At 40.4% G+C, this 72,089-nt stretch overlaps 1 protein-coding gene across 1 annotated transcript; it reads left to right on the top strand.

The window, feature by feature from the left end:
• The first annotated feature begins 14,199 nt into the window (after positions 1–14,199).
• hectd2 (HECT domain containing 2) lies at positions 14,200–62,463 on the top strand. The gene is made up of 22 exons (XM_071479931.1): positions 14,200–14,742; positions 21,206–21,347; positions 26,649–26,787; positions 26,938–27,040; positions 27,249–27,338; positions 27,885–27,949; positions 28,316–28,361; positions 30,270–30,379; positions 32,164–32,312; positions 32,443–32,566; positions 33,642–33,738; positions 33,995–34,102; positions 35,262–35,394; positions 38,922–39,010; positions 46,034–46,098; positions 46,385–46,478; positions 49,148–49,222; positions 52,580–52,667; positions 53,227–53,333; positions 57,680–57,795; positions 58,615–58,758; positions 59,255–62,463. Exons 1-22 carry the CDS (start codon positions 14,659–14,661, stop codon positions 59,373–59,375), a joined length of 2,289 nt encoding a protein of 762 aa, XP_071336032.1. The 5' UTR covers positions 14,200–14,658; the 3' UTR covers positions 59,376–62,463.
• Positions 62,464–72,089: the final 9,626 nt, after the last annotated feature.

Here is a 72,089-nt window from a genome sequence, read left to right as displayed (position 1 = left end):
GTTATTATTGTAACCATGACAACAAATGTCGTCTAATGTAGAGAAAGTACTTACTTTAACCCAAATCACCATCTTTTTCTAAACCTAACTAAGTCATGACTGTTGTTTTAGTAACCATGTAGATGAAGGAAGGTATGCCGCTTTCGGTTCAGTCTGCACGTTTATTATTGTAACTATGACAACCAAGGTCCGGTAAGACTGCGGCTGTAAGGGCGCTATGGGTTGTATCACAGGTTCGAAAAAATGTGGTTGTTCAGGTTGGAGTCCATCTAAGACCTGGTACCAGAGCAAGACATTAAATTACTGCTACTGGCCAGATTGCCATGAAAAACACTGTGGACATTCATGGTCCCCAGAGAAGGAATCCCAACCCTCCAGACCCCGTTTCATATCCAGAAAATTCATCTCCATCCAAAAAATAATAATTTCCTCAGATGTCACTGAACAAATCCATGCTAACCAACTGATCTGCACTTTTTTTTCATATCATAAGCTTCACCCTTGGAACAATCCAGCTTGTAAAGGGATCTAGGACTTTAGACTTGTCTGAGTAATTATAGCAACCATTAGTGGGGTTTGGATCACTGACTGCCTGTACAAACATGTAATATATGTCATATATTTCATGTTGCTATATGTCAACTAAGGGGATATATTATTATCATGTATATACATCCCCTGCATATATGTAAGTTTATCATATATATTTATGTGTGATGATATATGATGAACTTTTATAATATCATGTGTCGCAACCATATTTGTTAACGATATATATTTAATTTATATATCCATGTTTTTATCTAATAAGTACACATATTACATTTACAGATCGGTGGTTTAATACAGTGATATAAAGCACATCATTTTGCTGCTGTCTGACCTAACTGGCTCTAATAAGTGCACAAAACTTTCAAACCAAGGCAGGATAACAGAAAATATTGATCAACCAGTTGCCCTTTGAGCTTTTAACAGAAGGCAGGAGTCCTGCCAAATCAGCCAACACTGGGAGCAGAGCCTCTGTTGAGGAAGGCTTTATTGTACTGTAGTATGTGCTGCACTCACTGGGAAAACATGGATTCAGCAACTATGGTTCTTTTGGCTGTTATCAGTATATTTGCCTGCATCAGGACAGTTTAGTCACATCTTGGTTACAATTTGCCTCTCAAAGCTCCTGTATTAAAAAAAAAAAAGTTATTGGTGTTTACTGTCCCCAAGGAGCTGCTATCAGTCTTAAAAGTCCAGAAATGAATTATGCAAAATATATTCAGCTTCAACTTAATGTGAGCGGCTGCAGGGTGATTTAGAGTTGACAGAGCTGCTCTATCTTGGCGAGTTTAAACGGTGAATGAAGGACCTTGTGGCAGATTCAATAAGGAGCTGTCCTTGCAAAATGTAAATGAGTCTGGCCTGTGAACATGCTGATTTGATACTGGACCGCTGCCTTCTCCAGGACCCCTGTGGAAAAACGGACTTTGTTAACTCTTTAACCAGCGCAGCATTTGCAGCATTTGTTACTCTGCATGGTCACACTTTTGTTTTATTTCATGTGACTCACAGCTGGCTTTTCACGGTTCGCTTTTCTCTAATTACGATTAATGTCACCATTTGTCTGGTTTATCTGATGTGACGCCAAGGAAAGAAGATGAGGATAAGAGCAGGTGTCAAAGATAGAAAACCGCACTGTGCCTCACCACTTTAACACACACACACACACACACACACACACATATATACATATATATATGTTTATTTAGAAATAAAACTCTATAAGAGGTTGCAAACTGAAACATTCACTGGTATGTGGAGGAACGTGTGTGTGTGTGTGTGTGTGTGTGTGTGTTTGTCACTGAGCCACAGGTGTTTTTCTGGAATAGAAAGATGACATAATGCTCTGACAGGCAGCCTGATGACAGAGAAGCGTGTGTGCATGTGTGTTTTAGTGTGTGTGTGTGTGTTTGTGTGAAAATAACAGATATTGAAAGTGTGAGAAGAGGGTGGGTAATGAAGCGTGTGTGTCTCAGTGTTTGTCAGTGTGTGTGTGTGTGTGTGTTTGTGTGTGTGTGTATGTGTGGGTGTGGGTGTGACTGTGTTTTATGGCAGCAGGTGTGTGACTGCATATACTACATATGTGAAATATGCTGTTACTTCAACGCCCATGTAACTTTGTATGAGTGGGCCATTGTATGTGTGTGTGTGTGTGTGTGTGTGTGTGTGTGTGGTCACTATATTACCAAGTTTGAGGGTTAACTCATTAGACTTCAAATAAAGAATGGCCATGTAATACTAATACTGTCAGGATTTCTAATGTGCTTGAGGAAGTCAGTGGTTTCTACGGTTGATATTCAGTACAGTGACCCAAAATAAAACATGAAATAAATAAAGCCCTTATGGGCCTTTAAAGCTCGTGCAACACATATCAACACATATGTGTTGATATGTGTTGATATGCACTAACCTGTATGAAAAGTGCTATACAGATAAAGATTTACTGATTGATTGATTGATCCATAAGAAGATATAATTGTGGTTTCAAGAACCAAAAAACAGCTCAGTGTAGTTTTACATCTCCTCTCTCAGGCTTCTCTCTGGTGGGCGGGGCTTAGGGCATGACTGAGGGTGGTGACTGATCTGCTGTGACATCACAAAGTTCCAGAAGTCCTGACGGCTCATTTTAAGGCTCAGTTTCTGAATACAGGCTGTGCTCATTTCTCTGTGGACTGAGGCTTTGATACTTTCACAGTATTAATATAGAACCTAGACCTGCTTTATAATCACAGACAGAATCAGAAATCTCAGTTTATACAATACTGGAGCTTTAATAAGATTTTCCAGATGTCAAAAGTAGAATCCAAGAGATGTGTTTGTTGCAGGTCGTATGGACAGAGACTAAATGTAAAGCTCAGTGTAGGTAGAGATACTTGGATGTGCATGTTTTCTGTAGAGTCAGTTGGTGAATGTGTGTGGGAGTGTGGGTTATGTTTTTGGTCTCATATGAACAGGAAAGTGAACCTTAACCAAAATACTTAAACCTAAACTTAATGCAAAGATTAATACAAGTTCCTGATGGTGGTTGAAAATGGTTTGTCACTTTTAGCAGTGTATGATACAACAGTTTGTTTTTGTGGCCCGTGAGGACGAGTTGACTGTGTTGAATTTTTAGTTTCAAGAGGAAATATCATCCTACGCCCCAAGAATTTGTGAAAAACACCAATTTCATGGATTTAAATTATGCTTGGTGCCAAATAGATCTGCAGGCTGACTGGTGAGTGTCTAGTGTGTGAGTAAAGCACTGAATGAATTTGCTCACATACTTTAAGTGTATATAAGGTGTGCTGTATCTCTTACAGGCCTCTTCACACTTCCAGCTGTTTGCGTTGATGTATGGCTGCGGTGTTATCATGTTTCAGTTGCACAGATCTATCTTCAACGTTATCGACCGTTGCTGGATCATTTTTCCAGATCTTAACCTCTCAGCTGAACGTACCTGCAGGTTGTAGCTGTGAATCATCGGCGTTGTCACATTCGCAGCTAAACAAACCTGTGACATCAGCACTCATGAGCAGAGCGCAGCTGCTTTCTACCCTCAGACTGAATGGAAAAATACAGGTTGACGGGTGAAAGATTTGTGGTATTTTCCACTGAAGAGAAGCAACAAGTGGGTCTGTTTATCCAAATTAACTATCACTTGAATTATATGTATGTAGATGGTTTTGGTTTTACTTGCTCAGGCTTTGAAATATTTGAAGGTGTTTTCTTGAAAAACAGCAACAAAGAAACAATGTCCTGGTTCAGAATGAAAATACTGTCTACAGAGAAACAGTACCCATGAAAAAAATTCATTCATTCATTTCATTATTATTATAATTTTTTTCTTTACACATAATGATTTTATCGTGTGAACACTGTAATTAAAATTTTATTCATCTGCATTGTGGGCAGAGGCATAAGTTCCACAGACAAATATAAACCATCTGCACATAAAGCTAAAACACCCTGTGTCCCTGGATGTTACTGGACAAAGCCATAATTTATCATTCATATAAAATGACAAAATTCACTGGCAGTGCAGAAAACACTTTGTCCCACATGTGTCAGTGTAATAAAGTAGAGATGGAGGTTGGAGTGATGGATGGACAGGTTTGAATAGTTTTCTTTTAGTTGTGGTAAAAGTTAAAACCATCTAGATATTTTCTTTTCATATCAGTACAGCATGACAACATATTTGTATGACAGACAAATATTTTTGGTATTAAGAAATATCTCAGTTAATCCAAAACCTCACATAGATATTCTCCACATGGGGAAACGTCGTCAGACCAGGTTTTCACCTGCAAACCAAGCCCCAAGGACCAGAGCTGGGCATTGAGACAGTCTGGGTGCAGTGGCCACACTCGGTACTGCAACTTGTGTCAGATTGTATTTTACCCATATATGATCAAAGTAAGTGATTGTGAAAGCATTTTTCTGGGACTCACAGACAGAGAAATAATGATCCATTAACTTTGGAAAGTTTGGAAAAGCCACATGATTGAATTATTTTATCCCATCTATGTGTGTGAGGAGCTTTTTTTCTTTTTTTGGAGCATTGTGTCATTGCATCTCATTTATTGCTTTGTTATTGTTGATAACTCTATTGGTTTTCCAATTAGATTTTTATTGATTTACAAGAACAATAAAAATATATTTGAAAAACATCCTCTTGTTAAGTATTTTATAGAAATATTTCTAATCAAAAACCTTTTATACAAAACACAGAGGAATTGACTTACATTTGGGTCGTAACAGGAATAAAAGTAAAAAGTTACTAAAAGACTAAAAGAAAACTTTATTTCCACCTCATAGAAGTTTTTTTTTGTTGGGTTACAGCAACATGTGAATTTTGAGCCATTAACACTCAAATGTCTCAGAATGTGAAACGTGGTGCAGAGACATGTGGATGACAAACAGTCTGTCAGTGCGTTCTGACAGGGTACAGGTTCCCCTAAAGTGCAGGGCAGGACGTCTATAAACACTTTATATATCACACTATAAATAACCTTCAGACATACAGGGAAATGTCATGTAGCATCATGGTCACCAGCATGTGCTTTGTTCATGTGAGTAACTTTAGACGTCCACGATGATGACATCTTCATTTACAGCAGTGAAAGGTCAAGTCAGGGCAAAAAAAAAAAAGATATACCTTTTTTAGATACAAGAAAAATGCTTTAGAGAACAGAGGGACAAAAGCAATTCAGCAGCATTTTTTGCAGCTTTATGAAATGTGTCCAGTTCTCTTGAGGTTCTGGTCGAATTTTGTCTTTTCCTGTTTCTAAGCTTCAGTATTTAAATGTCTTTCTTTCTTAGAGAACTCTCAGTCCTGAACCTCTGTTCTTTGCCTCTGCTGTATTTCGGATGATGCAGTGAAATGAGTCACCTCGGTCACTAGTTTGCATGAATTCTGACTTTAGTTTCAAATTTTATCAAAATTTATTCCAGAGTTTTGAGTTTATTTTTTATTACTTTGGAACAACTTAAGTTACAATGATGATGGAGAGAAGCAGACTAGTGTTTAAAGCCCTAGTGACTTCACTGTTTTTGAGTTTACACCTGCAACACCTAAACAGACTTATGAGGACATAAGCACAGGTCATTTATTAGAATTAACCATTTATTGTACTAATAATTACAAATCACACCTAACGTTAGTCTGAATCCAACATGGGTCAGTGTTTAAAGCACTGTCTGACAGATGGCCAAGCAGGTGCATGGCACACACACACACACACACACACACACACACACACACACACACAGACTGGACACCAACATTAGCGCAGTTTGATGTGTGTAATTAATTAGATCATATTTCTCCAGAAGCAGGAGCAGGAGGCTGTAAATAGGTGGTAATGTGAGGCAGTAAATGTCTCAGGGACAGACAGAGACACTGACAAGAATACACACAAATACACACACAGGCACTTTCATCTTTCTATAGTTGTGAAGACACTGGTTGACATGCAACAATCCCTAAACTCTTATCCTAACCTTAACCATCATGAATAAATGCCTCGCCCCAACTTCGACACTAATTCAAACCTCAACCCTAAACCCAGGTCTTGTGAGGACCAGCTACAGTAATGGTTCAGAACTTAAATTTGCCCACACAACCGTAGAAAGACGTGCACAAACACACATATTCTTATCAGCAATGTTCTTATCACCAAAAATGGACGACTATTTCTAGTCATTCTGAAAGAAAGAAGATCCCGCACACTGCTCTTGCTCACCATCACAATTTTTTAGTCATCACAATGTTTCAGTTCCTCTAGACCTTCATCAGAAGGAATTCAAACAGTTCTTACAGCCATGATCTTTAATAACGCCTCCTCTTTGTGCCCAGGTGTGTGACAGTTAATCTCCCGTGGGAGTCACCGACAGTGATTTCTGTTTACTCTGTCATCTTACATTTTGTTCCACACTCTACATGTGTATTAAAAAAAATACCAAAAACAAGTGAAACATCCCAAAATACAGAAACATCTATTCCCGGGACTACGACAACACAAGACTGAGAAAGAGAACAGCTGTCAAGAAAAGCCATTAAAGTATGTAATTGATAACTATATATAGTGTATGCAGTGTATATTAGAAGTTATTCATGTAGTAGGCTAATATAGCAGTGAAGCCTCAGCCCCTCGTGGTTTTCTTTCCCATAATCCACTGCTTCTTTCTCTCTGTGGACACTTTGAGTTTTCACTTTGGGTTTTGGATTTCAAAATTCACTGATCCTCATGAAAATTAAACCTCCTTACCTCCAAGCAGTCCTCTAACACACACATACACATACACACACACACACACACACACACACACACATATACTTGTACTTCTATCTTTGTGAGGACACTCTTTGACATGATGCATTCCCTAGCCCCTTACCCTAACCTTAACCATCACAACTGAGTGCCTAACCCTGACCCTGACCCTAACCTTAACCTAAACTTAATTCTAACCATAACTCTAAAACCAAGTCTTAACCCTCAACATGTGATTTGAAGGTGTCTCAAAAAGTGAGGACCGGCCAAAATGTCCTCACTTTCCCAAAATGTCCTCACTCTGTTAGTAAAATACTTTTTTTGGTCCTTACTATGTAACAAGTACAAGTACACACACACACACACACACACACTCGCACGCATGTGAATGTTTTGAAAACTTTACAATAAAACAAAACTGAAATTATCTTGTAACATCCCTGATATTATCTTGCAGTCTCTTGAGTGATCACATGCAGTTAACTGATAATGGTCTCATGGACACACACACACACTCACACACACAGGCACACACACACACAGGCACACAAATGAAATGAATGCAGACTTTGTGTATCATGGGTGAACATCGCCCTCTTGTGTTGTGATAAGTCATGACAGGTGCTTCACATTAAAGGTTTTTTTAGACACATTCAGCTGTGAAGACAAGTCGTCCTCAGGCAGAGATTTTGTGGCACATTCACAAAAACCTGTTCATTTATTCTTTTCACTTGTTCCCTGTCGAAGTCTCCAGAAACCTTTCTCTCAGCTTCTGTAGGTGTTTTGTGTTTTTCCCGCTTTCTTTTCTTTTCTCCTTTCATTGTACCTGTCGATATACAATTCTCTTTCTTCTTCTTCCTCCCTTTTTTATAGCTATAATAATGTTTTCGTGTCCATCTTTTCAGTTACTATTCCCTTTTTTACTTCCCTGTCTTCCGTCTTTTCTTTCTTTCATCTTCCCATTCTTCCAGTGCTGCTAAGAGACACTCTTGTGTACCGAAATATTCAAGACCGGATACAGAAACACACCCTCATGTGCAGGAAATGTGTGCTCCATTCACCCTCCTCCTCATCCTCCTCTCTCTCTCTCTCTCCCTCTCTTTCACACACACACACACTGTTTCTCTCTCACTCTCTGACTCTGATTTGAACTAGAGTAACCTCTCTCTCCCTCTTCTCTCTGGTTTTTGAGGAAAGGCGTGTGTGTGTGTGTGTGTGTGTGTGTGTGTGTGTGTGTGTGTGTTGCTGCCAAAAGGTCTTAAAAAGAGGACTCTGCTACTCTCTTTCTCCCACAGTTTGAGGCGTTGCTATGATTCAAACCAATAATTCCTCCTGACAACAGATGCCTCTCCTCCCTCTCAGCTCCTCTGTGTTCTCACATCAGTACAAACTGACAGGGATCGCACTGGATAAACAGATCAGCCTGTCATCCTTTCACACGTGTACACGCACACACACACACACACACTGAGAAAGTGAGTGTGTTACTCGGTTTGCTTGTGTTTAATTCACTTGCAGCTTTTTATTCTCTGAATATGACAGATATGTTGTCATAGATGCTTTGTTTAAACCCTGTAATTCCAGGGTGGGGGGACACAGCGAGTTCACGCTGTCAATGAGATTCCTCAACAACAATATAAAGAACAAGTACAACAAGAATTTTTTTTATATCTATAAAGCTGTGTCATTTGGTAAATTGTTATCATGCTTTCCAGTAGTAAAAGAGCGACTTCAATTGTTGCGTTATTATGAACTATGACTATGTTTGACATCTACATTTTTTAAATCTGTGTATTTTTCTCTAAACTGAGATATAAGACGACAGTTTTATATTATTTTGTCAATGATGCACAATTCCATTATTCCCAACTAGTCTGCTAGACAATCTTCATCTTCCTGTGTAAAAAAAGTTTTCTATTAAATATCAGATGAGTTACGAAGATGCATGTATGATGGATTCCTCGGAGCCATTGTCTAGGTACAAAAGGTATTGGTGATGCTTGTATTTTACCTTCTGTATGTCTCTGGAGTTTGCTTTTCAAATAAGCCATTACGGGTTTCTACCACATCCTCACACAGACTTTTTTCTTTCATGTTTTTTGTGTTCAATTTGTGTGAAATAAAAACCAAACAAGATAAAATTAATAAAATAAAGAAACTAATCCAATAGTAACCTATAATTTCCTTGACCCCCTGACAGAGACCTTTTCATTAATATTGGTATGTTAAATAAAACATGTTTGAGAAAAAATGTCTAACTACCATTTCCAATGTCAACAATTACCTTTTTAACTTCAATACAAAGGGCTTGGTTGTTTATTAGATTATCTTTGATTGATCACTTCTAGCATCTTGTTAGAAGTATTATGTGATAATAAAAACACCTAAATTCTTTTTTACTCAAAAACCCTGGGGTTGTGGACTTTTTAATCAACCTTCTGTAGTCTTCCTCACAAGCTGCGTACAGTCCCAAAAAACTCATGACTGTATTTTTTAAATGAATTATAGTCAGTGTTGTTCACACGACAGCTACATGAATCCCAGATGACTACAACATTTTTTAAACCAGAGTTAGCTCAGTTTTGAGATGGATTTATCCTTTTCTTTATCATTAGCTGGTTATTTATCATGTTCCATGTCACTTTCATTACAGAAAAAAATATTTTTTCCTACTGTGATTGAACAGCTCAGCTTTAATGAGGACTTTCTTCAGGGTGGAATACCAGGAGGCAGGGTTCTGTTGTTTTTTTTTCTTTTTTTTTTTGGTAATTTTCTCCGGGAGTGCCCAGACTTTAAAAAGTTGTGTGGGTCAGCAGCTTTGATGCTTATGTGGGTTAAAAATACTACAGAGTTTCCTCTCTGCCAACCAGCCCAAGTGCTCGACTCATGTTCAGTTCAAGAGGTCTCATTGTTAGAGTCACAGTCACAGACACATCCAGAGTCAGTTAACAAACAGAAGACGGTGTCAAATTAATCTGTCAGTCAGCGAATGTTCTCTCCCTCATTCTCCAGTTGGTATCCCAGATTTTTATTAATGACCACCCTTTTTTTCCATCTCATCTTCTTTTATTCAGATTTCAAAGACCACAACTATTTCACTCACGTAACCAAATTACTTTCAGCTGATCCAAACTGACAGCGCTTGACTCAACCACATCTGAGCCAGAATGGAGCAAAAGTGAGACAAATGATTGCACTTCATTTATTTATTTGCCAACAATCCATCATGTTGTAAGTGAATTTGGGTGTTGCCACTGGTACTAACCACTTTGACAGGCATTTGAGTCTACTTTTTTAATATGATGAATATTTTTTTGATGACAGTTAAAGTACCGAACCACCTTTTTTATAGCATTTTGATATCTTATAGGCAGAATAATGAATTAAATCAGTAATTACGTGATCAAAGAATATATGAGCAATACACATTCAAAGCCAGCTGTTGGTTTTCAGTTCTTAGCCCTAATTATGAATTAATGAGGAACATCTGGATGCACCACTATAATGAAAAAAGTGCTGGATTGTTTCTTTAAACACATTGTGGGGTCGATTGTGCTGATCGATAATATTGGGCACTATGAACACACTTGTGGTTGCTCATGAAGGGTCAAAGGGGTTGCAGTGGGCTTCAATTGCACCGGACGAGCTGGTTGGTTTACTTTGACCCAGCTGATCGCTCATTTTCCAGCCATCGTCAAACGGTCTGAACAAGGGTTCACAAAACACACAGAGGGATGGATTTAACAGTAGGCCAATAAAAAGTAACATCAGCTGTTGATTCTAGGCATTGCAAATTTATTATTGATGTGAAATGAAATAAATTGTCTACAAAGAAATTAGGAGTGAAGAACAAATAACAACATTATTCTAAAATGAATGAAGGAAGGAAGGTGATCAGTAAGGTAAATAGGCAGAAAAAAAATATATACTGTAATGATTATAAAGTGAATACCAGTTCATAAAATGTCTGTGACCTCAGCTGTAACTGATAATCAGGTTAGTTATAAGTTGCTGTTTGGAAGGTAATAAGTTAAATCTGGCCACTAAACAGCAGAGAGGTCAATAACTTTAGCTGTTTGGCCATCACAAATTCAATGTTTATGTAAGATTAAGCAGTGGTAGTTTCATTTATTATGCAAAAAGGTTAGAAGTGAGGTAAAAAGAAAAAATAAATCCATTACAATTACAAACTGACTGCCTTATGATAACATGCCAGTAAACGTAGAGGAAAAATTGGCCATTGAATATAGTAACTAGTGAAAATATGATATTTTCAATAACAAAAACTGCTAAATTTTGTTTTCAAACAATGTAATATGACAATGAAATTATGAAAAAGTCAGTTACATTAGCTACTCATTTTGGCCATTTAACAAATTTTAAACAATTTAGCTGCTGAATTTGAATAAAATGAAAAGAATTCAATAACCTTAGCAGCTAAATTTGACCTAATCAAATATCATGTGAAAGGAAATCAAAGTAGCTAAGTAACCTTAGCTGCTAATTCTGGCCATCTAATATCATCTATCATCTAATATATATACAACATTGTAATTAAAATTAGCTGCTAAATTACATTTTCAACAATGTAGTATTATTGTAGTAATGTAGTTTTCCTTTCTCTGGCTTTAAGTTTATCCATGATGTAGATTAAAATGAGAAAATGACCAAAAATGAAATGAAAAATCTTTCTGATGAATGATGAAGGTTGCTTTGTGATTCTTTTATTATCAGACCTACAGTTACATGGATCCATTCATATGAACTAAATGGTGAATCAGGATAGTGAGATTACGGATGAGTCATCCGTAATCTCACTATCACATTTTACTGGCATTTCATTTTTGCATTTCATATTTACTGAAAAAAAAAATGTCTGGGGAATATGATTTAGAAGCCAAGGCATCACTGTAGCTCCACAATACTTCAATTACACATTTTACCTGTATTAAAAAATATAAAAATGTGATTTGGAAATTACAATTGGCCATTTTTTATGAACTGAGATTAAAAATACTTTATTGTGATGCCAGGCAGAATGGTGAAAAAAAAAAAACAAGTGTCAAAAGGCTGAGCATTCAAAAGTGTGTTTGACTCAGTGTAAAATCCCTGAACTCATGGGGTTTGGGAACTAAAGTAAATATTTTGTAGATGGTTTTATTTGGGGAGAAGTTCCTTCATCTTCGGAAGGCGTCAGTTGTAGGTTGATAACAGAAGCCTTCCGCTCTCTCAACGGCTGCTGGGATGTTTTCAGATGGTTTACACCTACGCATCGGTGCCAGAAATCAAATAAACAATCCTTCGGTTGGCCTCTCGGTCACTCGTTCATTGATTCATTCAGCCCTTTATTTATTCACCTCCTGGCTCATGCGTTCGCTCCTCAGCTCTTGTGCCGTGTCCTGGATGTGTTTGTAAAAGAAGCCCACAGCCCATAAATCCATGAGTCACCCACAGCCCATCTGCTCTTACGTAACACTCCCATAATGCAATAGTGCCTGGTGCCTCAGTCTGCTGCCTTGATCGTCCAGACGTAAACGATGAACAGCCAGTTTGAATCCCGGCTCTTGTCACAGCCTGACAGGAGGACTTGGACTGAGGCAAACTCATGGGTGCACTAAACAATACAATCAACACAACACAACCAAAATCTGACCTGATTCTCAGAGTTCAGAGCTCTGCTGTGAAGGATCCCTCCAGGGTGGTGCTGTTCACTAACTCATGTGTCAAAACTCCCAGCAGGTTTTCACGTTTCCATATCAGGTGCACACTATGGCAGAGAGGCTGGGGCGAGCGAGCGAGCGAGGGAGGCTCAGGAGCCATAAAAGTTCAGGACAGAGTCCACGCAGAGGCTGAGCTCCTGACACACACACAACCCGACGGCAGGACTGAACCACTTTTAGAAAAGTGGATGATCAAAAAAAATCTAATTAGAATAAATGAAAGTTTTTGCTCTTTGCAGCAGCAATTGTTTTGTCAGAAAATGTAAAGGTCCCACGTTGTATGAAGTGAGATTTCCATGACTTCTTTGATTTTAAAGCAGCTCTAGAGAGAGACTCAGATCCTCCAGAGGAGCCTGAGAGAGGAGATGTAAAACTACACTGAGATGGTTTTTGGTTCTTAAACCCACAAATATATCTTCTGATGGAGATCAACAAGAAAAATGTAAAGTGTTTTATTTGTATTATTTTATTTCTAAGGCCTGCTGTGACAAAGTCAACTAATAGTCATTCTTATTAATTCTGCTGAGGTTTTTCTCCTCGTCTCCAACCAGGCAGAGCAGAACTCTGCACTGGTCTCAAAATGAATCGGGGCTGAGTTGTCATTACAAGAATATAAGATCTAAAACTGTCTTCAAGGCTTTTCCAGGACCTGCAGAAACACTGAGGCTGTTTTTAGGCAACCAAAGGGAGAGTGCAGATGATCTCAGCCTTACCGAGAAACCACACACACACACACACACACACACTGAGAGAGAGGGAGATCTGCGCCCTCAGCAGCCCTTCTCTTCTTCTTCTTCTTTATGTTCTTTATGTTCAGTGAGAGTTGGCCTCCAGCCCGGATCCTGTTTCTCACTAATTATGGACAGAAGTTAAATTGTAGCGGTGACGCAGAGTCTGCAGGAGCACGGTCAAGACAGAGGCAGCCATAGCACATCACTTCCTGTTAGAACTGTCAAAACAAAAGCACATACACAGTAAAAAGTTTAAATTCATACAATCACAAATGAATTCACCAAAATTATTATCAGAGACTAAAAGGGGATGAGTAACAGAAGTTTAAGTTTTAATGTTCCTTAAAGATTTTTTTTACATTTGCAAAGAAAACTGAACTTCAGCAGTTTAGACAGCTGCTCTGTCATTGCTGCCTCTTGTCCTGAAAGTCTCTTTTCAAGAGATCTTAAATCTCTTTATCAGGTCAGAACTCTGACACGTTTTTACTCTTACATCAGTAACAAGTAAATTTAAATTTCTCTAATTCTGACACAGTCAAAAATATGATAAATAAAACTCTTGCTTATCTACTGTCTCATACATTTAAGTAAATCAGATTTTTTCTATTAATTACAGCATAATTTTGTATTTCATTAATTTTTTGTTACTGCATCATTTAACTTCTTTTCTCGGTGGAAATGTTCTTCCTTTTATTTAATAAGTGTTAATCTTACACTTATTTTAATGGGACTCCTCATTTTTGTTTGTTTCTGTGCAGTTGCGTTTTAATATTTTTCTTGCTTGCTTGCTTTCTTCGCCCTTTTATTATGAATCCAAAACTCCCGTTTGTCGGTATTCTCTCTCTCTCAGTGTGTGTGTTAGTGTGTGTTTTGTGTGTGTGTGTGTGTGTGTGTGACGCTGCCGTACCCCGCCTCTGCTCTCCAGGCTGCGCCTCCTCCTCCTCCTCCAAACATGGCGCCGGCCCGCAGCTGTGCTGCCTCCCCGACAGACGACGCAGAGAGGGACGGAGAGAGGAGAAGAAGAAGCGGGTAGAAACTTCCCCTCAACGTGTTTTAAAAACTCTTTAAAACGAACACATCTCGACTTGCTCTTTGCGGTGTCCGCCGGAGACTTTACGCGCAGCTTTTGGAGACGTTGACGCGTCAGGCTGTGCGCGTAACGGAGAACCCACCTGTCCGACGAAGGTAGATTTCGCTCCGTTACTTCTAGGATGTGAATCTCCCTGATTTATGAGAAATATCGGAGCAGACTGAGCTGAGACAGACGGGCAACTCGGGGTCAGAGCTGGCTGTGGTGAAAAAACATGTGCAGCCCTGTGAGGAGCAGAAACACAGCGGCTGTACAGGACTGAGTCTTTCCAGGGGGAAAAAAACAACTTTTTCCACACTCTCTTCCACGCCGAGAGGATGGATGGAGAACATTCTGCGCTGTCAGGAGTTGAGAGGGAAAGAGAGAAGCTTCCACCAATTTACAACAGCTCCCCTCCAGCTGTAAGAAAACTGTCCTTTCTCTTTATTTACCCTCCAACAGTTTCTCTCTCTGTTGTGCAGAAATATTTTGTGTGTGTGTGTGTGTGTGTTTATAAAGCATCATTCAATAAGCAAGTTATTTTTTTTTCTTTTTCAAAATGATTAAACTGCACCATTTCCTACTTTAAATCATACAACAGCAATTTCAGTCTAGATACTGGGAAATAAAACGATATAGTGACTTGACTTAATAAATGGTAACAATATTCATGCAAAGGAAAACAAACAAGCAAAATAAATTTGATAAACTGCAGAAATGACGTGTGAAGCTACAGGCAACATTATATAGACCCTTTTTAAAAAATAGAAAATTTTTTTTTATTAACCACATATAATTTTTTAAATATTGATTTTAGAAAACATGAATAGCTTTTTAAGAACAAAAGCAATATAGTCATTATTTAATATTGATTAACATTATGTGACACCAGTGGGCATAATGTTAGAGTCCGTGTTTTACTACTGCATCGAAACTCTTCATTTTATTTGACTGAATTTATTTTAAAAATTCACACTCATACGTAATTTAAACATAAAGTATAGAAAACATGATATAATGCAACACTGCACATACACAGTGCAGGACCACATGACCAGCTGCATGTGCATCTCATCTTAATGCAAAGTCTGATGTCAAAATGCCTCTTGATCCCACATCACTGCACAATAACAGATTCAACAGATTCTGCAGATTATCTTTTAACTTTCAGTTTGAACTTCGTCCTGCAGTCAGGTGAACACACACAGACTTTAACAACAGTTTAAAATATGAAATACAACTGGAAAACATATGATCAAACCTATCACGTAAGCTAACAGCAAACAAAAAAAGTGTTGTTTTCTTGTTGTTTGGAAAAAGTGATGCCCCTGGATTATTACATAAAGACTCCTGACATCAGCTCTCCAGCAGTGTCCGATGATGTAATCGTCGTGTAGTTAAATGCAGAGCAGGGAGCTGAGTGTTGGGCTGTCGGAGTCTCTGTTGGTATGTTTTTGTTTGGTTTTATCGGTGTCACTTCACAGCAGACTTTCTCGGGTTGTAGGCTGGTTGGTTGATGTCATCTCCATTGTGTCAGGGAGCAGGAATGTGCGGATCAGATGGTTTTAACCAATAAACAGTCTGTCATTGCTCAGGCCGACTCTGGATGTGTCTGGAAATGCCATAAAGTGGCTGCATGCGTTCTCTCCCTGCAGCTGGTTTCTCTGGGACCTCGGATTCTCTGAGTCCTCCTCAGAAGTCTCCGAACCCCTCGAGCTCAGGGAGATCTGAGGAAATTCAGGCTCAACGGTTGGATAGAAAAGGTTTCAGAGTCCGCGGGCTGTCACTGTACTGAAGAACAAAAGAAAAAAGTAGAGGAATTGAAGACAGCTGGTGCGCACTGAAGAAGGATGTTTGTTTTCTATACCTGGACAGAAATTTAACCAGAGCTGCTGACTCAGGATTTCAAAAAAATCTCATGAAAGCAATTATCTTGACAAAATTTTCTCAAGAGATTATAGGATTAGATACAAAATTTATTAGCTCAACAGAAAATAATTTATGAAATCAAGTTAATTATGAAGCAAAAATGCAAACGTGTCCAGATTTGCTTGTTTCTGCTTTATGTCACTGTGAATTCAACATCTTTGAGTTTTCATCTGCTGGTCGGACAAAACAAGCTACTTTGAGTTTCATCACTTTTTGCTGTGGGATGATGCGATGAGCATTTTGCACTATTTCCTGACATTTTATAGACTAAACCATTAACCAGTTAATTTAAAAACAAAGTCATTATCTTAAATTAGTTGTGTGTTGCAAGTGTCCTTTGACCGATGAAATAGGAAACTAATACAGATGCAACAGGTGTCTCTGGGAGGTGTTGTCCTCCAGAACAGCATCGATGCTCTTTTTCAGAGATTCTCTAGGAAGAAGTCTGAAAAATATTATCTCAGTTGGTTTTATGATGGTGGTGGAGAGAGCTGTTAAACACGTCTTTGCTTCAGTATGTGCTCAGTTGTTGGTTCTAGGCTCCACACACCTGCAGTGCACCTGGATGATCACAGCTTTGCCCAGTTCACGGGGCATTTATTCCGTTTTTTCTTCTACTAGTAGTCACTTGTCTGTAGGAACCTGCTGTGCATCCATCAGTCTTCAGCCTTCAAACACTCAGCGCTCAGGTTGAATCAATGATTCTCTCCTGTTGGTGCAGGATTATCTCATTTATCCAGGTAATTCAACATCACTTCGAAATAAATTATGAAATTTGAGATTTCAGCCAGCGGATAATCAGCAGAAGTGAACAAATCTCTTTGAGTGGCAAAATGTATTTAAGTATGAAATATCAGTCTCGTTTTGACCTTTAGTTTTCAGCCTGATTCTGTCATTTCTGACTTGTTATAAATGATTGAATGATGGATCAAAATCAGCTCAAATCTCTTCAACCAACTCAGTGAGTGACAGTGTTTCCCCTCTGTTCACTGTTTTGACAGAGCAGGTGGTAACGCTGAGATTTGATGTTTGCGGTCGACGTCTGTAGATCTTTGGTTTTAGAGAGGTTCATTCTCATTGGAAACTTTTTTATTGCGTAGCTTTTATTAACTTAGGTAATGTAGTAAATTGTCAACCTGTTTCTCCTCTGAACTGCTCCGTGTATGTAGGGAGGGGCTAAAGGAGACAGCTGAGGAGAGGAGAGAAATGCCAACGTGAATGACAGCAAAACACAGCAGAGACGTTCACATAGGGCTGAAATGAAACGAGGGCACATAAATAAGATAAAAAACATAAATGAAATATTTTTAATATTTATTTTCTTTGGGTTCTTAGGGGTTAGGGGGTCCCATTGGGAGGGGGAGTCTATCTCTGGCCCAGAGCTGGACCCAGCTCTGCTATCTGGAGCTGGTTTGTCAGCCGAAATCAATCTGCCGACCCAAACCCAAGTCAAATATGGAGACTCAGCTCACATCTGGTCCCCCGGTGCCAGAACCCAACCGAATGTGCAGACACTGAGCCGGACTTGATGAGGGGTAATGACTGTGGGTTTAACACAAATACTTCAATTCAGTTTGATTTCAGTTGTATTCATTTTAAATAAACAGCAGATTTCTGGTCTCAGTCATGGTCCCTTGTCATCAGCTGCAGATCTGTCTGATGATTCATCGACAGCACCAAGAAATGTTTGTCACGTTAGAACAGAGAGCGAAGAAACACTTAACACCAAATTATTCTTATTCTGTCACGGCTGATACAAACACTCACAGTCTCGCAATAATCTGCAGGATCTGATCAGAGTCTGATAACATCTGAGACGGAGGTTTGGTGTGTGTGTGAGTGAGAGAGAGAGAGAGAGAGAGAGAGAGAGAAAGAGAAAGTCTGATGTCGAGCTCTTCTTGGTGTGGTTTTCTCCCTGGATGACAGCATTTCCTCTCAGACGTAATGACTGAGCAGAGTTGGACAGAACTGACATCACAGGACTCGCTGAGATCAAAGCTGCTGCTCAAACTGTGAATTGTTGTCAGATGTGAACCGTGGGTGTAGTTACTGTTCTCTTCATCAAGCTAAACCACAGAGAAATATTGGTCAAATGACCCTCATTGACAACCAGATTCTCACTGATTTAGGTGTATTCTCCCTTTTGTTGCCCGGTGATTGTCGCCGTGGTGTCGGTGCTCCACGTTTCCCCCGGAGATCACCTGTCAGGTGGTGTGGGCGGGGCTGTGACGTTGGTAATGAAAGAGTGAGGGGAGAGAGAGAGGTGTTTGCCGCTGTGGCTTCGCTGAGAAAGGAGTGTAACTGGTGCAGGAAAACCGGCCTCAGATGAATAAGAGGACGAGTCTGCGGCCGTGTTAGCGGCTCTGTGAGGCTCTTTAAGGTAGGTTCCAGCATCTTGGAGAACCTGCCACAGTTCTGCTGTCTCCTCGTGAGATCCCAGACTGACTGAGACCAGGGCTCTGTGGGGGCCAGGTTCTTCTTGTCTCTACTGATAGCTCTTTATGGCTCGTCGTCCTGCTGCAGACACAGTCAGATACCTTCCTGATGCTGTTGTGTGAGGGATGGTTGAGTTGAACTGGAAATGTTCCGCCCCGTATACTGTACGGCATGTACTGGTTGCAAATGTTATTGCAATTGTTGTTAAAGAAAATTAATTTCATAAAACTATCAGCTGTCAGTGATGGTATTGGTGTAAAAACAAAAATACAGGTATTGGTTCAGATATAGTGTTGGATATAATTAACTTGATGATGAAAAGACTTCCTGAGGGAACATTGAACCAGGCCTCCAACCTGAACAAACACACGGCAGTTGTTTTCAGCCCCCTGATAAAGAGGCATTACATTTTTTTTAAAAATCAGTTGAAGTAATATGAATCCTCTTGTAAATGCAGGTTGTTGAAATCATTGCACCTCTTTGTTTATGATCTTGTCATTATTTTCAGTTGTGGCATCCAGACGAAGTTGTGATGTAAATGTGTTGCTATTCTGAGATGAGTTCAGGTGTGTTGTTCCTTTGAATGAGGTGAGCTGACCTGGTTTCTAACACCTGTGTTTGTATGCATGCATCCGCTCCGTTTGTGTTCAGATCAGTCAGGCCTATCAAAATGAGTTTCATCCGATCTGAATGAGGAACCTGTTGTATCTCATTAATGCAGGTGGAGCTTCTGTTCAAAGACACTATATGAATGTGTGTGTGTGTGTGTGTGTGTTTATGTTCATGTTGCGTCTGAAAACGTGACCTGTCAATAACTGACTCAGGACACTTCCTCTAAGACAAACTGCCCTTTGTTTTTCTGTCTTTTGCTTTGCACAAGAGACAAAAGATGGAAACAGTAGGAGTGTGTGTGTGTGTGTGTGTGTGTGTGTGTGTGTGTGTGTGTGTGTGTGTGTGTGTGTGTGTGTGTGTGTGTGGGTTTATGCCAAGAACAAGATTTTTTTGTTTCAGATTTTTCCTCTGGGTCTTATTCTTTGGAAACTGATTCGTTTTGAACAGCTCCTTCTGTTCTGCAGCCCCTGAACTCATCGCTGGTGTGTGTGTGTGTGTGTGTGTGTGTGTGTGTGTGTGTGTGTGTGTGTGTGTGTTTGCTGCTGTCAGGGGCGGCTGCTGTGCATCTGTTGATCTCTCTCCTCTTCCACTTCTCCTCCTCCTCCTTTACTCTCCTCTCCCTCTCTTCTCTCCATCCATTCTTTATTTTCTTTTGTCTTCCCCCACTTCCTGTCATCTTTCTCACATCCTCCCTCTCCTTCTGCCCTCCATATTTTTTATTTAATTAATTTCACATTTAATTCATCTCCATCTCTCCCTTATCTCATCTGCATCAATTTCCTTTCCTTTCCCTCTCTTATCCCTCCTTTCCTGATCTCATTTTCACTTTCTCCTCAAACCTCTCATTCCTCCTTTCTTTCATTTTCCCTCCTAATCCCATCCCTTTTTTTTACCCTCATATCCTCTTTTTTTGCCTCACCTTCCCTTCTTCTCTTTCTCCTGTAATTTCCGTTTTTTTTTCCTCCTTCCTCCTCTGAATTCCTCCTTCCTCTCCCCTTCACATCTCCCTCTGCTTGCACTTGTGGCTCCTCTGCAGTGTGCAGACGGACCAGACGGTGATTAATCACAGACAACATTTAGTAAATGTTATGTTAGCTCAGCTCAGTTATGGCTATAGTGTCACTGTCTGTTCATGCAGCTGTAAGCCCTGGGCTGATTTAACAAGTTCCCAGTCCGCTGACTAACCTCAGCATCTGAGAATGCAAAGGGTCAATTCGCTAACTTTGTCGGTCACGGGTAAATGGTCGCTACTCGAGCTGCTCTGTGTTTATTTTAAAATATTTTCAGGAAAAAATTAAAAAAGAATAGATTCACATATTAGCATTTGTTGTAAATTGTATTTGAGCTTCACATTTAAAAGTAGTTTTTCTTTCATTTATCAATGTTACAGATATGATTTAATTATCATATTATACTAAATTTGCTTATTGGTGAATATGTAAAAAAAAAAAAAAAAAAAAGTAAAAATGAATTGCAGTGCAGTGAATTGTTAATTTTAAAATTACATCTCAGAAGCTGCATTTTTACACATTTGATTTGATTTCACTTTTCTTGATTCAGATTTAATGTATTTATTTTATTTATTTTTGTAGTTGTTATTATTTAATTTACTGTTCACATGCATTTCTTTTTATTTGTTACTGTCATCTGCTGTGTTGTTTAACTGGAAAATATTCTGCCCCAAAAATCAAATTGTAAAGAACCTCATGTCTATGAAAGGGTCCCGTACAGATTCATTAAAACTTTTGTTTTGTCAGTTGTACGTTTTGCTGATTTAGCTTCACTTTCCACAGTAGTCACCTGCTTAGTCACCATCATTTTCATTTGAGTATTTGTCACACAAAACACATCAGCAGAAATTCTTCTTCTCTGTTTCCTCATGGTGATGATGTCATCTTCCTGTGCCAGGGTTTGGGGCGAGGAGCCAAACAGCCGTTCCCATCTCTAGGCACCTTCATCTCCACACTAAGCCAGAGGAGGGACACGGGGGGGCGGGGCTTGGCTGGCGGCATGACGGGCACCCTGAGCGGCACCCTGGGGCTCAGACATGGTAAGTTCATGTCCAGTGTTTTGGGTTTGAAAAAGGGAAAAAAAAAATAATAATGCCAAAGTCCTTGAGAGGATTTTGAAATGTCATTTGTAAACCTCATTTACTCTAAACTTCTTTACCTCCTCTGCTGATGGTTCCAGGAACACACTGCTGCAACATTATCAGGAAAATAACACGAGTTAAGATGAAATTGACTCCTGAAAAACAAATAAAATCATCAAGCTTTGCTGGAATTTCATGCTTGTTTGAAGGAAATGAGATTTTAGGATGTTATGTTATTATCTTGTGCAGACTTCTTTCAGGACTCCATGAGATATTGTGTACACAGAATAGCATGGCAGTGAATGGAACAGAAACAAGCGGATGTTCTGCCTTCAAAAAGAAAATCAATATTTTATTTTTCCCAAAACCAGATTTAGGAAAGAATGTGGCATCAAATGGTTACAAAAAAAAACAAGAAAATCACATCAGGTTTTAATCATTTTCACTGAGTCGGCATTTCTTTTCTTTCCTCGGCTTTTGTCTTGTGGTTGTTCAGGTGCACAGATTCTTCTTCTCTGACTGATGATTGAAAACTCACGGCCATCACACAACCTCTGTGTTGGGAGGAAGCACAGACACACTGTTAGCAATATAACATGTCACATCCTTTAAATGAATTTAAAGGTCCCATATTTTATACTACTACATACTTTAAATATAGATACTTTTCTTGTGGTTTTTTTTTTTTTCAATAAGAAGATATATTTGTGGTTTTAAGTGCCTAAAACCATCTCAGTGTAGTTTCACATCTCCTCTCTCAGGCTTCTCCCTGGAGCTCTAGTAACAGCAGGTCAGCTGACTGTTTTCCTAGTGATCCAATAAAAAATATAGCAGATTTCAGGTAAACACTCAGAGAAACCTAATCCTGAAGTGGGTCCAGGTGGGCGGGGCTTGGGGCATGGCTGAGAGCGGTGGCTGCTTTGTTGTGACATCACAAAGTTCCAGAAGTCCTAATGACTTGTTTTAAGGCTCAGTGTCTCAATACAGGCTGTGTGCATTTCTCTGTGGACTGAGGCTTTGATACTGTCACAGTATTAATATATAATCAAAAAACACATGGACATCTACATTTATACAATATGGGACCTTTAATTCATACCGTAGTATATGAAATTAAGTTGTGCAATGAGCCTCCAGATCCTTATATAGTTTTTTATTTGCTTCCATATGAGTTAATTTCAAAGCTAATTTTAGCTGCAGTCCCAAAACTATAGTTTTAATTTCAGTGTGGTGTGTTCATTGTCTGACTGCCTTTGTTCTCTCAGAGAAACCATGGTCTCCATCTCGTCTGGGATGTAATGATGTGTTACTTCCTCTGTTTACAGTACGCTTGATGTATGTGTTCAGACTCTGTTTATGTTGAGCTGCTAGCAACGACGTTGGAGCAGCAAACTTGTCTCCAAAATGGAAGGTTTTCAGAGAAAAAAAAAGGAAAAGCAGTTCATGTTTTCCAGCTGATGACTCTGCATTTTAAGAAATTTCTTGCTGTGTGCAGAAAAAAATTCTAATTAGAGGGTTTGCAGGGGTGATTTTTTATTTTCTACCTTTTCACCTTAATGGTTTAAATAGATTTAAGAGACCAAATCAATAATTTCAGATTCTGTGTTGAAAGGTGTTTGAAAATTCTCCCTGTTCAGTATGGTTCAAGGAGGAAATAACTAGAGATTATTGAATTTAGTTTCACTGAATCATTAGCAAAAGAAATTGAGTGAAACCAGGATCATCAGTTATGAAACTTGTCTCAGAACGAAAAGGGATGGAAAAAAAAAAAAAGACAAATCAAGATGATGAATAAGTAAGGCTCTTGGTGGTGGTGATATTGTTTATTTGTCGCGAGTGTGTTGTGACATTAAAGGGAGCGCTGCTCCCTGTTAAAGGCGAGGTTATTTCTGACTGCCGTGAGAACGCAAACCCAGCGGAGCACTCACCAGCCCGCTTTGTCACCACAGCTACTGATGCCAGAATAATTATGCAAACCTCCGGCCCAAATGAAAACCATATGAAAGCGAAAACACTCAACACACACACACACACACACACACACACACAGACACACACAAGATAGTGCAGCATTCCTCAGGCCCGTTACAGTCGTTCAGCTTGCAGGATAATCACCACAATTTGCTATTTCACCTGTGAAGTATTACAGGAGGTTTTTATTTCCTTTTAATATTGTCAAAAATGGTTTTGTGCGACAAACCTGACGCAAGCAGAAATCTCACATCACAGTTTCGTTTCAGAAAACACTGACACTGCTTGTAGAAACACTGGTGTGATGGTGCAGCTTGTTATGGAACAAGAGTCAAAACTGGAAAGCAGCAGGAAGTAGTGACAGGATACAGTGAAGAAAATGGCACAATTAGTTGCATAAATATCATACGGTGACTCTCTTGTTCCTCAAAAGATAAGGTTTGTTTCTCCTTAAAACAGCAACTTCCTCACTGCTCCAAGAAAATCATTCAAGGTCCCATATTTTACACTTTTCTCATGTTTTATTCTTTAAGTTTTATTATCAATAAGAAGATATATTTGTGGTTTTAAGTGCCTAAAGCCATCTCAGTGTAGTTTTACATTTCTCTCAGGCTTCTCCCTAGTGGACCAATCAGAAGAGAGGCTCTGAGCCTCTAACTGTTTTCTGAGTGATTGATAAAAATGTAGCAGATTTCATGTGAACACTTAGAAAAACCAAATTCTGCAGGGTTGAATGGTGATTGGCTGAGTGGCTGAGAGCAGTGACTGCTTTGTTGTGACATCACAAAGTTACAAAAGTCCTGATGGCTTGTTTTAAGGCTCAGTTTCTGAATACAGGCTGTGTCAAAAATCACTATATTAACTAAATCAATGAATTCATAATGCATCCATAAAAAGGCAAATTTATACTTTGTACACTGATGTATCTGCAAGAAATACTCAACAACATCCTAAGTACTTTAATGTTATGTCAGAATAAAACTAAAATATGTCAACTAGTCAGACGAGGCTGGTGGACCTGTTCGAGGGAAGCAATGCCATGGACAGCTGTAACTCAGTGATAGAAAGAGGTAGAGATACTGTTGCATTTTAATGGCAGGTGTGAATGAGATAAAACTCTCAAAACACATGTTGCAGGGCTTTGTTTCCACATCGACCAACTGTCTGGATCATCCTTTACATTTTGCAGATTGTGACTCTGTCAACAGTCATTTGCAAGTGTGTGAGAGAGGCTTTTCTAATGTAATAAGTAACACAAATGAAATATTGTAAGGACCAATATTTTGGTGTTTGGCTTTACGTGTGAATTGCTCCCTGATCAAAAGGATTTCTTATAATGAACATGTTGCATTTTTGTTTCCTCTCCTGCCATATGACCGTACAAGGTTAACAGCTCATCCTCAGTCTGATGTTTGTGGACTGTCCCATTCATTAAACCTCAGCAGTTACATGAACAATTACATGAATTAATGGACAGCACTACATGACAGGGACGACAGGGCTGTCCACTTGAACCTTGTCAAAAGACTTCAAAGGCTCTGCTGAAGTAAACTTTGATGAAAGGAAGAAGAGGAGAGGGGGGATGTCCTCAGAGGTCTTGAAGATGACTCTTCAGATTAAAGGGTGTCATGACGACCGGGGCTTGTTGCTGTCAGGACTAAATTGGGTGACACATAAGCTGATGAAGCAGGGGCAATTAGGAAGCGGTGAATGAGGAGCAGGGAGGGCAAGGGTGGAAAGGTGGATGGATGAGGGTTCAGAGTGTTGTCTTCACATCGTTCCTGCTTTGATCAGTTGTTCTTTTCTTCCCCTTTTGTCTGTGGAAATGTCCATGTGCAATATTCTTATTAATACAAAACAGAACTCTTTTAATTTTAATGACCCCTTGGCCTTTTCTCTAGTGCAGCCCTCAGGATGAACATTACTGCTCTGCTGTTGAAAGAAGGCGTAACATTTGGATCCTGTGAGATAAAACCCGATCACAGTGTCATTTATCCGTCTGTGTCGCTTCTGCTCAAACGATCTGCCCACGCCTACAGAACGAGCACCCACAATGCACCTGGACAGGCCTGCTGGTGGCTATTGTTACTGTGGAGACAGAGAACAATAGTAGGCTAATTATAAACGGAATGAATAGATGGTCAAAAGTGTGGGAGGATGGGTGAACATGTGAATGTGTGTGTCTGCGTTGTGCGGAATTGTGGTCACATCGTGCAGCCTGGCCTCTGTGATTACACACTGATTGGGGTTAATAGCTATTGTGGGTTTGTGTGTGTGTGTGTGTGTGTGTGTGGGTGTAGAGGTAACATCATCAGTGACATCACCTCAATCTGTCTCTCTTGCTGTTTGTCCTCGTTTCTCTTTGTTTACAGATAAACAGTAAAACAGTTTTCATCTTAGATTTAATTTCAGTGTCCTAGTCTCCTTTTTTGGTCAATCTATCATTTAAAGTTCTTTTTATGAACTATAGATTTGTGATTGGCAGTCATCATTGATGATGTTTGATTAATTTATGAAACGTTTTTCATCCTACATAAATTTAGGGAGTGTGAAACGTTGTCACTGGCAAAATCACAAAATACACAGACTGCAGACTGGAATAACATTCAGAAAGTTTAAAAAAACAGTCAGACTTAATAATTATTATCACGACTTTTATTAACATTTTCATCATGCTGATATTCTCATCTAAACTATCTATTCCCTGTGTGAGAGCTGATGCACCTCAGAAAGCTCTGATAGCTACTTTATGCTGCTTCAGGATCAGGGTTGGAAACAGAAGTTTTGGGTCTTGTCTGATCTTTAAATATATAATTTTTCAATTGTACAAAATGAATGAAAAAGATATTTTTCAAAATTAGGGTCCAAATGAAAAACTTTTCCAGATGTGGTTTGACTACATTAAGTGTTGGTTATGACCTGGTTATGGACTTAAAACCAAATAGATTATGAACATTTAACTAACAGGCTTCTTGTTTATGATTATCATTCTGATTAACATCTGAATCCTGCTGATATTTTCATCTGAACTCCAAATAATCATTCTCTATCTGAGAGCTGCTATAACTCAGATGGTTCTAATTTATTTTGAGCATTTATTAAAAGAACTTTTTCATATTTTATGTCTGTACAGATGATCACATTAAGTGTGTTAAGAACTAATTGTTAAGGATTTTTATTGTTGAGCTTTAGCAGCTCTCACTCAAGTCACCAGAGTTTAAATGAATATTGCCTCCCAGCACAATAAGAGACTCGGTTAATGAGTGGTTTACTGTCTTTCTCTTCCAGGGAGAGAGCTGCCGCCGATCTGCAGTGATGTTCGTCAGAAGCAGCGCCTCTCCATTGACACTCTGCCTCCAGAGGTCAAAGCTCCGTTCCCCTCTGACCCCATAATCCCCCTGCGTACCAAGACCACCAAGGAGTTTCAGTGAGTCTCCAGTCCCTGAACTGGGACCCAAAAACATTGAAACTGCTATCAGTCTGTCAGCTAAAAAATCCAGACAACCAAACCCACAGAAAAACTGCTCCAAAAAAAATCAGGATATTGTGAGCCAAGTCTGTGTGTTTGTGTTGCCAGGGAGGACATGGAGCGTGCCGTCCAATCAGGCGACTGGAGGGAGGTCCGAGAGTTTTACCTGACCACCTTCGACTCCTTCATAGAAATCAATGCTGCCTTCAAGGTAGGAGACACAAACAGACATACAGTCGACGGTCTGTCTCTCAGCAGAATTCCTGTTGTGAGAAAACTGTTGTAGGTGCTGTTAAAATTTCACCAGATGCCATAACTGTTTAACGATGGGAAAGCATTTTTTCCTCCTTTTTTTCTCATGCTCTCTCCTTCCCTTTCTTTCCTCGTTTTCCTCCCTCGCTGCTCCCTCTTTTTCCCAGCGGGAGGCGAACGGATCGTTTAACACCATAGACGACTCGGGAGTCAACGCCAAGTTTGTCAACGCTGTTTACGACGCGCTGCTCAGCACAGTAAGCACATGTTCACCTTCACACAACAAGAGCTCAAATACAAACACAGTCACACCACTCACATACAGAAAGGGGCTCATTTCTCACCATCAAATTGCTTCCTAATTTGTCGACCATTTGGAAATCTCACCTTGTTTGATGCTTTAATGGCACTTTCCAGGTCGGAGATTTGAACCAGCAGCACCAAGTAACAAATAATAATGTATTTTATCATGACTTTAAGTCTGTAGCTGAGTTTGTAGCATCTATGTAGGTTTACATACCATCTATAAAAGTAATGACATCCAAAAAACATTTTTAATAATATATTTTTTCTGGTTTCATCAGTTCAGTTAAGTGATTTTTAAGATCTTTCCAGACTTAAAACGTTTCAGGTCGTACTTATAAACACTTCTGTGCTCTTTAGTGACCTTTGTGGTTTCGTAAAGATTAGATAAATATGGTGGCCAATGTTTTTATTTCTCCTTGTGGATCTCTGACGTTCAGGATTGGTGATTCAACCATCTAATTCATTCTGTTGTGGACATTGTAAATGTGTGTGTTTAGCCTCAGGACATCCAGAAGTCAGTGTTGAAAGGGATCATCAACAGCCTGCTGAGGGAGTGGAAAGGGTGAGAAAACCTCTGTTACACGTCTGCTTTTCTTTACATTTGGTGTTCTACTTTTGCTTTTTTACTCTTTTTTGCATGTCCCTTTTAGCATCAGTGTTACTTCCAAACAAAGCAAACTCTCATCAGATCATCTGATTGAGAGAAAAACATTAGCAACATGGATACGGTTGCTAAGCAGGTTGAGGCAGCAGAACAGTTTTAAGTGATACTTCAGAGTCTTATGGCTGTCTCCTCTCTGTCTGTATCTCCTTGGTCTTTTAAGCCGAGCTTAGCACAAAGACAGAGCTAGCTTTTCCTCAGCTGTGTGTTTTGTGAATGTCTGATTTGAATGACAGGGTTCGGTTTTTGTTGTTTTTCTGTTTTCAGGCCTCGGACAAAGGATGACCTGAGAGCCTATTTCATTCTGGTTCAGGTGAGACTGGAGAATAAAGACAGTTCAGTGTGTCCTGTTGTGTGAGAATAATGGACAAGGTGCAGGCATACATACACTGCCAGGAGACAGGGTGCAGTGGGGGTGCCCATTATTTCTGCTGGTTTACGGACACTTGTTAATATTGTGATTGTGTGGAAATTATTGTGTTTGCAGTCAGTGGTTAATAGACACTGTGCATTCATTTAGAAAGGTAGTTAAACTGTTGAACCATATATGTTTCAGGTCACCTCTTAGACAAGACAGTTAGCAAACAGAAACAAGTCATTATAGGAACACAACCTGATTCACACATTTTCTTTTATTTATGACTATTTCTTATTATTTTGACACTATATTTTTATGTCCTGTACATACTGTTTCATATAATGTCCTAACAGTATATCCTATAGGGTCCTTTAATGTGCCATACTGTAACTCTGAAGTCCTATATTGCCCTATAGGATCTCATGTAGTCTCCTATAGTGTTTTCTACTGTGTCTTACAGTATTTTCTGTGGTGTCCTTCGGAGTTTTCTGTAGTGTCCCATAGTCACTGTGGCAGCAGTTTATTTGCTGCTGTGTGGTTCATTAATTGTGTCAGTTGAGTTACAGTAAACACAGGATCACACAAGGATCAGGATTTATAGAGCTCCTGATCCTGATCCTGATCCTGCAGGTCAGGTTTTAGACAATGTTCACTGATTATACAGTAATAAGAGAATTTTGACTGAATAACAACCGTTTTTATTCTATCTTTCCTTTCTTCTCTCTTTTTCTTTTATCATCATTAATCTTTCCCTCGTCCCTCTCTTCTCTGTCTTTTTCTCATTTTGCCCTTGATTTCTGTCTGGTTCTGTTTGAGGGTTTTATCCTTGATCTCTCTTTGATCCTGTTTGATCCTATTTTTTGATCTCCCTCTCTCTCTCTTTCTGTCTCCTTCTCTCTCTCTGTCTCTCTCTCTGTCTCTCTCTCTCTCTCTCTCTCTCTGTTTCTTTCTCTCTCTCTCTCTCTGTTCTCTCTCTCTCTCTCTCTATCTGTTTCGCTCTCTCTTTCTGTTCCCTCTTTCTCTCCCGTCTGATTCCCATATATGGTTTTGAGAATTAGAATCAAATGAAGACAGGAATCTACAGTAGTTCCACTGTGGTTCCATGCTCCATCAGCACACACACACACACACACACACACACACACACACACACACACAAATGCCTGATTTTGTCCCATTTGACTTTGAGGACTCGCCTTGTCTTCCAGCTCTCAGGAGAACACACACACACACACACACACACACACACACACACACACACACACACACACACACACACCTACACACACACACAGGCTGGGCCTGGGTGAGGTCATGTTGGAGTTGAGGACTGTTGGTTTCCTGTCTGATGACGACTCTCCCTTTATAGGCTCTGCTAGAGCCCCACTCTCTGTCTCCCTCTCTCTCTCCCTCTCTCTCTCTCTCTCTCTCTCTCTTTCTCTCCATCTTTGAGTTAAACCCAGTCGAGACTGAATGAGGCTCTTCAGGATTATCTCACTTATTATGTCATTTGTTAGTATTTTTATTGTAACCAAACATCAGTCTAATGGTCGGAACCTCGTGTTCTCAGTCAGTGAGTCATGAAGAAGTGGAGGAACAACAACTGTTAAACTCCAGCTTCAGCTGCCTTCAGTCAGACTCCACACTTTTGTCAACCAGGATGGTTTCATTATTAAAATTACAAACCCTCCATGTGTCCCAGTTTTGTCGAACTACATGCAAATTCTAACTGTGTCAAACGTTTTCACAAAGGAAAATTCAAAGTTTCATATACACTAAGAGAATAATTTTGACTTATTTGAACTTTGGTCTTGGTTTTGCCCATTATTTATTAGGTGTGTGTGTGTGTGTGTGTGTGTGCAGAACCCCCAATACTCAAGCACCAGCACTTATGTGATCTACGCTCACCTGCTGAGGCAGATCGCAGCTTTGTCCGAGGCCGACCACCACTTCCTGGTTCACTGGCTCAAAAAGTAAGTGTGTGTGTGTGTGTGTGTGTGTGTGTGTGTGTGTGTGTGTGTGTGAGAGAGAGAGAGATCTGTTAATCACTGATTTCTGCATTTCTCAACCTTTTATGTTTGTTTGCGCCCAAGTTTAAACTGTCACAGAAGTCAGTAAGTGGATCAGGCTCTTTTACAGCCGGGTTAATACGAAGGCATATTTCTTTCTCTCTGTGTTTGTATTGTCGTCGCACTGTCCTCCTCCGACCTGGCTCTGTGGACAGAGGCTGTTGTGGGCTGAACAGATTGTAAAGCCGTCTGAGAGACATTTGTGATTCAGAGCTGTGTAAATGAATTCTGCTTGTGTAGGTGGGTCCTGTCGGTCTCATCCCTGCAGCAGGTGATTGATTGTGAGACGGGAATGTAAATCTGAAGAATTTCCATCTCTGGCTGGAAACTGTATTCTCTGACTCACTTTCTCTATACAAATATCACACACAGCTTTGAGATTTGATGTTTCTCTCTGATGTTTCTCTGAATGTTATCTGCATTTGTTTTATCATCCAACCTGTTTTTCAACGTCATCGTTTCTTTTCTACCTTTGATCTGATGAAGAAAAGTCATGTGGCAGAAATAAAAGTGGCCATTTTCATAAATATCCCTCAGTACCACAGTAAGTTCTTCCCAGTCTGAAATAAAAAATTATTAAAGCTTTGAATCTCTGCTCTGGTTCAGACTCCATTCATTGCTCCAAACAAAGCTCATGAGAATAAAGGTCTCATAATTTCCAAGATGGGTTTCAGATCTCATTACATTTTGAGTCCTGATTTATATCTATGTTTGGCATCAAGTATTGAAAATTGTCACGAGTTGGCATCAAATGCTGGATCAGATTCTTTGTTTTCGTTATTCATTTTATGATCAGATGTTTTTTTTTCATGAGACATAATTTTGTTAATTTTAAAGGTCCCATATTGTATAAAGGTTGAGTATAAAGATTATAAAGCAGGTCTAGGTTCTATATTAATACTGTGAAAGTATCAAAACTCAGTTCACAGAGAAATGCACACAGCCTGTTTTCAGAAACTGAGCCTTGTAACAAGCTGTCAGGACTTCTGTAACTTTGTGATGTCACAACAAAGCAGTCACTGCTCTCAGCTTTTGTGTTAAGACAGAATTAAACATAATTAATATCTGTACAAAAATGAAACTGGGATTCAAACAATACGCAGCCCCACAATAAAGAGGATGATAAATACTGATAATAGTCGTACGTCTTGTTTGCTGCTTTTCATTTCTGTTTTTATCGCAGGCTAAAAAGAAAGAGAGACTCCTTTGTGTGTTTTAAGTAACAGCAAATGCTCACAACAGAGACTTTATCTGTAACAGAGACAGAGAGACTCTAATTGGAGCATTTTTAAGATGGTGTCCACTCTGATTAAAACATTTTTTCAGAGTGAGATGTACTAACTCTGTATCCACTTCGGGACGGTTTCATCAAATCCAGTAGCTTTTGCAACGAGTGCAGTAAACCAGCTTCTGAACGTCTCTCTCTGCCTGAATTAGAAAAGCAGAGGAATTTGTGCTGTTTGTGGTGATGATTTACAAGCGAGCTGCTTCAAATTACAAGTTCTGTTTAGTTCTGCTCAAACCATTTCTGCAAACAGCGCTGCTATTTTCTCCCTCCCCTTCAAGTGTGAGTGTCTATTTTTGTGGATATGAATATTTCAGGGTATGTGCAGGGTATGCTTTCACTGCCAAGCATCTGATGTGGACCAATATTAAGTTGATGTGTGTGTCTGCGTGTGTGTTGTCAGGCTGTCAGCACGGCGTTTCAGGCAGCTGGTAGAGCGCCTCCTGCAGTTCATCTCCACCCGTCTGTTTCCTGCAGAGCCAGACGAACTTCCTCCTCTGGCCAAGTGCTCCTGGTGGATTCCCTCTGCCACCAAAGTGCTCAGCCTGTTCAGTGAGTCACACACACACACACACACACACACACACACACACACTTATATCACCTTAAGGTAGAACAATAACACAAATGCCGCAGATTATTTTGTTTTATTTGACTTTCTTTCCTCATTTCCTCCCCTCAGACGCAGCCAACAGTGTCTCCTCTCCTCCCATCATGCCTTTCACCGATTTCTACAACATCACTCTTGAGCACATAGACTTCATGGAGGAGTACAGGACCTGGCAGAACCACGGCAACTCATATAGGTCAGATTAAACAAGGCTGTCTCTCTTTCTGTCCAGTGCACCCATTAAACTGAGAGGCTTTTCCATCTTTTACTAAAATGCCTTTTGCTGGCTTTTTATGTAACAAAGTTAGATTTAAACTAATTTCATAAAAATGAACCATCCAGTCAGTGAATGAAGAGAAGCTGTATCCAGTGCTCTTTGTGACCACTCTGTAGAGCAGCAGTGTGGCTGGGGGTTATATCAGAGGTCCTGTTGACAAGGCAGGCCAGCAGGATCAGAAAGAAATCGGTTCACGTATGGTTTTTGGATCAGTTCAGCAGTTTGGGGCAGAGGTTCTAGATCTAGAGTCTAGATCAATGGTTCTCAAACTTTTCACGTTAAGGACCCCTGAGCTGACACAATTTAGACCAGGGTCCCCCATCTGAGAGGAGGATTTTTGCTTTTAGTGTTTGAAACCCATGACCATTCATTCTGTCATTGTGTTACTTATGGATGGAATTATATTATAATATCTTGACAGGCCTAGTCACTGTTAGTGAATGGATAATAAATGATGCAAGGGTTGAACAGTGACTCGTCTTTGCTCCTGCCCGCTAATAAGGACCAGAAATGCTAACAGATGTTACAGCACATTAGCTTGACTAGGCTACACCCACAGCCGTCTGAATCCGAGCAGAGTATCTCCTCCTGAGCAGGGACGAGCTAACGTTCCCACAGCTGCAGCTTATCCAGAGCCGTGGAAACGTTCTCAGAAGCCGTGAAGTCTGTTTCACGCTGCGTCACAGCTCGTTAACGTCTGATAAAGGAAATGGATCCAGAGTTTACAGTTCAAACGAGCGGCCTGAAAAGTTCCTGGCTGCTGTGGTCGGGGATTCTGCTCATTCTGGGTTTGGAAGGTGTAGATTTCGGAACCTGCTCATTTCTGTAAAGCATATAATTTTAAAAACACTTGAGAGTTGGTCAGGAATGAAGTCTTTTTTGTTCTGCTGACTTAAAATAAAATATGCTTTTGTAACTGATGGCAGAAAAACAGATAAAAAAAAACATTTTCAGGGTTATTAGCTTTTCATATTTCTTCTCTTTCATCTCTCAGATTTTCCTTCTGTCAGTTTCCCTTCATTCTGTCAACGGTGGTGAAGAAAGCCATCATCCAGAAAGACTCCGAGCAGCAGATGATCAGTCAGGCCAGGGTGAGACACACACACACACACACACACACACACACACACACACACATTGTCCTCAAGACCCTACCCTAACCATAACCCAGCCTCAACTCTCAAACAGCCTTTTGATGAACTGAGGACCAGACAAACTTTAGATAGAAGAACAATAACACAGACACATGAAAACAAGAAATCAGACACAACGTGTGAGGATGGAGGACGCGAAGATCAAACAGTCATCGGCTGACTTGAAATATATGTGTGTGTTTGTGTTTCACAGCAAAGCCTGGTCAGTAAGGTTTCTCGCAGGCAGAGAGTGGACATGAACCTTCTGTTCCTCAACATTAAAGTACGACGAGCACAGCTCCTCAGCGACTCACTGGATGAGGTTAGTGCACAAACTCAACCTTCTCCTCACTGCATCTGCTGTGTGGGGGGGGGGGGGGGGGGGGGGGGGGGGGCAGGGAAAGAAGCCCATTGAAGACCCCTAGATGCCCCCTAGACAGCTCATCTTCAGGCAGTCGGTAGATGGTACAATTTACTGATGTAACTTAAATGCCTCACCTGCAGACTATCAGTAGATGATACAATTTACAGAAGACCCTTGAACAAATCACATGCAGACTATCAGCCAATGGTAATATTCAAAGATGTTCCCTAAATGCCTCACCTGCAGACTCTGTAGATGCTGCAATTTTCAGAGGTGCCCTAAACCTCTGAGATGCAGGCTATCAGTAGACACTACAGTTTACTGATGTTCCATAAATGCGTCATCTGCAGGTCAGATAGTAGACAGTAGACGAGCTATAGCACACCTCATCAGGGGCTCTACTTTTTTGGAGCAGCTGTGGTTCACTGTATAGAACTTTTATGGGAGGTTCAAAGGGGTTTATCGTTGTTACTGCAAAATTCGCTATGAGGGGCCATCAGGAACCCTTTTCTCCATGGGGGCCACAAACATGGTTTGACTTTCCTGTTTGAATCTCTTGTTTGTGTCTCAGATGTTTTTAAACCAAAGCATAAACACATAACGAGGTCTCATTATACAAAAATAATGACCATGCATGAGAAGAAGAGTCATTTTTCATCTGCTGAGAATTCTTTCTTTTTTTTTTAATTTACCAGGGATTACATTCTGTCTCTGTTTCTGAGCAAGGATAATGAAAATGGAAGGAAGTCAGTTTTTTCTTCTGTTGTGAAACTGGACTTTTTAAAGCCGTATGAGTTTGTGATGACAAGTGAAAAATCAAGTGTCTTGTAATCAGAAGAAAAACAGGCAAATTAGTGGTGAGGGGACACTGGGAGAAGGAAGAGCAAGTCCTCCTTTAATCTTCTACGTTCATGCGTTGACCTCAAGCACGTATTCTAACCCTGAACCTAGCAGTAAATGTAATTTCAACCCTGAAATCTGATTATATACTTTCCTCCAGGAAGAGAGGTTCAGTGGGCAAATAAGAACAAAACGTAAAAACAACAATAAAGTTTAATCTAAACTGGTTGTTTTTTGTTGATTTTTATAATCGTTGAATCTCTCGCTTCTCATTTAGCTGACGAGGAAGCGGTGCGACCTGAAGAAGAAGCTGCGGGTGACGTTTGTCGGGGAGGCGGGGCTGGACATGGGCGGCCTGACGAAGGAGTGGTTCCTGCTGCTGGTCCGACAGATCTTCCACACAGACTACGGTGAGACATCTGCACCCTGCGGTGGTCTGAGTGGAAGCTGTTTTTACTGAATTATAAACCAGGTCCATGAAACGGCCTTAATCAAGTGTGAATGGGGGGAATGGAAAAACTGAGCTCATCTTCAGAGAGCAGCTGACAACAACAACAGAACCAGGAGGCGAAATTCTGTTTGATACAGAGTCAGTGGAAAGTGGAGCCATATTTTATTGAAAACAAGCGGAAAGAAAATCAGATTTTTATTGGATAAAAATGAATTTTTTATTAGTTGGAGGTCTCAGTGGACAAGCTCTGAGTTTTCATGTGAGTGAAACTGCAGCAGGAGTAAGTGTCAGATGGCTGAGAAAAGTGGTCAGTGTTGGTTTTGGAAACTCACTTTAGACCACAGCAGTTCTCACTATGACTGTCTTCTCTCAGTTTCCTCTCCTGACGTTACTGACTCCTGGACTCAGTTCATCTCTGTTTCAGTGTCTCTGGGTCACTGTGTTTGTGTGCTCCCGTCTCTTTCTTTCTTTTTTTGCGTCGTTCTCTTCCTTAAGTGGCTCTGAAAAAGTTAGTATCATATAGGGGAGTAACCATAGACTGTAAATAAAGATGGACGTAGCCTCCGTGACATCACCAACAGGTTTTTGAAGTCGCCATCTTGGCAGCGCCTGACTCTACCGGCTTGTGGCAAGTATACGTTCACCCACCTGTCACTCAAAGTGGCCACGCCCTCAATTGTACATAACTTTAATCTTAAATGAGTGAGTTATATAAAAATTCGCCCCTGTACAGTTGTCATGAAGGAGGCAATTAGCTCAAGAGACCAAAACTGTTTTTTGTACCAGGCTGTAAACATGTTTATTTCTGCTGTAATATTGGACATTTTTAACATGAGTCTGTGGGGACTGACTCACTGCTGGAGTCAGACTCTAGTGGCCATTAGAGGAACTGCAGTTTTCAACACTTCAGTGCTGACTTCATTTCAGCCCCGGAGTCTGTGGTTCGGGAGAAACTGAACTCAGATACCTTGTTTGGATATGAACTGACAACGAGCTCTGAACAGATATGAAAACATTTCTAAATTCTTGCAGTAATATGCAACATTCAGGCATCATAAATTCACAGGTGTCTGGATCTCTGATGTGTATTTAGGACAGAGATCTGTTGAGAAACCATATTAAAAAGGTGCTCCCTAAATGTCATCAGATTCATCTCATGATAATCATGTCTGAACAGTGTGAACAGGACCTGCGAGGAGCCAAAGCAGCAGCAGCAGCAGAACTTTTCAAGATGCAGATGTGTCAGAATGTAAACAAACAGGCTTAAACACACACAGGTGTACTTCAGGTCCAACCCTGCATTCATGTGGTGTCGGGATAATCGGAAAAATGAGTTTCCGACTGGAAAAATTTGGAACAACAATTTGGAAAATCTGCAAAAATGTTGGTATACGACTTCCCAAGTTGTGACATCATATACGCAGAAACATGGTGGAAGAAATTTTTGGCTGATGTTGGGAAACTTTTGATTAAATGTGCAAATTCATGTATTGCATATTATTTATTTGTTAACATTTAATCTGTAACACAGGGTTAGGTTGTAACTGTCAGTTTCTGGCCGGGATTAGTTAGAAAAGTTATTTATTAACAGGCAGAAATGGTGCATTTGTTGGGGACTATTTTCAGAGGCAGATTAATCCACATTTGGTGCTCTACTTAGTATTTCTGTGTGTGGGTCTGAGTCAAAATAAAATTGTTTTTGGAAACAATGGAGCTCTGTGGCTCAGAGGAATAAGTAATATCAGGCTTTTAGACACACTAGGATCATTTCATCATTGTTGGTTTGGATCTTTTTTATTATTTTTTGACAACAAAAAAAAGAAAATAATCAGCAGCCCAACCTGATTTCACAAGCTGGTCACACATTCCAGTGGCTGATCTAACCAGCGTGCTCACCACTTCGAAACTGCTGGGTCTTTGCAGATGTTTGCTATCTGAGTGTTTTCTCCTGAGCTGGTGTTTTTCTAATTTGGTTGATCAAATCAAAGAAATTAGTTCAGCAACAATCTTGGGCACCGAGGAGTTGTCTCAACACTACGTCAATGAAATTATTTTTATTCCAATTTCAAATTGAATTCATGTGAAATGTGAGTAAAAATGTCTCAAGATGAACCTTCTCTCTTTTTTTCTGGTTTTGTTTCCATCACTGTTGCTCCAATATTTCCTTCAACCACCAGAAACATTCATGTGAGGATTAAAACCTTTTTACAATATTGATATAGAAATTTTTCCAAGATCATGCTGCTGTTTCAATTCAACTCGATCGTTCAGTTCACTGGAATTTGCATTAAAAAATCCTTCAATGGAAACCAAGCAAAGGTCTGTCTGTGCATCTGCCTCCTCTCTCTCTCTCTCTCTCTCTCTCTCTCTCTCTCTCTCTCTCTCTCTCTGTGTGTCTCTCTATCCTCTGGTTGGGTTGTTCTTTCCATCGTCTTTCCATCTTTCCGCGGTCGTCTGTGTTTTCGGTGCCAGGGAACGTCGGCCCAGAGCAACACACTCAACGAAAGCTGTGTTCCCCTCATTAGCAGCGCAGGGAAAGCCCCGGCTCTACTTCACACTCACACACACACACACAGAAACACACACACACACAGACATACATACTCAGCTGCACACAGGCAGGTGTACACACACACACAGGCTCTTTTATGCGTGAAGCGGTGTCAGTTTCTGGTGTTCAGAGATGTGAGCGGTCCAGATGTGTGTCTCCTCTCAGAACAGACCGCTGCTGGGTTTTTTCTCAGTCTGAGCTGAAAATGCTTCAGTGCCTCACTGTTCTGTTCAGTTTATTCTACTTAACAACCTGCTCATTATCCTGTTTTTGTTTCTTTTTAATTGCTGACACTCAAAGACGCCGACTCTGAGCAGACGTGTTCACTGTGAATCCAGCAGAGACACAGTGACCGATCATAATGTGGTGTGAATTAAAGCCACTGATTCCCTGAATTCACAAGGTCCTGGTTTGATTCTATATGGATTCAGTTTGAGATATTTCAGATACAATGCAAGTGTTTTTCAGTAATTCTTCTTCTTCTTCTCTCTTTAATTAAATATTGATTTATATTGATATAACATCTGTGTTTCCATTCTTCCTCCATTTAATTTTCTTTCTTTTGTTTCTGTCATTTTGTCCTTTTTTCATTTGTACTTTCCCACTTTCCCTCCCCTCTCTCTCTCTCTCTCTCATCCTTCCCGCGAGTCTTTATTTCTTCACTCCACAGTTATGGTTCCTTTTTATGTTTTACTCCTCTGTTTATTCATAATTCCTCTATTTAGTACATGTATCCTTCTTCTGTCTTTCTGTCTTCTTTCCATAAAGTTTGTTTCTCTTTTTCCTCTTTTCACTCATCTTCCTTTTGTTTCCTTCTCACTTTCATTCTTGCCTCCTTTCCTGCTTCCCTTCGTTAGTCCTTCTCGCTGTCATTCATCCATCCATCAGAAATGAGCCAAACCTAATTCTGAGTAATATTTCTCCTCCTGTTTCAGGAATGTTCACCTACATGAAGGACTCGCGCTGCCATTGGTTCAGCAGTTGGAAGTGTGACAACTATTCCGAGTTCCAGTTGGTCGGGACTGTATCCTTTATTAAAACCAACAGCAACAACAAACTCTAATGCGTTTCGTGCACGTCCGGGCTCTGTTTTATGTTGCTGGAGTCTGTGGCTTCAATTTGTATCTGAACTGCCCCTTGCTGGATTTACGGGATAAACAATAATGCATCGTTCTTAGAGGCTTTAAGGGACTTTAATCTGTGGATGTCTGTTTACACACAGGGCACTACAGACATGTTATAGGCTGCACACTGCTCAGTGTGGTGCAGTCTGATTCTGTCTTAAATAAAAGTGCTTTGGGACGTTTATCCGAGGTTTTACATTTAGTTTGTTTGTGTAATTGTGAGCTTGTTTCCATGAGGAGCAGCTCGTTTAGCGCAAACAGAACACATTAGCATTTTAATGCTCTTTCATTAAATTCATTATATTCATAGTTCTTCAGTGGTTTGTTTCCTGTGGTGTTCTGTGGGTGACAATTTAGTGTGTGGGTAGTGTGCAGACAGACACACACACGCACAAACAGGCCCTCCTCTCTTTTATCCACCCCTCTCCCTCCCTCTCACATATTATAGACTCCAATATTTTAAACCACTGAGGAGAAAGAGAAATTAAAAGGAGTGTTTTCAGGCTATAAATCCACATCTCAAACTAAAGAAAGTCACTCCGCTACTTATCAACCTACACTGGCTACTCATGGCCGGTCAAGTCACTAATTTTGCCTTCATAGTGACATCTTCCATCTACTTAAACTCAGTCATTCAGCCTGATGCTCCTTCTCCTCCACTGAGTTGCTCTGCCATCCCTGCACACAAGTCAGTCTCAGTCCAGACTCTTCTGGTCTGTGGTTCTCCGATGGTGGAACAAGCTACTGAAGTCTAGCAGAGCAGGAGGTCCCTCTCTGTCTTCAGGAATCTGAGACCACCTCCCCTTCTGATACCCTAACATGGATAACCATGCACAGTGCACCTCTCTACCTTGTCTTTACCTACCTTCCACTCATTATTTTCTTATTAATTCTTCTCTTTTTGGCCATTTTATGGGTTTTTTTATAGAGACAGTAGAGACAGACAGGAAATGCAGGGAGAGAGTTGGAGAAAGACAAATGCAGCAAATGGTCCGGTCGGCTGGGAGTCAAACCGGGAATTCACTCCTCAGGACATTTGAGCCCATGTGGTATGAAACCTAACCATTCAGCCAGGTCTCCCCCTCCTTGCATTTATTGAATAGATGTAGTTCTTAGTATTTACACCAAGGTCTCCCCCTGAACTGAAGCCTTCGTCACTTTGGATAAAATCTTCTGACAGATGAGTCGATGTAAATGTAAAATAAAACAAAGTCTTTCTTGTGAGCACCACCAGCTGTAGCTGCTGCAGTGTTTGAATGTGAAGCGAATGTTTTGCAGTCAGGACTGTTAACAGCCAACGCGCTGACAGAATACAGATGTTTGTTCAAACTGGTGAACACCACACTGACCGTGTGTTCGTCAGCTTGGAATCAGACTGATCTCAAATCAGCTGTTTCTGTTTGTCTGCAGTTTTCTCTCCTTTCTACTCGTCTCTCTGTTCTACATCTTCAGCAGAGCTTGTGTTAGGATAAAAACAGTGGCAGTTCTCTGAACCATTCAGTATTTAGGGTGGTCACTTTTGTGAAGGTACAAATTCCTAATTTGTAACACAACATGCCTGACGTCTGACGGTCGCTGCACAGACCATGTTTGGGCAGAAATCTAAGCTTTTATCCAGCTGCTTTGTCTCCAAGAAATCATGTTTATATTCTACTAATTTGTTTGGCCAAAGATCTTATGTTAGATCATGTAATTCCAGCCTAGATTATATTCATAGGCAGTTTTTTCTATTTAGGTAAGTGCTTTGTTGAGTGCAGGACTTAGACTCCAGAGACTGGGGTTCACGTCCTGAGCCCTCCTCTAACCTTAACTAAGAGCTGTGAGTGCCTGAACATAGCTACAAAAAGTTTATTAGTTAATGTTTCCGATGAATGTTGAAAAACATAATAACTAAGAAGCTTTATGTTTCTTTCAAAACTTATTTGCTGTTTCAGATCAGCAGCATTCATGCGTCGTTTCTTAGGAACACAGTTGTATCCAGCAGCTTTCCAACCAAACACCACATATCATACCTCAAACAACTGCTGCACATTTCATCCTCCTGCAGCTTGTTGGAGCAGGAAATGGGTCTGTTTAGCTACACCTCGTGTACCTGCGTTCATCAGGAAGTCACAGTACAGAGTCATCGGGAACAGTCAGGTGGACAGAAATCTTACGTGTTTTGATGTTGTGGTTTTTCACTGCGTCCTCACCTCACGGAGCCGCATCGAGAGCGAACCTGCATCTGTTTGCATCTTTGCACTGACTCTTTATGCAACTCACCCACAATCAGTAGTGGGGCAGTGATCGGGAGGGTCAGGAGAATTCCCAGTTGGCCTTAAAACTTTTTGGTTTGGGACGGACTGATTATTGTGCAGACTAACAATACTGGTTATAACCTAAACTGTGCACTCATAGCCACTTGTTTCTCCCAAACCAAGTCTAGTGGGGTGGGGGGGTAAATGAGTGGCTCCTCCTCAAGTGGTGCAACCCTGGGATACCTTGAACTGTACTTGGTCAGCTAATGACCCAATAACAGCTATGAACTCTCCTTCAGGCTCGCACAGAGTTATCAGATATGTGTTGATTTGTGTGTTCACTGTTCACACTGGTTTAAAGGAGGAAGGTGGTGCAGAGAAGGCTGGAATTAGAAAGCAGAAGCAGAAAAATGTTTCAAATTACCTACTTTGTTCCAACATCAAGTAAAGACACAGCAGGTGAAATTCTAAGCAGGGGCGTAGTAGCTAGGTGCTACTAGTTTTTGGGCAGCGCTATACTTGTATTAGCTGGCTGTTTCTCTTTGTGTGTTATTAACAGCTAGCTAATGCAAATAATTCAAATATGAAACATTGTTAACATTTGTATGTGTTGGCCCTGCACACCGTTATGAGTGCAAAGGATAGGAGGCAGAATTATATTGCAGAAAATTACAGGACAAATATTATGATTGCAACATGTACAAACCTTGGACAAAATGTAACGGGTATTATTTAAGCACTGTACCAAGTTCAAAAGATTTTTCCTCTGAAGTCTGGTGCATGTTGTTTGACCTTGACCTTGGCCGAGGTCTGTGCTCTCTAAGTGGCCTTAGAGTCGATGCATCTTCATTTCTTATTATTCTAATACAGAGCACAAATGAAGTGGATATGTTTCTGTGAAACCTGCGGACATGACTTTCACGTTGTGCAGCGTCTGCTGTTACAGAGTAGCTCTGCTGTTTGTAAAATGTACTTCCAGGACATGTGTGTATACGTATGCCTGTGTGTACAAACCCTGTGTGTGTGTGTGACTAGAGAACAATCCAGCAATTTAGCCTTAGTTACTGGCCAGCTGGGAACTGTCAAAAGGTTATATAACCTAATAGCTGCCTGTTCCTTGCCAGGTCATTGTGTGTGTGTGTGTGTGTGTGTGTGTGTGTGTGTGTGCGTGTGTGCGTGCGTGTGTGCGTGCATGCGTGTGTGTGCGTGCATGTGTGTGTGTTTGGTTTAGGGCAGAAACAGTGAGTGAGCAAGGAAAAAAGTCAAATGGAGAGAACAAGGCAAAGAAAAAGAAACGAGCAAAAGGTGGGAAGTGTGTGTGTGTGTGTGTGTGTGTGTGCGCGCTCCTGGGTGTTCCATGCATGTCGCACATGTGCTTGCACTAAGAGCTAATTTATCAATCTCCCTCGTTCCTGTTTGGTTGTCATGGCAGCGTTGCGTCACTATGGAGATGGAGCAGTGGAGGCTGGAGAGAAAATGAGTAAGAGAGAAAGAGTGAAAGCAGCAGAGCGAGACGGAGATAAATGAGAAGCAGAGAGAAGGTGGAGCAGTGGTGCAGAGGTGTAAAATGGAAAGACGGTGAATAAACAGATGTTAACACAAAGGAACAAACACTGATGGAAGAGAGAGAATCAATGAAACAGGAAGAGAGAAAGTAGAGAGATGAGGGAGGCAGAGCCAGGTTAACCTGCAGGAAGTATCGGCCGCAAAAATGACCTGTTCCCCTGGAATATTATTGATTAAACACAAACTGACTGGGGAACATGCAGCATCTGAGCACAGCTGAAATAATGAAGAACAGAGCCGCAGCATTAGAAAATAAAAGAAAGTGAAACAGTAATAAAACTTTAAAATGCAATAACTAAACAGCTCTAAAAGAAGGTAAGCTAAGCACTCATGAAACAGTCACGAACATATAAAGGTAAAAACATTTCCCAAGGCAAGTTTATTTATATAGCACCATTTAGACACAAGGCAAATCAAAGTGCTTTACAGGGGCATGGAAATACATTAAAATAGAACATAAAGATGACATTAAAATAGCATTTAAAAGCAAATTTGATGAAATAAAATGTTTAAATAAGTCATTAAGATTGCATAAAACCAGGTAAGAAGCTTAGGACACCATTAAAAAGAAGTGCTGCAGTATAAAAGACATTAAAAACAAGCAAATGTAAACACGGCACAACATTAATAAGATGTTATGTATGAAATTTATTGGTAAGTTGCAGCAAAAAGTGATATTTAAGCCCTGATTTGAATGAGCTGACAGGTTGAGCAGATGTCAGGTGTTCAGGAAGCTTGTTCCACAGGTGAGAAAACCTGTCCCAGATGACCTGAGCAGTCTGGATGCTTCATATCGTACAAGTAGACGGGAGACGTATTCGGGCCCAAACCAGACGCATACAATTCTGTGTAGATTCACACTAACACATGAATATCCATATCCACTCCATGTGCTCCTATTTCATAATGTCTCAATCTTTGTGAAAGCTGCACAAGCCAAGTATGACTACATGTGAGTGGGATAAAGAAGCATCCTGTGTACTGTATGTGCTGCACATGTAAACATCTTATCCTGGTTTCAGAAACCTGGAGCCTCATCCCGCCTGGAGTACTCTAATAGAAACCAGGGTGGTGTCACATGTAAACACCTCACCCAGGTTTCTGAACGTTCTGTGTTGGGACAGGGCAGCATCTCAGTTGTGTGCCAGACCACCCTAACAGGTTAATAAAGCCATGAACATCAGATGAACCTGAATGACTTTCATTGTTGTTAAAGGTCCCATATTGTACAAGGCAGGTCTAGGTTCTATATTAATACTGTGAAAGTATCAAAGCCTCAGTCCACAGAGAAATGCACACAGCCTGTATTCAGAAACTGAGCCCAAAACAAGCTGTCAGCACTTCTGTAACTTTGTGATGTCACAAGAAAGCAGTCACCTCTCTCAGCCATGCCCCAAGCCCCGCCCACCTGGACCCACCATCCAGCTGTTCAGGATGTGGTTTCTCTGAGTGTTTACCTGAAATCTGCTATATTTTTTTTGATCACTGGTCAGCTAGGCTCAGATCCTCTCCTCTGATTGGCTGACTGACCTTTTGTTACCAGAGCTCCAGAGAGAAGCCTGAGAGAGTAGATGTAAAACTACACTGAGATAGTTTTTGATTCTTAAAACCACAAGTATATCTTCTTATGGATATCAACACTTCAAATAAAACACTGGAGAAGTGTAAATATGGACCTTTAATGTTTTGTTTGTTGTTTTGTGGGTCTTTCACAAACAAAGCAAAACTTAAATTTAAGAACCAGCCTGGCAAATAGAAGGAAGTGTGTAGAAAAACAGAGAGAGCGAGAGAGAGAGAGAGACATAATGTGAAACAGGGCGGGCATGAATAGAGAGAGGTGGAAACAGAGTAAAGAGAGAGAGCTTTATTCAGGCCTGTCCCATAAAGTGAAGATATATAAACGAGGGCCGCCAAATGCTTTCTGTTGCACTCTCTTTGATATCCGTGTGTGTGTGTGTGTGTGTGTGTGTGTGTGTGTGTGTGTGTGTGTGTGTGTGTGTGTGTGGCTTCTTAATGACCTTAATGGTCTTGGTAATCGTACAGTTTATGTTTATTTTCATGTCCATGGTTGTGAGTGTGTATATGTGTGTGTTTTGTGTGTGTGTGTGTGTGTGTGTGTAGAGAGGGTTTGTTTATTTGTGTGTGTGTCACCTACACACAAATCTACGTTCAACCTACACATTACAATTACACCACATATGGTCACCACATGTGGCAGCTGAGAACACTTCTGTGTGTGTGTGTGTGTGTGTGTGTGTGTGTGTGTGTTTTGGGACGCCGCCCCTTGAACATAAATGGAAAAAAAAAATTGCAGGTGGATGGGACATTCTGTACATGAACTCTCCATCGCCTAGCCACACACACACACACACACACACACACACACACACAGAAATTACACAATGAAGTCATTCATCTACATTACACTCATTCTGCCATAAAAGAAAAAAGACTGGCTGGTCTTTCTTGAGTTCACACACACACACATGGTGGCTCAGCAGTGAGATGAATCATGAGATCAGATTTGACTCCGAACACCAGTGGATGAGACAAGTCTTCACTACAGCTGTTTTTCTATGTGATGTTAGCGACGTTAGCGACGTTAGCGACGTTAGCCGTTTTAATTGTCCATCTGTGTTGGATTTTCAGCCTCATGTTTGTGTAAAGAACCTGTGTTAGCTTCTGTTTCACCAGCTTTGATGATTCACTGTGTGTTTTCGCTCGGTTTTCCTCCCTTCAGACCTGTGAAAATCTGAATATTATAATATTCAAAGAACATTTTCTCATGTTAACAAAGATAAAACAAACATTGTGCTGTTATGTTCAATTAATGCTGTGTATATCGCATGAGTGTTAGCCATGTGTTCAGTATTTGATAGTTGGAGGTCACAGGTCAATCTTTGACTTCAGGGTAAGTCAGGTTGCTGCCTGTCTTACCTTATGTAACAGATGGGCCCACTTCCTGCTCCTGGTGATGTATTTGTTTACAAAAATGTGTCAGTGTGTGCTTGGGAAAGATTTGATCATGTTGACCTCTGGACGCTGCACATTCAAGCCTCTATAGTGACATAGAAACTACTCACTGCTTGTAGTTACATCCTTAACCTGCTCTGTTTCCAGCTGATGGGCTTAGCAGTTTACAACAGCATCGCTCTGGACATCCACTTCCCTCTCTACTGTTACAGGTAGGTGTGTTTGTGTGTGTGTGTGTGTGTGTGTGTGTTTCCATTTGTCACACCTTGACAAAGTTTTCTCCAAGAACTTCTACATCACAGCACAGTCCTCCTGTGGTCGTGAAAGCTCGGTTCCCTCTAATCACTACCTCTGCACCTTCATATCGCCTGCATAAAAACCTCCGCCCTGACAGCAGCAGTGAATCGCTGCTCCATCCTCAACAGCAACATTTTGGATGAATTTAATGTAACTTGTAATTTAGTTTAATTATTTCTGAATGTTTATCCTCCCTTGCAGGAAACTCCTCACTCCACCCACTGTACCATGTGACCAAAATGCCCTTGTCGGCATGGCAACCGCCACCCTGGATGACCTACAGCAGATCATGCCAGTAGGTGTTTGAATCCCACGCGATGATAAAATACGAGTTTTAAAGTGAGACTGAAGACTGAGTGGAGTTTATCCTTCAAACCAATCAGCATTCACAACATTTTTGTCACCTTCTTGGGATTGTTGTGTTACTTAGTGTGTTGGGGGCAGTGAAACAGTGGAAACCTCAAATAGAAAAGTCGGGACCAAAGACGCCCTCAGCAGATTTAGCTGCAGGCTCTGCAGGTTTAGCTACATAAAGTGACTTTACTTCACATGCCACAATCAACAACCTGATCAACTCTGTACAAAGATGTGTCACACTGCATGAAAAAATAAAATAAAATAAAATATGCACATCTGTTGCCCATTTGAGCAAAAGACACCTTTTGTGTGGTTACAAAAATTTTGAGATCTTTAATTCCAGCTCATGGAAAATGTGAGCAAAAACAACTGTTGTGTTTATACTTTTCTTCAGTCTAAAAAATCTGGCTGTCTCTGGTCTTCCCAACACCTGAATTTATCTTCTGTCACCAGAGGGTGCCAGAGTTAAATAGTTGATCACTCTCACCCTGCTAATCCCCCTCATCTTCATCATCATCATCATCTCTGTAGAGTCTAAATTTACCTCCATGTGTTTCTAGATTGAAGTTAAATCCACCACTATTTAATACACTCAAACCCTCACATGCACTTTTGCCATATTAATATGTTTTTCCATATTTAGTATATTCTTTTTTATTTTGTAAACAATTTTTAAATCATAAGTACATCATGTTCTTTTCCCAGTGGTTATTGTGCTTCTGTTTCACTCATATTCTTGTTTCTTCTCTGTGAAGAAATAAGACCAAAATCCTGAGTTAAACACTTTAGTGGCCTCTAGATTTTTCTCCAAAGATTATACAATAATGATAATAGTAAACTTTATTTATGGAGCACTTTTCATACAGGAAATAGAGCCCAAAGTGCTTCACAATAAAAGTGAAATAAAATGTGCAAAAAGTGTGAATAGAATTAAACAATATAAAAACAGTAGATGATAAAATGAAAATAAAAACAGAAACCAGTGAGAAAAGTAAAATATGGAAGGATTAATTAAAAGCCAAATTAGAGAGCATCTCCTCTAACTATCTGCAGGATGTTCCATAGATTTGGAAGATAGTTGAATAAAGCTGCGCTGTCTGTTTTCTTGTGTGCAAAATTGTGTGTAATTAAAAGTCTGGCAGTAGAGGATCAAAGAACTTGTGGAGGACTGTAAAATGACAGAGAATCTGCAATGTAAGTTGGTCCCAAACCATTAAGAGCTTTATTAACAAGTAAAAGGACCTGAAGACATGTTCTGAAAGAGACTGGGAGCCAAAATTCACATCTAACACCTTGTGGAAGAGTTAGAAAGTTTGGTTTCAGTTGTTGAGCGCTGCCAGATGTGAAGTGTGTTCGACCACTTCAGCTCACTTTGTCTCTCTCAAATTCAGCCTCACACACACACACACACACACACACACACACACACACACACACACACATATATACACATACATTTTCCATCAGACTCATGTGTGCCAAGGTTTACATGAGCACAATAAGATCCCCTGAGTGTTGTTGTTTCGTTATGGATGCAGTTTATGCAGCTGTTTTGAAACATTTATATTTTAGTGAGCTCAGCAGCTGGAGTACATTTTCATTACAATAAATGACCAGGCTGCAAAATGCAAGAAGAGATTTGAGTAGCTAAAGTTAAGGACAAACAAATTATAGATGCATTTGCTAACTAGACTGATGTGCCTCTGAGCAAGGCTTTGAACTCCACAGATCTGCTGCAGGGGCCCACAGTGTTAGTCTGCAGCTGAGTGGAAAAAAGTGTGCTCAGTGCTTTGTCGTCACTTTGCAACAGAGACACACTGTATGACAACAGTTCAAGCAGTGTTGTGCAGCAGCAGAAGGAGAAAGATCCTGACGGTCTCTGAAACCTGCTTCACTGTGCAGGCGGCAAACACACACACACACACACACACACACACACACACACACACACACATCTACATACACAGGAGGGGCTATAACTGGCCTTGTGGTTACATAACGGCAGGATACCAGATATGAGGCCTGCAGTTGGCAGCGGGACCAGAACTCTGGTGACTGCACAGGAACAAGCTCCATTCAGACTGTTCGACTGATCCATGAATCTGATTCAGTCGATCTGGTTCAGAAACAGTGAAAATGTTTAACACGACAGTCACATGCTGCAGCGAGTCATACAGTGAATGAACAGTGGATGGTTTGAATGAATGAATGAATGAATGAATGAGTGAATAGTCAAGAAAACTTACTTGAAATCAAAATGGTAAGAATCACTTTTAATCTAAGAAGTTGTGTTCAATAATACAGATATGCTGCAAAGAGGGAAATGTTAATGAGAAACAGATCATTAGTTGTATGTAAAGACAAATAAAGCGCTACATGTATTGATTAATGAGAGGAAGTGATTTCATGCCTGTCCAGGTCTTGTGAAGTTCCTCACATTTGCTGCTTTGTCTAAAGATATTCGAGGTGGTAGACGTCTTCCTGTAAACACTGTGGGCTGAAAACAAACCTTCTGTCTGTTTGGATGGAGCAACCACTCAGGAACCTCCTGGTCCCAGCTCTTCCGACAGGTTTTTCCTGATCCTGAACTTTTGTGTCCGTCCGCAGGAGCTGGCTCACGGGTTGGGAGAGCTGCTGAGCTACGAGGGGAACGTGGAGGAGGACTTCTACCTCACCTTCCAGGTAAAGAGCTGCACCTGACAGTAGTTTATGAACTCAGCTATCGGAAAAGTTAAATCGTTTCTTCTCTACATGTATATTTACTCTTGTTTTAAATTTGTGAAGAAAAACAGAAAACTGAGGAGGAAGAGATTTTTTCAACCATAGTCGACTTTTTATTTTGACTTTTTATTTGTTAAAAATAAAATGTTATTTTAACATTTCCAGTTCGCATGATAAGATGTTAACTTGAATAAAAGTGTACATAATAATTAATTTGCTATTGATCACAGGTGATGATGTGAGAAAGATATGAGGAAAAGCTCTTAAATGGACTATGACACACACACACACACACACACACACCCACAGAGAGCTGTCATGATTAAAGTGTCTCAGCGTGTCGAGCTGACAGACAGCTGCGACTCCTCTCACTGCTGTGCAGTTTTAATAGAGTTCAGTTTAGTCCAGGAGATGATCTGGATCAGTTCCACCACAGTTTAGTCAAATGCCAAAGTCAAGGTCACAGATGGTCATTTACTTCACCAGAATCCAGAGTTTCAGTAAATGTGTGTGGTTCCAAATATTTTACATATTCTTACAAAATAACTGAGAGGATATAATGACCATGTTTTGGGCAGCATATCAACATCCATCATGTTTGCAGCCGCTGTAGGATCACAGGAAGCGTCAAGCACTGAAAACTGGCGCCAAATGTCTCATCACATATATAATAATCTTGTTAATAATTAATCATTAATAATCTTGTCGACTTAGTCTTTGGCTTCTTCCTTGATCAGATACTTCCTGATTTAAATTATGGACTGTATTTTATTCAAGCTAAGTTTTGTATAACTGCTTGTGTTCAGTTAATAATTAACATGACTCATTATCAGCTGCCAGCGACTGCAGGGCTGATCACCATCTGTTCACTTTTACCTGAGTAAAATACATATGATGATTATCTGTAACTCTATCTTTTTTTTTTTATTTTACCACAGACTTAACTTGCATTTTACTGTAAATATCCCAAAAAGTTGTGAATTGCATTATATAGGCTGCTGTAAAGTCCACAGTGATCAACTAAAACATGACCAAGCTCCTCACACTCAGTGTTACATTACATGATGTCAGCAGGTTTTATGAGCAGGCTGCTACTGAGCGTAGTAACCAGATATAATGGGAGACTTTGTGGTGTATGAAGCAGGAACATATGTGTTAAGAAGTATTATGTAAAAGCTAGAGTGGGGGTGTTATTTTAACCTAATGTGTGGAAGCTGACTGTGAGCTATAGGCCAGTCACAGTCACACCACTGAGGTACACACAAACCCACTGACCTGCACAACACTGGCTCTCTCTCTCTCTGGCTACATGTCTGTAGCTCTCACCAGCTGTGTCTCCCAATATTTTCTCTGTCTGTTTGTACATCACTGTGAGGCTAGTTTCTACACACACACACACACACACACACACACACACACGTTTGTAATGCTGCACTTGTAAGAATGTCACAGATATAAATTATTTCCTTTATCCCCTGACACTTTCTATAACTAAACCCAAAATTTATTTATATGTCACAATGTAACTATATATAAAGATGGACGACGCGTCTCCCCATCCTCAAAAAAAAAAAAATATCCCGGAGGTCATTCGAGTCAGAGTCTGTGCCATAGGTGGGAGAAAAAAATTAACCCATAGGTCGACTGTGCAGCAGGTTATTATGACCCATAGTTAGCTTTTGTTGCTTGGCGACACCTAGTGGTCATAGTAATGATGACAGGAGCAAAGGGAAAAGTGCGGTGACGTAGTTTATAGAGCGACAAAGTCCACGTCAGGAGGAGGTTGGGGAGGATGGATGGGTCAACAAAACACAGGAATATGACACAGGAGAGCGGTGTTCGATTCCCACGTGAAAGTAGCAGGTTATGTCGTTTCTTAGCCACATTGTTATTATTGTAACCATGACAACAAAGATCATCTGATGTTGAGGACGTACTTATTTTAACCCAAATCAAAATCTTTTCCCACCTAACCAAGTAGTTTTAGTGCCTACACCTAACCAAGTAACCATGGCGATGAAGGTAGGTAAGCTGTTTTCAGTACAGTTCCTGTGTATTATTGTAACCGTGACAACCAAGATTCAGTATACCTGCCACCATAGGGGCGCTATTTCAGGAGACACTCCTATGGGTCGTATCAGTAGGTTGAAAAAAAACGTCTTATGTGGTTGTTCAGGTTGGAGGACTGGTTGTTAGGTGGAGCTGCGGTGTCAAGGTCCCACCCATACACCCGCTCAACCCAGTCACAGGTCAATCGAAGCTGTCAATCATGATGCTACACTTGAACATACATCAACGTAATAGGAACTACCTGAAATGTCAGAAAACATCTTTGGGAAAAAAAATGATTTGACCTGTATTGACCTCTGCTTATTTTTTGGCTTCACCTTAGTGAACCCATCCTGTCGTCCATCTTTGTGTACAGTCATTGGTCTGGATCTGGCTTGGCTGAATCTAAAAGGATAGAAAATCTACCTCTAATACACCTCTAATACTCACTAATCAACACATTGTACATTGTACATGTTAATACAAAAACTGTAGTGCAGAAACAGCAAGTTGTGGTTTTCAGGGTGTTGCTGGAGCCATTTTTTACTCGTGCAAGCAGTGACTTTATCAATCTCTTCATCTGACTCTCACCAAGAAAACAAAAAAGTGCATTAAAAAAACAATTCCTTTACCAACAAACAAAAAAAACTGCAAAGTAGAAACAAGTGTGTAATTGGTGATTGAACAACACTGTATTTCTGTTAAAAAGAGAAACTCTGGTTTAGTTGTTACACTGATTAATTAGTGAACATTACACTGAATTTACCATCATACAACTCTATGTCCCTCTCTATGCGTCTTATCCAGTTCTTTTTAGTAACCTGCCTTTATATGTTCATGCTGAGATTATTTAAATATTGTCTTTTATCTAAGCATGTATGGCATACTGTATAAACTTAAATTCAGTAGTTAATGAACAAATTCACCTGTTTAAGAGTTTAAAATTGGGTACAGCCATTAACTGGGGTAGAGTTTGTTCCTCTGAACAAATCAATTTTGGGCTGTAACCTCTGCATGGCTTTGGATATCATCTTTTAAAGCCTTTTAGACCTGCTTTCACTTACATGATCCTCTTTTAATACTGTTCTTAAAAGCGTTAAATACATTTTATTTTATAATAAACATTGCCTAGATTTGCAGTTTGCAGTGAAACTGTATCGTCTTTGAAGACATTAGAAGAGATTTTGGAAGCTCTTCATTTATGGGTCATGGGGTTTATTGCGTGCAACAGCATGGCCCCCGTGACGTGTGTGTTTGTGTGTGTTGCAGGTCTTCCAGGAGGAGATGGGCGTAGTCAAATCCTACAACCTGAAGCCCGGAGGAGACAAAATTCCCGTCACCAAGCAGAACAGGAAGGGTGAGTCTACACTGAGAGTTACGGCAGGAGCTTTATGCGGACATGAGGACATGCTCAGTGGCACACACGCCACACTTGTACCCGCATGAACCTGCATCCTGCTGGGGGACCTGACTAACAGAGCAAAAACATATTCAATTCAAATTGAAAATGCCAACACACCTTGGTACAAACGGCCCATTCTACTTTGGTGCTACATGGATTGGATGCAGAAATAAAATTACTGCACTGCGTTAAAATGCTGCTCCTGTGCTGTTGAGTATCATCTGAGCAGCGACACAGAAACCTGGCACAGCCCAAAAGCTCCTTTGTTCCCTTAAAGAGGATGAAGTGGAGCTGAGAGAGTCAAGTTTTTATTTCTCCCATTAAACCTTATTTTCCGTGCAGCAGCGGTTGTTGCCATCCAGAGGCCCAGCTGTGTGCCAGCGTCCCTGTGTGCGTGTGTGTGTGTATGTGTGTGTGTGTGTTAAACAGAGGAGCCAGGACTGCAGGGCGAACGTATAAAAGTCTGTAATGGAATATTGAAAATCTTTCTGTTGTGTGACTCCTCTCTCCACAGAGTATGTCCAGCTCTATGTCGACTTCCTGCTGAATAAATCCATTTATAAGCAGTTTGCTGCCTTCTACCACGGCTTCCACAGTGTGTGTGCCTCTGATGCCCTCATGGTGAGTCCACTGTGTGTGTGTGTGTGTGTGTGTGTGTGTGTGTGTGTGTGTGTGTGTGTGTGTGTGTGTGTGTGTGTGTGTGTGTGTGTGTGTGTGTGTGTGTGTGTGCTGAGGGTCAGATTAAATCTCTCAGGACTGACCTCGTCTTGGACATTTCTGTCTTTAGCGTCCAGTCTGTGCAGTTAGCAGGTCAGGACACTGAATGCATGTAACTTCAGTAATGCTGGTCAGTGACATGCGCTTGCTCTCATTGCCTAGTGTTCAATAAGAAAAGTCAATGACCTCCATTTAGCCCCTGACAGACTCGCATTAAAAGTGTCCCATGCCCTCAGCAAGACAACAAAATGATCTCCATTATTTAAAGCAGCGTGCGAGTGTGTACCAGAGGTTTGACGTCTAACATCAGAACATGAGCATCCTACTGCTCCACCAGCAGCCTGAGAGCAACGATGAGTCCTAATGTCTTTGTGAACTCATGACCTTTCATATAGTGCAGACATCAGACTAGTTTTCCACAGAAAACTGACTGTGTGACTGTTTGTTCTGTCCAACACAAGAGGAGCTTTAGACCTTTAACTGCGCTCGGACAATCAGGTGCAGGAGATAAAACAATGAATAAATATGAAGCAGGATTCTTAATGATTGACACTGTGATTTCTTACATTGAAAACACTAAATAGTGTGTCTTTAAATTTACAAAGATGCTGCAAAAAGTTTCCTGGCAAACAAATTTTGGGATGTTGTTTTTCCCAAACTGTGGGAAACAGAGGAGTCAGGCCAGAGCAGGCTGGGGGAGAGTTTAGCCTCGTCCTGGTTGTGTCAGTCTGATTGGTTTAGATCAGCCTGTCCCTTCTCTGACCCAGATTCAGACTCACAGCTGATAAACCGCAGTCAAACTGTCCATCTGTCCGTCTTATCTGTGGTCACACAGGTATTTCAGACAGCTGTTCAGACACACTCCTGCACACATACACGCACGTAATCATACATGGACTTGACTGATGAGACCTCCTGACTGTGGCTGATATACTGCGTGAATCAGGACCCAAAAGGTCAGAGGTCAGAGTTTGTGCAAAAACTAACAGCACCTCCATGAGCTATTGCTGTGATAATAATCCACAATGTCACAGCAGCCTTAGAAATTTTAGTCTCTTGTTTACAAGTTAGCAAATTTAATTTATATATGCAAAGTTATTAAAATATCAAGTAAAAATTCTACATCTCAACATGTGTTTTTCTTGTTAATTACTTATTTTAAACATACATCTCTATCTTTTGAATTTACAACATCCATCTACAATATAAGCATACACACATGCATTTACATATTTGTATGAGCTAGATATATATGTCAATGTATGAAATTTTTCCAATTTCTAAAATTTTACAATGCGCACATTTGTATTATTTTTATATTTTTATATTTTCTTATCTATATTTTATTACTGTAAATATGCCTGACAGAATTTCTGTTTATATTTAAGATACCGAAGTTGCAGTACTTGCTTTTGCTTTATTCATCTTATATAAATATGTTTAATCATGCACCAAAACATATTCCTCATATGTGAACCTTCCTGGTAAAAGAAACCTGTTTCTGATTCTGGAAAGGTTCCATATCTAATTTTGACATATATGTGTATATATGTTTTAACTTTGCATGTATATATTTCATATATGGGAATTCAAAGCATGCACATACATTACAGTTGCACATGGGTTATTAGTTTCTTTTTGTGTTAAAATGTGTTTATCTTCACTACTCATCCATTCACTATATCCTCACAACTACTTTATTGATGCAGTGAAGAAAATTGCATAATATGTAATAATCAATCATGTTAACCCATAGTTATTATTCACTATTATTCAATATAATTCACAGAATATTTAACAGTGCAAAAAAATAAAAACAGCACAAAAGAACAAGCAAAAACAGTAAAGTCTCATGAAAACTGTATCTGAGCACATAAAGGCCATGAAAGAAGAAGAATGATATTTGCTGCTTAGATGCATATTGTGGAGCTGCACAGGGGCCCCCCCACCCCCCTTCATCAGGGTCCCTGGAGTTCAACAAACAACAACATGATCAGATTTGAGTCAGCAGCTCTTTATCAGGGAGAGCAAACATTTGACTAAGGAGGAAGACAAACAGGATTTGCAGCCTTGGCTCCATTTGTGGGCACATTTCTGTCTCCACGATGCCGAGGATTCACAAGCTCAACACACAAATGTGCATTTTGTTCCAGTCTCGAATGTTCTGCCGAAACACAACAGTGATTCAGCACATACAAGTTTTGTTCTTTCACTGTTGCTGCGCAGGAAGTGATAAATTCTGCATGACTGGTTTGAAACGTTGCTCCAGTAAATTAACATCCACCATTCATCTTAGAGACATGTCGCTGCTGTTAGAGCAACAATCTAACATCTCACTCAGTCCATGACAGCAAGCAGCTGAGTTTAGTCCTGCAACAGAGAGTTAGTCAACTCTGATGCTGAGTCAAACCTGTTCATCTTCAAACTGATAACATACTCAGATCTGAAAATTACCAAGAATTGAATAAACTTACTGCCTCCCAATGATGCTTTTTAAGAGATGGTTGATAAAATTATGCACATTATATTTGACATACTGTGAAAGATGTGAGCAAGAGGAGGAGTGAATATCAAATCAAAAGGCAAAATCAACCTTTTTCTTGAATAAAAAAATAAAAAAAGTTGTTTTGGGGATTAAAAGGAGACAAACAAAAGCTCCATGAAAATATTATGAAAACCGTCCTGAGCTGATTCTATTTAAAACAACAAAAGGGCCACGACACTAGAATCTAGAAACTGTGTAAAACAACTTTAACAATTACAAGACCTGGTGCAAATAAAAACACACTTGTCTTAAACTCAGCTATGACTTTTTAAAAGTGGTCAAATTTCAATGTGTGTGACTCCCTTGAGCTGTATCTTCACCATGCTTCTCTCTCTCTGTCTGTGTTCGATCCTTCAGTCACGTCCACACTGCCTGACGTCTTCGGATGTGATGATGTGTGAGGATGTGATGAGGCAGGCCTGTGCTTCATTGTGGGTGTGTGGGTGTGTGTGTGTGTGTGTGTGTGTGTGTGTGTGGGGAGGGGGGGGGGGGGGGGTGTTGTTTTTGTGTTGGGGTGTGTGTCAGTTTCAGGCTGTGTGTGTTGGGGTTGTGAAAGTTGTGGAGTTTCAAGGGTTTTTAGGTCAGTAGTCAGTAGTAACATCAGTGTCAGACTCAGCGACGTTTTTAAATGATTGTTATCTGTAAAATCCTTTCGGTTACTATATTTGGATTATTTTAAATGGTTAGTGTCACATTTATGATTGTCGTTATTTTTTACCTCTCTAATCTCTGTTTATAATTTCCTGTTGTGACCTACATCAGCCACTTGCAGAGTCAGATTCCTCCTGTGCGCAGAGGTGTCCAACAAGTCAGACAATAGGTAGTAAATTGTTGTGCAATGCCACTTTTGCATGGTTGTTGATAAGAAACAGAGACTTTCTCTCCTATAAACTACCCGGAAGATAACCGTTTCACAGTTTGACACATTTACTATTATCAGCTGCTCTGACGAGGCAGAGCTTCCTGTTTCTGCCCCCGGTTTACTGGTTGTGTTGCTGTTGCCTGACATTCTTACATCAGCGGAAGTGGTTGTTGCATTCGAACGATGTTGTATTATAGTGGACATTTAGAAGAAGTGATGCATCTGTCCAGCTGTTGTCATGAAATGCTTCCTCACTGTTGTTCAGTGGGTTGAGCCCAGCACTGACACTGATGCTGCCAGGAGACCGGGAGCACATGTGGGCAGGTGGATTTTCATGAACTCAGCACTGCTTCAGCAAAAGCCACAGATGTATTTACCATTTGTAATTTCTGTAAAATAACAGTTTTCATTTTGGTCGACCAGTCCTGCACCGGACTCAAACTGCAGCATGAGGGATTTACAGGAAATGCTGCATGAGTTAAATTGTGAAATGTAAAATATGACGTGTCGTCTTTCCTCCGTCATTTCCTCATTGTTTTCACAAGTTTGAAAATATCAGTGGTCTTTCCCCTTTTGCTACGTAGCCAAGATGGCGACTGTTGAGGGTCAAGTCAGTTTATATTTGTACAGCAGCAAATCACAACAGAAGTTATCTCGAGGCACTTTTCAAAAAGAGCAGGTCCAGTCCACAGTCTTTATATTGTTATTTACAGAGACTCAACAACTCAATAATCATTTTACACTCACACATACTTGACAATGTGAACACACTTATGCACTCAAAATACTGTGAGTGTGGAAGAACACAACTTAAGATGCAGCATTTCTCCCTTGTGTTTGCAGTTGCTGCGGCCGGAGGAGGTGGAGATGTTGGTGTGCGGCAGCCCAGAGCTCGACATGAGCGCCCTGCAGAAGGCCGCTCAGTACGAAGGATACAGCAAGACGGACTCCACCGTACGGTGAGACGCCTCCACTTCCTGTCTTTACTGAGACTGACCGACCCTGCCCTGCAGGAAGTCCTCACATGCTGAAGTTAAATCTCCTGTTCACACACACTAAGGGCTGAGGCTGGGAAGCTCCTGTTCTGTTAAAGAAGACTGGTCCCACTGTGTGATAGTGAAGCTGCTAATAGGAAATACACAAAAAATACAACTGGTTTGAGTTTGTTTCCTCATACCTGAGTTAGGTTTTCTTCATTCCAAGTGACAGTTGTTGATAATCGTGTGATGGTTTGCAGCATGGTTAGGCTGCAAAACATTACACTCACACCCACCCAAACACACACACACACACACACACACACACACACACACACACACACACACACACACACACACACACACACACACACACACACACACACACACACTAGCAGTAGAGGAGGAAAACGAGCCGACACTTGTCAGTCACAGACAGTGTTTCTCAGCACGGTGCCAACAGCTGACAACAAGCAGCTGCAGGCCTGTTATACAACTTCAGTACTGTCTGTCTGACTGTGTAACAATCAAAACATCACGGTGGGAAAGTTTTAATTCAGCCTCATCCACACCACAGTCCAAGTCACTGGAAACACTGGAAAAGTGTAAAATGTGGGACCTTTAAGTCAAAATTTGGTTCTTTATTTGATTGTTTTGTCCATAATTGCTGTCAGTCTTGATGAATTTAATACACTCATATAATTTGCTGAGCTCTGTTTAAGCGGCAGCGTCACTACATCAAAGTTGAATGGAGATGAAATGAACAGTGACAGTGACAGTGGTGTCCGTGTTTTGCACCAGGTGTTTCTGGGACGTGGTGTTGGCCTTCCCCCTGGAGCTGCAGAAGAAGCTCCTCCACTTCGCCACAGGAAGTGACCGTGTTCCCGTCGGAGGAATGGCCGACCTCAACTTCAAAATCTCCAAGATCGACGTTCCAACTGACTGGTGAGGTTCCGCAAACTGAGCCCAGAACAGTTCTCACAGAACAAATACAAGCAGGGTTGTATCTGTAATGGCGTCCAGACAGAAACTATGAACCCAGCTGATTCAGAGAGAAGGGCCCGACTGTTTGTCTCCTCACTTTACAGTTTGATTATCTAAAGTGAGGTGAAGCATTAACACTGTACTGAACTGGCTCTGATCACAGGCTGTGGTGTGAGCCGAGCTGCAGGAGATAAGAGGCAGGGTTGAACTTCAACAGCAAAAAAAAAAAACCTGAATCTGGGTCAGACAGTGCACAAGCCGCTCCACCGCTGTGGTTTTACACACACTCAGTCGGTTTCAGTGATTTTATGTTTTTAGTTTTCAAATTTTTACCTGTGACTCCAGTGTTTTGTTGAGAAGCTTTTTGAGTAAATAAAAGGTCAGAATCATTAATATTGAAAAAGGAGACTCTGACGAAATGTTGTTTTTTGTAACGCCTCATTTCTCTCTCTGTCAGGTTGCCGATCTCTCACACCTGCTTCAATCAGATCTGTCTGCCTCCGTACCGAACCAGGAAGGAGCTGAAACACAAACTCACCATCGCCATCTCCAACGCCGAGGGCTTTGGCCTGGAGTGACCAGCCCACACACAAACACGCACACACACACACACACACACACACACACTATTAGCAATGCTAGCTATCTGTCCGCCACAGCTACCACATTGCGCCTTATGTATCTCTGTAGTCATGGATCAGACTGTAGCAGGAACAAGACATTATTATTATAATGAACTGTGATGCAGTTTGTGTCGCTGCGTCGGGGGTTGGACTCATCAGTTTGCCGACGTTGAAGGTTTTAAATCTGCAGCTGGTGATATGGGAGCTTCCTCCTGACGCTAGAAATTCTTTGATTTGCACACGGACTGTGTTCGTTCGATTATAAGACAGAACTGAAGACATATACACGAAGAAGTTCTCATTTTTATATATCAGCGGATGACCTTCCAAATACTTTACGGGTCAAGTTCCAGTTTCATAAATGATATTTCAAAATATTTCTGGTCTCGTACCACTGAAAACATATCGCTCGTACTGGATCAGGTGATTTGCCCAGTCTTCTTTAGAAACCTTATATCACCAAGGTTATAGACTCCTCTTAAATTATAAAATGTTGCTAATTTGCTCAGGAAATTATTATTAACAGATTTACAGGTATTTTCCCACCACTCACATTTACTTTTGTGACTCCTTTAATGTTTAGTGTTTAATGAGTCTGAGTTAGCAGAAAAAATCAGACTTGAGCTCGAGTTAAAAAGGCTCAAAATACAGTTTGAGTCACCATTATTACATCCTCGAGTGTTCAGTATGAATTCAATGAAAGTGTGAGCAGCGATAAGAATCACTGCAAGTCAGATCTGAAGGTGAATGAATTTGAATGGGAGACCTCCTGAGGGCACTCGAGTTTTGCGATGATGGGTTTGATATTTCTGACATCACTGCTTTGGTGACTGTTTAAATCTATTTGTATGAAGACGTAGTAAACGTGTTTTATATCGTTTTGCTTTGTTTGCAGCACACTGTCAGGATATAAAGCTTTGCTGGGAGAAGAATAATATTGTGTATCATGAGATGTAGACTGTCTTGTGAATGGTTTTGTTGTTGCTGTTGTTGTTTTTTGACATTGCCGCCTGTTCCGCTGAACAAAAGGCTGCAGCATAAATGTTTGAATTTGTTTTAAATGTTGTATTATGACACAGCTGAACCAGGGCTGTTGGCTGACAGCTCAGTGTTTGTTTTGGTTTCTAATTTTTTTTTTTTTGTTTTGTTTTTAATGCATCATTGCTGCGTCAGACAGAGAAATGAGCAGCAGACTGCAGACAGACGCTGTGGGTGGAGTACTGAGCAGATATATGCAGGATGGGAGAAGAACCGTCTTGTTCTGTCATTAATATGTTGATATTCACTCTCTGTATTTGAATATTGAGACACTTCAGCGATTGTGGCAAAGAATTCACAGATTATTATCACAGCTCTGCTCGCAGCTCGAGTTAAAGTTCCCATTCAGTGCTTTAAAATGTCTTTATCAGACCAATCTTGGAAACACAAACCCACCACAAGTCTCCAGAAAATCCAGAATAGCTCATAATGTCTACCTCATTTAACTATTGGACTTTCAGGCCCTGTGCTCACTGTTGCCAGTGGTTGTCAGCAATATTCATACAATTATAATTTGAATCTTCTGCCTCTCCAAAGAAAAATGGAAAACAACACTGATAAAATGGTGAAATATGACATGTGGCCACCAGTGGCAGCACAGAACAGTGTCCTGTTTACAGTGATTCTTCAGTGTTGCTCTCCAGCATTGGTTCATCAAGAATCACGTCACATTAAGAAAGAAGATCCGTTGTCTCACTGGGCCTTTAAATCAGATGAGTCCTAAAACCCGGATATTAATTAGCATTTTATCACCTCCGGTTCCTTCGCCCTGAAAGTCTTTGGGTTTTTGGTTGACGATTGAAATAAGGTCTGTGGTTAACACAAGCTCAAGACATTTTCACGTTTATTCCACGACATAAAATACAGGGGTAAATACCACAGACCTGATTTCTTTAAGTTTTTAGGTGTCTTGAAAAGGCCGGCTGTGAACAAGCGGCTAAATGAGACTACAGAGGTTGTCAGGGACGTCAAACACGGGCTCTGGGCAGTACTGTATTTAATCAGACCAACATAATGTGTGTGCCACAAAATGCTGGTAGGATCCAAACTCTGTGCCTCTAGTGAAGCTTCCTGGAGCTTTTTATGGTTTTCATGTCAGTGCTGTCTCTTGTCCAAAACCGAGACAGTGCTGGTTTTAAAACACTCAGCACTGTCTCATGTAAGGTTACCACAGCAACACGTCTTAAATCCCCCCCTCCCACCCTACCCCCAGAAGTAGCCAAGCAACAGTTAAGCAGCTTGTATGGCTGCACCGTTCAAACTTCCATCAGCCAGATCTGGGTCACCCATTCACCCAGTCTCACTGAGCATCTATTGGGTCTGAAGAGGCTCCTTCTACAACAGTGGGTCTTTTCTGTCATTTAACGACCAGTCAGCAGGAGCTGGAGCCAGAAGCAGCTTCAACCCGAGCATCTGTCTGAGCAGGACTTCACGCCACATTCATGTCACGTCGGAGTTATCGTAAAAAAAAGGAAAAAACGAGCTGCTGACTGGGAAACAAAATGTCAGCATCCTGGTGCTGAATGCGAAAAGGAAGTGCGAGCTCTGTTTGGATGAACAGGATGATGTAAATGTCAGAAAAGAGTTGTTTTGGGTTTTTTTTTTTTTCATGTTGATCTGACCCAGGTCTGTTGTATGTTAATGGGACCAAACTGTGTCAGGTTATACAGTGGGACAATGGTGTGAAGACCTTGTCAAAAATCTGTTTGAAAATATTTCAGATGGATTCAGAGGATGTGATGAGATATAATTATTTTCACTTGCCAGAAGTTTGAAATGTGCAGACGGCACTGAACAGTAGAGAAAAGTCATGTTCTCCTCATGTTTTCATTATTGAACAGCTGTAAACCTGCAGGGGTTTTAACATGAGTTGACCATCCATGGCCCATTTTCTATAACCTGTCATGCTTCTGTTGCCCAAGTCTTATATAATACTGTTTGTACTGTCGTGTTTCCACAAGTATTTACAGTAAAAGTTTACGAGGGGTCATTCCTCTCTAGAAAAATGATTTGCTGACTATGCTTCTTTTTTCACATTCACACTTTGCTTTGAATTCATGCACATCCTCATCCTCACGTTCACACTGGGAGCTGCACAGAACTATCTTCTACTGTTTGTCACTGGGAAGCTGAATTGTGCTGGTTTATGGTTCAGACGACCATAATGTTAGTATTACAGTGTTTCCTCTTATTAATGTGCCAGTGATTATGTCACGACTTAAACCAAACATACATGAAGAAACCAAGCAGTAACCTGAAAACTGAAGCCGACAATAAACAACAAACAGCCTGGTGCAAAAACCAATTTTGGTCTCTATGGGTAATTTCCTCCTTCATGACAACTGTACAGGGGGTGAATTTTAATTCATAGTCAAGTGGAGAAACTAGGAGAAACTGTTCAAATAATTCAGCTCACATTGCCAGATGCATGTTTTGCAATAAAAAGATTTCTTGTGAGATTATCATTGACGAAACTTCTCCCTCCAGTCATCATCAGTCAGCAGCAAATTGGTTTTTAGTGCATGGTGAGCAGATGAGGGCCCAGACAGGCCTGAGCAGGTTGGAGGCCTGGCTGCAGAAAGGTGACTGGTACAGTGTTTTTATAACTATTGGTTCCGTTCTTCTTAGACAGCAGAAAGTTTGGACATAATGTTGTCTTAACAAACTTTGGATTGCTGAGACCTTAAGTGGATGTTAAATTGTTTTTAGTGAGTAGTTAACAGTCAACTTTGATATGGCAGTTTCTCTATCATGACCTCTGACCTGTCGTACCAGTATGTTCTGATGGCTCCAAATCTTAAAGGTCCCATATTGTATGAAGGTAGATTTCCATGTCTTTTTTGATTATAAGGTCTAGGTTCTATATTAATACTGTGAAAGTATCAAAGCCTCAGTCCACAGAGAAATGCACACAGCCTGATACTGAGCCTTAAAACCAGCCGTCAAGTCTTCTGTAACTTTGTGATGTCACAACAAAGCAGTCACCACTCTCAGACATGTCCCAAGCCCCGCCCAACTGGACCCACCATCCAACCTTGGTGAGTCAGTTGTTCGGTGCGCCTGTTCTGCAACATATTTTCATTCCAACAATTAACCTGTCAATGAAGCAGAGGTTCAGAGTTAAAGACTTAAAGAGGTGGAGCTGTTAATGGCTGAATACCTGCTGAAGTTGGTGAACAGTCACCTTTACACCCTCCACACACACACACACACACACACACACACACACACACTCACTCTTACCTTGGGTTTCTCTCTCCTTTACTGCAGACACCAATTAATGCCCAACAATGTTTTTTCCCATGTTTACTTTCTGTTTTCCCTCTCTCCGTCTCTGTGGTGGTGGTGTCCTACTTTAATGCCGGGAAGGAGGGATCTTATCGTTTATTGAACAAACAGAACTATGTAGGCCATGGCCAGCGCTGCTTTGTCACTTAGTAACCCACCAACAGTTCGCCATTATCTTTTTTTAATAGGAGAGCAGACTGGCAGACTCAGCGATTTCACCCTATTAAATTTCAAAAATAATCACACACAAGTGCCAAGTGTTGGGACAATGACCTTAAGTTGGTCCTTTCTTTTATTTGCTGCTGTTGTTTCACAGAGACCTTCATAATCCCCTCATACAGTTCATCCACTTATTGATCTGTTACTGTCATATGCTCCCATGGCCTCGCATATGTCAGGGTGGGAGTGGGAGTGCTACTGTACTTATTGGTGGTTTGTTATTGACACTTGGGTTAATATAAGCCAACAAATTCAGACTCACTACAGGTACTGTGCAGTTTTAGTAGACTCTGTCCATGGAGGATGATCAGTTTTTCACAAACACATAATCTCAAATCTTGTAATTAAAATATGAAAAATATGTTTCTCATTCAAAGTCACCATATCTGCTTTTCTGCCTCAGTATCCTGATGTGTCTGAGCATCCTGCCTGATCGGGATGTTGTCTTTGTAGATTTGTACATTTAAGCCCCTGTTCCACACAAACATGTTCAGATGGGACGACCTGCTTCTGTCCTTGTCACGACTATGGAATGTGGAAATTCCAATAAAACAAGAATTTACACATCCCACCACAGACAGAACCTACAGCACCAGACATTCACCTTCTCTCCTCCTCCATATGGCCTGGAGCGTATCAAACAAGACGACCTGTTGTCGTCCACCTAGTGAGAAACACTGCTTTATTTCTGATCATCGTGTTTGTTGCTTTAAGATTGTAAGCATACACAAACACGCATTGTCTACAGAATTCAGTCTTATTTCCTTGTAGATTTTGTGACCACACCCAGGGAGTTGACTGAGTCTAACTTCTTCTTATTTTGTTTGTTTGGCAACTTGGGTTTTTTAAAAGTGATAAAAGTTAAAATTATCAATTATCATAGTGTGCACATGTGAAAATGCAAAATCAACAGTCAATAACAGCACATGTTAAACCTCTAGAGATCACCTGACACTGGAAAATTCTGCAACATGTTGGGACCTTTAAAAAATAATATATCAATTTAGTATTATAATATTATAGATCAGCAAACAGATTGATTTGTGCAGTTAAAATGATTCTTTACTGTCTTCATGCATTGATCAGAATATTATTGTTGCAATTATGATCACTGCAGGTATGAACACATGAGTGGAAGCACAGCTTCCTGTTACACTGATCTCTGCTAGAAAATATCAAATTCAGATTCATGTGATTTCAGTTTCAGGTGTAAACTTTGAGCTAATTTAAGATCTTGTTTAATAATAAACCCAGTGTTTAAATAAATGAGGATCACATTCATCCAAAAGTGAATATGTGTGTTTGTGTGTATACAGGTCATGGATTGTTTAGATTGGGAGGTGTCCAGCAGCACAAACATAATTATATAACTGACCTTATTTGATCATATTATATTTATCATCCCACCTGAGTGAAACAGGATCTCTGAAATAAAAATCACTAATTTAAATCATCATTATTTTTTTGATGTATTTCCATTTTATATATTTGGCCATAGTTGATAGAAAGTGTGAAACAATGACTGATATCTGAGTTACATAATAAAACTCAGCCAGTCAGGGTCAACTGTCATATTGACTTGTTGCCTGTTGTTTTCAACACTGACAGAAATGTATTAAATGTATTAGATCAACTAGTGCCAACTGGCTCAGATATTACAATGTGATTCAGTGTCATTTTGGACTCATTGATTTTTCCAGCACCTCTGCAGAGAGCTGGTCAGGTGGACTGGTGGTCATCCTGCAGTGTGATGTGATTCAGTAAAACTATATTTACCCTGAACCCAACCATGACCGCAGACTGTGTATAAAAATGGACGTAGACTCTGGATGCCAATGCCTTAAACTTGCATTCTATCTAATGACCATCAGGGGGTGACTCCACTGGTTGTAAAAAGAAGTCTGATTGTATTGAAGTCTATGGGAAAATGTCTCTACTTCTCACTTGATTAATTACCTCAGTAAACGTTTTCCTAATGAGTTTATGTCTTAGTTGCTAGTTTCAAGTCTTCTTCAACACAACATGATGTTCATTTTTCAAATTATTCTCCATTTAGAGGAAAATAGACCATGAAGCAGAGTATGCATTAGGGCGGGGCTACCATGTGACTGACAGACTGTACCACACACAGTGACCTGCCTGACAGTCAGGACAGAGGACAGAGCAGATCAGATCCACCCCTCACTCCTCCTCAGCTCCACCTTCTCCTCCAAATATGGTTTCTTCTGGTTTCAAAAAACAAAGAGGGCAACAACCTAATTGCAAACTTGAGGCTTCACAAACTAATAGGTGACATCAGTGTGGGTTTGCCACTTGACCTTGACCAAGAAGAAATTTCTCACGCACTCCTGTTATTGTCCTGTGTATCACACCTCATACCTGATACCCACCTGGCTGAACAAATTGTAAAAGATATTTCTCAATCCAGGTTGACTCAGGTGCTGAACCCAGGCAGAGCAGGTAGACAGTCAGGTGGTGTAAGATTTGAATTTCCAATCATCCAGATGATTCAGTTCAACCCTTAGTGTCACAACACTGCATGACACTGTGTGATGTATGATGCATCATCACTTCCCATAAAGGCAACCTTGTCCTGGACCTGCCAACAGATGTACACACTATCTGATTTTCCAAAAACCCTTTGATGCCACCCATAAAAGTGTACTGGACCTTCACTGTCATGGTAACAATAATAAGCACACAATTGAGATTATGGAAAGAATAGTTTTCCCATCCTGTTTATGCAAGGACATTGTCAGAAATTCAGAATCACTCAGAAATGCTGTTTGCAGACAATTGTCAATATTTTGACCTAAAAGTGAAGCACTTTCCCAACTAGACACCATGAACTCCACACCAGTGATCCTCCCCATCTGTATCGCTGAAGTAAATCTTATTCCTGTGGTTAAATCCTCCTGCAGGCTGCTGCAGGCTCTCATCCTCAGTTCACCCCTGTGGCTTCTTTCTTCAGTCCTGGCTCCATAAAGCAGGACTGTCGGCCAAAATAATACAAAAATCATACAAACTGTTATTAACCTGAAGAGAATAAAAACATAAATCACACGCAAGCATGTACTACACACCTGCATCATAGGTGTGCATGCACAAAACCAGACAGTTCATATGAAATTGAGATCAATGTACTAATATATGACAAAATACTGCACATCAAGGGATTTCATGTAATTTCTTGTGGATTTATTTGTAAAAGGAAAATATGCAATAAATACAAATGGGATTAGTATTGTAAATATTTTTATATTGAACAAAAAAGGCTTTTTCATATTTAAAAGTTGAAACCCATTTCCAAAAAAGTTGGGACACTGTGTGAAATGTAAATAAAAACAGAATGCGATGATGTGCAAATCATGTAAACCCATATTTAATTGAAAATAGAACAAAGACAACATATCAAATTTTATGCTGAAATTTTATATGAAATTTTATTGTTTTATGAAAAATATCTGCTCAATTTGATTTTGATGCCAGCAACATGTTTCAGAAAATTTGGGACAGGGGCAATAAAAGACCAGAAAAGACCAGGCTGAATATCTCACAACTAATTAGGTTAATTGGCAACATGTCAGTAAGATGACTGGGTATAAAAAGAGAGGCAGAGTCTCTGTGCAGAGAAGCTGGGGAGAGGTTCACCCCAACACAAAAGAGAAACCAATATTAAAAAGACAAATAAATCTGATTGACAAGAGCCGTGACACCGTTTACACAAAGAAGTTGGTAAACTTTTCAAGTAAAGGCGTGGACTGCTTGTCCACCTCAAGGTGTAACTGTCAGTCTTTACAGCTTGAGCACTTGGTGTGGAAGTTAGTGTGAAAAACTGCGTGGGCAAATAGTGCAACAGCATCTACAGTTCATGATACAGTTAAAAGATTCAGAAGGCAAAAGATTAGTGAGTGTCAATATTTGATATCTTGTCTTTGTTCTGTTTTCAATTAAATATGGGTTTACATGATTTGCATATCATTAGATTCTGTTTTTATTTACATTTTACACCGTGTCCCAACTCTTATAGTTAATCTGTGAAATTTAATGATTTTTTTCAACTGTTTTTCTTAAATATTCTAAATCCAGTTTGCTATTTTCCAGTTTTAGTCTTAATATAAAATTTCCTTCAATATCTTTTTTGAGATAGTTTCACTAGTTTTTTTGTTTTGGAAACATGTCAATCATTGAAAAAAAAAAAAAGATCTTTGTATCCTGCCAAAATTCAAACGTGTTTGCTCCCACAATGCTTTTCTCTTCCTCATTAAAATCTGTCTTTAAACATAGACACATGCAGACACAGCTCTACAAGCTCTGCTTGTCTGTGCTCCAGATGTGAAGAAGCAGCCTTTGTGTGCAGCAGAGTCTCAGCCTGGCTGCGGTCTGGACGTGTGTCAGAGTTTGACACGACAGATTTACAGACTTTAACAACCTGGTTTGGTGGAGGAGAAAAAAACATGACTTGGCAAAGAGTGAACTGTTGCACAAGCAGCTTTTTTAGCTTGGTCATTGCTCCCTCATTACACTGAGGGGAGAGAAAAGAGTAACTGCTCCATTCCTCCACTTTTCCATCTCCTCATCCGTCACATCCTCCTCAGACAGAATTTCCTCTTCCAGCTGAGTTAACCAGGAGAAAATCATGCTGGAGTTCACATCAATGTATTATCAGTTCCTGAGATAACAATTCTCTCTCTCTCTCTCTCTCTCTCTCTCTCTCTCTCTCTCTCTCTCTCTCTCTCTCTCTCTCTCTCTCTCTCTCTCTCTCTCTCTCTCGGTAGGTTAATGCTGCACAGCTGCTCCCAGTCACCATTATTATTAGGTATAAGAGTGGAGAGAGGGAGCCCGGTCAGTGGCACTGTGAAAGCTGTGCGCTCTGTTTACTTTGGAAGGAGGGCGCTACAACAACTGACTTAACTGTGTTTTCTTCTGTTCTTTGACCTTTTTGTTTAGTGTTATGTTGTGAAAACCTGGTTTTAAGTTTATTTGAAACCAGTGCTTTTAGTTACATTTCATGGTGACTTAGTTTATGGTTTAGGTTGATTATAAAATTCCATATTTGTCCTTCCACATTTTCATCTGCTGGTTCCTCATGGGGGAAAGTGACACATTCCCTAGTCCATTCCTTACCCTAACCATCACAACCGAATGCCTAACCCTAAAACCAAGTGTCAACACTCTAAATGCCATTTGAAGGCGTGTCAGAAAGTGAGGACCAGCCAAATTTTCTTCACTTTCCCAAAATGTCCTCACTCTGTAGCATTTACAAGTACATCATCCACGGACTGGCGTTCCTTCAAGTGTCAGAGGGTCCATGTGAGACGCTTCAGTTGGTGATTGTGTGTTTTTCAAACTTATTTCGGGCCTCAAGTGCAGCTCACTCCCAGTGGAAGGTGTAACTGTGGTGTTAGTAGTTTAACAGCCCCGCGCTGGGCAGGTGACAGGTCTGTTTACAACGAGAGACGTCATAGCACCAAAAAGGGGCTATGAAGACATCCAGCAGGTTTCCCTCTAAACATGATTCAGTGTTGCAATATAAAATCCTGGCTCACTCTTAGTGGCAATGATCTTGTTTTTATTAAACATACTGCTGTCTGAAGTAATGATTTATTGACATGTAGCAGTTTTAAAGGGCACATTTTAACCCGAGGAAGCCTGTCAGGTAGCATCAAGTCCAACACTCGCTCATAACTCATGGTAATATTGGCTACGCCCAGACTCTCATGACGCCCTGCTAACCCCCCCGTCTCTTTCTCAATGCCGTGACAAATTTAGTGCAAAAGGAAGAAAATCTCCTCTCTGAACAGATCTCTGCTAATCTGATTGATCTGGAATAAACTGGAGCAGAACAGAGAATTTGAGCTGATTATTCTTAAACCTAAATTCTCTTTCTGTGGCTTGACCCCACCTAAACTCTGTTGCTGGCCAGTAACTCCTCCCCTCTGTGAGCCCACAAGTGGATATCTAGTATCTTTGGTATGTCCATTTGATACCAGGGGAAAGTCATCTGACTCAACCCCCCCCGGCATGTAAGAAACATCATGCACATGCCAAACATCCAGGGGTAAACATAACCTGTGCTGCGCCATCTGTACTGCACCTAAAACTGTAATAAGCCAATTGAAACAAAATCCAAGGCAACTGCAGTATAGTGACTGCAAGTGCTCATGGGTAGGAGATATTTCCCTACAGTTCCTGTATGTAGGAAAGTAACATGGCAGAAGACAGTGCAGACTGATGTTTGTGTCCAGTGTGACCGGCCTCAGACTGGTTGTGTATCATTACATGTTAAAATTGCAGTGTTGGCTATGAAAGCTTTTAACTGACGGTGCTCATAAATTCTCTGTGTGTCCTGCTGTGTGTTTGTGTACTAACCAACATCAGACAATACAATCTGAAGTATCTCAGTTGCAGTAGCCCTGTTGAAAAGCAGCTCACACTCTGTGACTGGTGAAGCCTGCACTCACAGGGTCACTCTGTTCAGGTCAAACAGACTTGGTGTCCCTCCATCGGGACTCGATGTTCTTCCCCTGATATGCTGCTAATGTGTGTTTATTTATTTTCCTCCATCAGCTGATGGATGCTGAGAAATAGAGGGGAAGATGTCCAGTGACATTTAATGGGAGAATGAAGTTTGAAATGGCAGCGCTCAGCTGTGGAGATCTGTAAAACTGAGATCAAAGTGAAGACACATACAAACACTCCACAAGTGGAATTGTGATTCAGATGTTACCCTGGGTGTCCAATCTTTGTGGTCCATAGTTTCATATAAGTGTAATGTTTGAGTGCATTTTTTTTAAACACATGTGAACCTATTATTTTATTGTGAAATGTCCATCTTTGTTGCACAGAACCGAATTCTAACCCTAAAACCAGGTTTTAACCTTCAAACAGCTTTTTAAACTTTGGGGGTCCAGCATTTGGGTCCCTATAAAGATGTGGGACCCCACAAGTAGAGTGGGCTCCTGGCTTTTGGACCCCTGAATCTAAACTAAACCATCTCCATTACCATTTAAAACATGTCCTTAAAATTGAATGGTTTACATTATGGAGATTGGCCCTATAATACGACTATGAAAACAGATTTAGGTCCCCACAGCATGAGTAATGCCTGACAGACAGAGACACACACACACACACACGCACACACACACGCACACACACCTGGAGAATGTGTTCTTCATAATGTTTCTAGAGAAATTTGCTGATGCCCAGAGTCAGAGCTATTTGAAAAACCTCTGAGATGTTTGAGGAATTCGGAAATGATGTAAAAACAGAAGTGAAAGTATTTTTCAACTTTTAAACTAAACAAAACTCTCCATTCTTGCATCTGTCTGTCTGTGTTACAGTGTCTCTTTTTCTTAATCTATTTTCATGTTTTAAATCAAACTACTTGTTTCACTTCACTTTATTAAAACTTTCGATCAAGAAATAAGTGATTCTGACTTTTCAAAGCAATGTAACAGTCAGGAATGAAGGTTGTTTTTTGTTTAGTTTTTTTGTTGGTCAGCCTCGATCTTCCAACTATCTGTCATTTTTTTTACTTCCCTGATGTGTTTCCGCTTTTTCTTGTCAAGGAAGACGCTCTGTAGCATTTTAAAGTTGCATCACAGACTTTTGTTACTTCAGAGGAGAAATGCTGCCAAGAAAAAAAAAAAAGAAACATCCGTCTCCATTTCCTGAGATGCGTTGTCATTATAAGAAACTATGAGCTCATTTCCAGATCACTTTCATTGAGTTAGAATTTATTTTCCACATCAGTTCTGCAGTAGGACTGTAAATAAATAAATAAATGAAACTGCTCAAGTCATGACTCTGAGTAAGAATTGAAAATGAGAAAAAAATCTACCCTTCTAGACCATATTAATAAGTAAACCAGGTACTGGCTCATTGATCGTGTCTGTCACATCAGGATTAATATTCACATTTATTTAATTTATTTTACTGTCTTGACCCCGTTCAGGCCACGTTATCTGTCACTTAAACCAGACTGCAGTTTCACTGTGTCCCTCCATGTGTCCTGCTTTAGGTCATACAGATATGGACGTTCCCTGTAGGTCATACAGACGTAGACATTCCCTCTCTCTCTGACTGACGAGTCTTCTGACCCTTTAACCTCGGCATTTT

This window comes from Trachinotus anak, unplaced genomic scaffold (assembly GCF_046630095.1).
Source record: "Trachinotus anak isolate AG129_WGS33_773 ecotype Australia unplaced genomic scaffold, CSIRO_AGI_Tana_v1 ptg000007l, whole genome shotgun sequence".
Lineage (NCBI taxonomy): Eukaryota > Metazoa > Chordata > Actinopteri > Carangiformes > Carangidae > Trachinotus > Trachinotus anak.
This window is presented reverse-complemented; position numbering and strand designations above follow the sequence as displayed.

Bases quoted from the DNA above. Each gene is read 5' to 3' on its own strand.
- hectd2 (XM_071479931.1), top strand. From the start codon at position 14,659: ATGGATGGAGAACATTCTGCGCTGTCAGGAGTTGAGAGGGAAAGAGAG. The intron at 26,788-26,937 runs GTGAGTCTCCAG...TTGTGTTGCCAG, and splicing joins AAGACCACCAAGGAGTTTCA to GGAGGACATGGAGCGTGCCG. The intron at 32,567-33,641 runs GTCAGATTAAAC...TTCATCTCTCAG, and splicing joins AACCACGGCAACTCATATAG to ATTTTCCTTCTGTCAGTTTC.